This window comes from Gossypium raimondii, chromosome 11 (genome assembly GCF_025698545.1).
Source record: "Gossypium raimondii isolate GPD5lz chromosome 11, ASM2569854v1, whole genome shotgun sequence".
NCBI lineage: Eukaryota > Viridiplantae > Streptophyta > Magnoliopsida > Malvales > Malvaceae > Gossypium > Gossypium raimondii.
In genome coordinates, this window is record NC_068575.1 from 30,456,593 (window position 1) to 30,528,681 (window position 72,089).

At 32.2% G+C, this 72,089-nt stretch overlaps 3 protein-coding genes, 1 long non-coding RNA gene and 1 other non-coding gene across 7 annotated transcripts; 1 reads left to right on the forward strand and 4 right to left on the reverse strand.

Moving 5' to 3' along the window:
• Window positions 1-20,811: 20,811 nt before the first annotated feature.
• Window positions 20,812-21,853, reverse strand: LOC105801567 (uncharacterized). The gene is made up of 2 exons (XR_001135998.2): window positions 21,414-21,853; window positions 20,812-21,115 (listed from the first exon to the last, which is right to left on the reverse strand). It is a non-coding gene; the product is annotated as an uncharacterized LOC105801567 (long non-coding RNA).
• A 5,415-nt stretch (window positions 21,854-27,268) lies between these two features.
• Window positions 27,269-27,799, reverse strand: LOC105801121 (uncharacterized). The gene has a single exon (XM_012632452.1). The coding sequence runs from the start codon at window positions 27,797-27,799 to the stop codon at window positions 27,269-27,271; it is 531 nt and encodes a 176-aa protein (XP_012487906.1).
• An 855-nt stretch (window positions 27,800-28,654) lies between these two features.
• LOC105804228 (uncharacterized) lies at window positions 28,655-30,695 on the forward strand. The gene has a single exon (XM_012636735.2). The coding sequence runs from the start codon at window positions 29,161-29,163 to the stop codon at window positions 30,472-30,474; it is 1,314 nt and encodes a 437-aa protein (XP_012492189.1). The 5' UTR covers window positions 28,655-29,160; the 3' UTR covers window positions 30,475-30,695.
• An 8,302-nt stretch (window positions 30,696-38,997) lies between these two features.
• On the reverse strand, window positions 38,998-42,031 carry LOC105804227 (uncharacterized). Of its 3 annotated transcripts, XR_001136803.2 has the most exons (6): window positions 41,750-42,031; window positions 41,523-41,548; window positions 40,650-40,772; window positions 40,405-40,531; window positions 40,000-40,171; window positions 38,998-39,288 (listed from the first exon to the last, which is right to left on the reverse strand). XR_001136803.2 is itself a non-coding variant. In XM_052624531.1 (3 exons), exons 1-3 carry the CDS (start codon window positions 40,850-40,852, stop codon window positions 40,063-40,065), a joined length of 423 nt encoding a protein of 140 aa, XP_052480491.1. In that variant the 5' UTR covers window positions 40,853-41,008; the 3' UTR covers window positions 38,998-40,062. The 3 variants fall into 3 exon arrangements, 2 of the variants coding, with proteins under 2 accessions (XP_052480491.1, XP_052480492.1); XM_052624531.1 differs by lacking the exons at window positions 41,523-41,548; window positions 41,750-42,031 and having other exon boundaries at window positions 38,998-40,155; window positions 40,650-41,008; XM_052624532.1 differs by lacking the exons at window positions 41,523-41,548; window positions 41,750-42,031 and having other exon boundaries at window positions 38,998-40,171; window positions 40,650-41,008.
• A 21,052-nt stretch (window positions 42,032-63,083) lies between these two features.
• LOC128035078 (small nucleolar RNA R71) lies at window positions 63,084-63,190 on the reverse strand. The gene has a single exon (XR_008191482.1). It is a non-coding gene; the product is annotated as a small nucleolar RNA R71 (small nucleolar RNA).
• Window positions 63,191-72,089: the final 8,899 nt, after the last annotated feature.

Sequence of the window (72,089 nt, forward strand, 5' to 3'; positions counted from 1 at the left end):
AATTTTAATAATTTTTCTCATATAGTTCTTGGGTAAATGAGCATAATTTAAAACTAGCATAACTTGTAATAAGCTGTAAAGTTACACGCAAATTGAGCTAGCAACATATAAAGCAAAGATGATCATTAAAACCGATACCCACAGCTTTAAAATCAAAAATCTTAATTAAAACTCCGTTTTAAAACTAAAAAAAATAACTAAACGATAAAGCTAAAATATAACCAAATCCAAAATTTAAACATTTGGAGGTGTTTTTTTTAAGAAAACTATCTAGGGAAACATAGAAATAAATACCTCAAATTTCCTCAACTTCGAAGCAAACTTCGCAAAAAACAAAAACACACACACAAGTAAATTAGTACCAACAAAATAGAAAAAATAATGAAGGAAACAAAAGAATATTTAACTAAATTAAGATTCAAATCTAAACTTGAATTTTAATTATCACAACAATCGAACAATACATAAAGACCAATGCAGAACATGACTCTATATTTATTCAGAATAACCGTATGAAATATTTCCATATCAAATTCACTTCATTATTCATACCAATATTAATATCAAATATTTAACAACTTTGATTCAGATGAAATATCTAAAATCAAATTCACATCAAAGAACATTTGACAGTAGCCTAAATTTAGGATCTAACCAACCATTCTTTTACAAATTATGAACAGTTGACAGTAGCTAAGCTGCTGTCTACAGCCTGTCTACAGTCACAATTTCGGCAAAGCAGCATTGAGTCTCATAACCCACAAGATAAAATTTGTTACATTTAACTAAATATAAACAAGATCTATTATTAAATAATATATTTTGCTATCGCAAAACTAGACAAATAAACAGAACAGGTATTTGCAAAACAGAAAACAGAAAATATCGCTAAACAGACTAGAAAACAAACTAGAAAACAAAACCCAAGAATTAATACAAGATATTATTCTTCAAATATATTATTTTTTTAAAAAAGGCATACACATTCCATTATCTCCACAATCGTGGATCACTCAAAATCCAAGTAAAATAAACATAGAAATTTAATCTGCAGCAGCATCCTAACACTTGTTGAGTTGAATACATAGAAATTTGGGTTTCAATAAACATAATAATAACTTCATTATTATTTTGAGATTCAATTTACCTAGATTTTCCCTTTTGTGTCCTGCACTTAAAAAAGCCACTAACAAACCCATCATTTTGCAACATATGCTAAGAAACAGTTTTCAGTAAACATGAAATGATGATATTTTCTGCTGCAGATTAGCTAGAGGAATGGTTAATTTTGAGATTCAATTTAGCTAGATTTTCCCTTTTGTGTCCTGCACTTAAAAAAGCCACTAACAAACCCATCATTTTGCAACATATGCTAAGAAACAGTTCTCAATAAACATGAAATGATGATATTTTCTGCTGCAGATTAGCTAGAGGAATGGTTAATTTTGAGATTCAATTTAGCTAGATTTTCCCTTTTGTGTCCTGCACTTAAAAAAGGCACTAACAAACCCATCATTTTGCAACATATGCTAAGAAACAGTTCTCAATAAACATGAAATGATGATATTTTCTGCTGCAGATTAGCTAGACGAATGGTCAAAGACATTCAAACGAATAAAAATAATGGAAACCAAATTGGAAATTTGAGTATACCAAAATAATTAGATACCAAAATAAGAATTATACCAAAATAATTAGATGCCAAAATAAGAAAACAGGTATACTTTAGAAGTTAAACCCTGAATTAAACTAATAAACCGTGAAATAGAATCCCCACAAATGGAGTACAAACCCTAACATGCACAACTTTTTCTACAAAATTATCGACCCTAACATGCAAAAAGAAAAAAAAAGATTAACTATAGATTAAAAAAATCCCCAAATTGACTGAAAGAAAACCCTAAATGTAGATCGATTATTGAGGGAAAAAGGGTTACCTTTAAAACAATAATTCCGCAGCTTTGATAACAGAGTGTAGATCGATTCAACTATTGCTTTGTTTCTTTTGATTTCTGAGTTCTCCTCTGATTTTTTTTCTTTGTATTTTGGTCTTTCTATATTTTTCTTTTCCTTTCGATTATCTACTCTGCCTTACTCTGTGTTTTTTTCTTTTCCTTCTTTCTCAGATACTAAATCGATAGACTGAAACTGATGTTTAACAACGTGTAAAGAAACGGCACCGTTTTAGACAAAGTATACATATTTGCGGCGTTTTAAGGAAACAATGCCGCTATTGCTTCCATAATTTCCAAAATTAAATTCTGAAATAGCACCGTTTTAAGAACCTTAAATATATATTTGCGGCGTTTTTAGCAAAAACGCCACTAAAAATTACCTTACTGAATAGAAACGGTGCCGTTTTAAGAAACTTTAATCCATAGTCCTGGCGTTTCCCAAAAAATGCCACTAAAATTTCAAGTCCTGAAGAGAAACGGTGACGTTTTGAAAAACATTAATACATAATTGTGGAGTTTTTAGCATAAACGCCACTAATAGATTACACTCCTCTTCTGAAACGGTGCCGTTCTGAGAAACTATAACACATATTTACGGCGTTTTCCCAAAAAACGCCACAAATTAAATTAAATTTCTAAATGGGAACGACGTCGTTTTGAAAAAAATGGGTACATAGTTGCGGCGTTTCTATGCAAACGCCACTAATGTTTTTTTTCCCTTATAATGTGGTCCTGCGTAATTGCCAAAATTAAATTCTAAAACAGCACCGTTTTAAGAACCTTCAATGTATAGTTGCGGCGTTTTTATCAAAAACGCCACTAAAAATTAACTTACTGAAAGAAACAGTGCCGTTTTAAGAAACTTTAATTCATATTTTCGGCGTTTTCCGGAAAAACGCACTAAAATTTCAAGTCCTGAAGAGAAACGGTGACGTTTTGAAAAACATTAATACATAATTGCGGCGTTTTTAGCATAAACGCCACTAATAGATTACACTCCTCTTCTGAAACGGTGCCGTTCTGAGAAACTATACCACATATTTACGGCGTTTTCCTAAAAAACGCCACAAATTAAATTAAATTTCTAAATGGGAACGATGTCGTTTTGAAAAAAATGGGTACATAGTTGCGGCGTTTCTATGCAAACGCCACTAATGTTTTTTATTTCTTATAATGTGGTCCTATATATCCAAAATAAATAATTATACCTAAATATTCGTATATATATCAATCTATTACTTTTATAACTTATTTATTAATTCTATTTAAACTAATATTTAAATATATCAAATGGTTTAGATTAAAATTTTAAATATAAAAGCATTAATGTAATATAAAATTTTATCATTTAATAAATCTTAAGTCCCCAATCAATAATTAACCTTAAATCCTAATTTAACCATTCAATACATGTAATTAAATTACAAAAACTAATTAATCTAAACCTAAAACCCTAAATTGACCCTAAATCTCTAAACCCTAAATCATATAATTCTTAACCCCTAACGTCTAACCCCTAACCCCTAACCCCTAAACCTTAAATCCCAACCCTTAAACCATAATCCCTAGTCCTTAATCCCTAAATCTCTATACTCCATAAACCTTAAAATATTAACTCCTAAACTGGCCTTAAATATTAAATTAATACCCTAAACCCTAAACAAAGTCGTAAATATCTCTTTTATAATTATATAAGAAAATATTTAAAATATAAATTCAAAAACTAATTAATCTAAACCTAAAACCCTAACCCAACCCCTGAATTCGGCCTAAAACCTAAATCATATTCTTAACCCCTGACGTCTATCCCTAAACCCCAAACCTTTAAATCCCAACCCTTAAACCATAATCCCTAAATCCATACCCCCTAAACCTTAAAATAATAACTCCTAACCCGGTCTTAAATCTTTAATTAATCATATACCCTAAACCAAAAACCTTAAACAAATTTATTATTATCCCTTTTACAATTATATAAAAACATATTTAAAATATAAATTAAAAACTAATTAATCTAAACCCAAAACTCTAACTTGACCCCTGAATCCCTAAACCCTAAATCCTTAACTATTAACGCTTAACGTCTAACTCCTAACCCCTAAACATTAACCTTAAAATAATAACTCCTAAACCGGCCTTAAATCTTAAATAATTAATAATCATATATATACCCTAAATTAAACCAAAAACCCTAAACTACAGTGATAATTAATTCAATATTTTAATATTAATACTATCTCTTTTACGATTATATAAGAAATTATTTAATATATAAATTAAAAAACAATCAGTAATCATTACCCAAAAAACTTTAAAATTATTTTAAATAATAGTATTTTAATTTTTCATTTATTTTATTTCAAATTATTTCCACATGTTATTATTTTTTTGAAGATTTTAAATATTCAATTACAAATAAATTGAATTTTATTTAATTAATATAAATAAACTAGTTAAGATAAAATGTCCTTAGCGGCGCTTTTCCATAAAACGCCGCTAAATACCCCAGCATTAGCGGCGCTTTTCCAGAAAACGCCACTAAAGACCCATCATTAGCGGCGTTTTTTCACAAAACGCCGCTAAAGGCCAAAGCATTAGCGGCACTTTTACAAAAACGCCGCTAAAAGCCCATAGAATTAGCGGCGCTTATTAAAAAATGCCGCTAAAGACCCGAAAGTAGGAAAACGTCGTCGTTTTGCTTTGGCTTTTTTGCGGCGTTTTTATTAAAACCGCCGCTAATGGTTCTTTTTAGCGGCGTGTTATTTAAAACGCCGCTAATGCTCCTATTTTAGCGGCGTTTTCTTAAAAACGCGGCTAATTCTCAATTTTTTCTGGCGTTTTTTGTTAAAACGCCACTAAAGGTGCCGCTAAAAGCCTGCTTTGGTGTAGTGAAAGTTTAAGGATTAATATCTAGTTAAGTGGTTTTCATAATTTTATTTGGTTAAAGACTAGCGACAACATCTTTAGTTAAATAAAATTATTAAAGTTAAAAATCACATACGGAAAGCATAAGTATTAAATCTCATTGCATAATTTATTAAGATAAAATTATTAAATGATTTTTCATAGTTACCCACATGAATTATGAATATGAATTTAATAATTTTTATCAATGGGATAGTAAATAATTCTATCATAGAATGAATCTAATTGAATTAAAAATTTAGCCCACATGCAATTTTTACATCACTAGATTCATTATTTTCATAATTTGCATTGGTAAATTGATAGTAAGCTAATTTTATGTGTTTAAGATACTTATTTTTGGTCAAATTTTGAATAGAATGCTACGAAGCTTGTGATTTCTTATTTAAATTTTATCAAGACGGAATTAGATTGCCAAAGTTCAAAAAACAAGCAAATAGGGCTAAATTGGAACAAAAAGCAAGAAAATGGGTCAAATAGAAAAATTGCAGAATTGGTGGCAGATAAAATTTTCAAATTTTCATTTTGTCAAATCCTATAATTAGAAATATATATATTTTTGTTGGTTGTTAAACATAATTTTAGGAGGAAATCACGTTAAAATTAGCTTGAAAGGTGTATAAAAAGCCTTGTAATTGTGGCTTGGGAACACAAACTAAAGACTTGAATTCAAAACAGTTTTTCCTTTCTTATGTCTGTAGCTTGTCAAGCATTTTGCCATTTCCTTTCTTCTTCTTTTTTTCTTATTTTGCTACAATTGCTTTTTAAGTCCCCTCCCTTTTTCAATTATCATCATTACATTAAAATTCATTCTCATAATTCAACAGAGCATGATTAATCTCATGCTCAACTAATCCCCATTTAGCTTTAGATTGGTCATCGTTCCGATTGAGAATCATGAGAAATGAATGTGCACTAAAACCTTACAACATGGTATTTATTGTCTCTCTAGAATATGGGGTAATCACATTCGTCCCTCAAAATTAATCCAATTTCAACTCAAACTGCACATTGGGAGAGAGTTGTTTTGGCGTACAGTTGAAAAAGCAAGTCAGTTGTCTGTCGTATTTGAGTTCTCGTGAACAAATTGGCATGTCCAATTGGAAAAAGCTAGTTGGATACTTTTAAATGAGGTTGTGATTGAATTTAAACGAACCACACGGTTGAGATTGTTAATTCGAGTTGGGCTCTTCTAGAAAGCAAGGTTGTCGAGATTTTAAATTGCGAACGTGTGTTACATGGTTAAATAATTGGTAAGGGTTGGTTTGTAGGTCGTATCAAAACCAACTACACAAGGAAGAGTTAGCGGTTGAAGCGTCCTTGATCGTTATAACCACCTTATCGTTTAGAAGAAAAAAATTCGCTTTCAATGATCGATTTGAGTTTGGAGTGTACCGAGGCTAAGGCTAAGCATTCATATATTTTATTTACCAATTTAATTTAAATTAATTAATTTTATTTTGCAATTATCATTCTGTTATTATTTCATTAGATTTTATACTCTTTTTTTCCTTTATCAACTAGAATCCCCCTTTATTTACTTTTCAGCTATGCACGTACAGGGTACGACAGCTACTTAGACTTAGGAATCTGGTCACGTAAATAGGAAAATTAGGAGTCCTAGTCCCTGTGGGATCAACCCTATTTCTCTATAATACAATTTAATTCAATTAGAGCATAGGAAATTATATTTAGTGGTTTCGACGCTCATCAAATTTTTGTGCCGTTGTTGGGAACTTGAAAAATAATTATAATTTTCATTTCTTTTACTTATGACCAGATCAAAATTGAGGACCTTAGAATTTGAATCAAAAATTGAAAATTTAGCTCGATCACTATAAAGAGAAGCTATTCGACGCGAAAAACAATTGCAAGTGAAAGAATCTGATATGAAACACTGTCTTACATAGAAGATATTTATGATACACTCAATGAACCAAAAAAATGGAAAATCAAACCATTCGACAACTCGCTGCAGCACCAGATGAGCAATAGTCACTATGCATAACTTATCTGACGGGAGAGATACCATTTGAGTTAAAATTGGGGTTAACTCATCTATTGCCCACTATTTGCGGTTTGCAAAACTAGAATCCCAACACTCATCTTATGAAGTTGCATATGGTTTGCTTAAGTATGAACCTCAAGGAGCAACTGAAGATCAAATTAATTTAAAGTTTTTCTTTTCTTGTTAGCTCACTCTGTTAGAGATTGGCTGTCTTATTTACCTCCAGGATCAGTTAATATATGAGTTGATATGTCTCGCTTGTTTCTTAACTGGTTCTTTCCAATAGCTTGAGCAGCTGAATGAAGGAGAAATATTGTCGGAATATGACAAAATGAGGCTAAGTACTTTATGACTAATAAAAGCGATACAAGAAGTTATATGCAAGTTGCCCATGACATGGCCTAACTTAACAATCACTTATTCAATATTTCTTTGAGGGGTTACTCCCCATGGAAAAAAAGATGATTGATGTTGCCAGTGGAGGGGCACTTGTTAACATGACTCTTCAAAGAGCAAGGTAATAGATTTTAACCATGGCTGCGAATTCTCAACAATTCTAACCAACTACGGAACCAATGAAACGAGTTCATGGGCTAAGTACTCCATCCTTAGAAGATAAAATTGACAAGCTCACTAATGTAGTTCAAAATTTATTTACAAGAAAAACGAACCCAGCTCGGTTGTGCAGGATTTGTTCCATGCTTGATTATCTAATAGACTTGTGTCTGATTTTACACGAGGATACAACAACATGAGTAGATGTCGTTGGGAACATCCTAGGGCCACCCCAAAGGCACTATGATCCACATTTATATACTTACAATGCAAGGTGAAGATATCACCAAATATGAGCTATGGATCGAATCTTCAGTACAACCAACTGTATCAACCAAGGCCACCTCGAACTTAACAATTTCAACCCCCAAAGACATTTCTTAAGGCCATAGTGGAGAGACTAGCTGCTAGTACCAAAAATTTCCAATAGAAGACTGAAGCGCACCTACAAGAACTAGATCAGCAAATAAGTAAGCTTGCGTTTGTGGTTAGTCGTTTGGAATCCCAAGGAATGTTGTCGTCTCAATCAAAGCCAAATCCACAACAAAATGTAAGTGCTATGACATTAAAAAGTGGAACAATTTTGGGGCCAACACCTAGCACGAGTCATGATCACGAAACTAGATGGGACTCGTGGTACCACCCTCATTCCCTAGAAGGCTCGCCCAATGTAAAAATGAGTGAGAAGAGAGAGAAATGCCAAAGACATTTCAGAAAGTTAAAACTTACCTTTGCTCGATGCAATAAACAAGTTCCACGCTATGCGAAATTCTTAAAAGAATTATACACTAGCAAAAAGAAGCTCATGGGTAATGAAATAGTAGATGTAGGAGAAAACGTCTTTACAATTTTACAAAAAAAATTCAACCTATGTGTAAGGACCAATGTATGGTTGTTATATCTTGCAAAATAGGTAATGTTGGCATTAAAAAGGCCAAGTGTGATTTAGGTAAAATTTTTGAATTGTCTCATTTGCAAACTAAACTCTTGCCTTTCGCTTTGTATGACCGAGAATTAGAGCTCAAACCATTACCAGAACATTTAAAGATTCTGATAAAGGAAAAGGTGAGCCCGAATGGAGAAGCTCAAAGACGACTCAATTCACTAATGATGGAGGACATGAAAAAGGAAATTTAGAAATTACAAGACACTAGGAGGATATACCCAGTTTTAGACAGTAACTAGGTTAGCCTAGTTCATGTAATACCTAAGAAAATCGACATGGTTGTAATTAAAAATTTAGCGGGAGAATATCGAAAATTACACATTCTAGAGCTTGAAGTAATTCGACATGATGAATATGAAAATGCTCGAATTTATAAAGACAAAACCAAGGTGTTTCATGATCAAAAGATAAAATGATTTTTAATAGGATAAAAAATGTTACTTTATGATCCCACACTAAGGATCTTTGTAGGTAAACTTCGAACCACATCATGAAAATGTTCGAATTTATAAAAACAAAACCAAGGTGTTTCATGATCAAAAGATATCTCGTAAACGATTTTTAGTAGGACAAAAAATGTTGCTTTATGATCCCACACTAAGGATCTTTGCAAGTAAACTTCGAGCCAAGTGGTTAGGTCCTTTCGTTATTACTCAATTGTTTCCTCATGGTGCAGTCAAAATTAAGGGCAAGAAATCCAGAAAATGCTTCAACGTCAATAGGCAAAGGTTGAAACTTTTTTATGAAAACTTCCAAGTGCACGTGGTGGAAGAGTTAATTCTCGAGGAGCCAAACGGATAAAATTTTCAAGTCGTCGAGCTAACGACATTAAAGAAAAGCGTTTTTGGGAGACAACCCATATTTATTTTAATTTATTTAATTTTGAATTCAATTTAATTTATGTTGAAAATAAAAAATAATAAGATTATTATTTAATAATGTGTTGTATTCTAGGAACAATGATGGAGGCAACAAGCTAAAAATGGCAAAAAAATGCTTTCAAGACATACCCATTATTGCGATTTGCTGAAACAAACACCCAGGACTACCAAATCAAACCGGTCAACCACCCTCTACCAAATTAAACATACATGGGAAGTACACTTGACCCTTCTCTTTCTTATTCTTTTAAAATTTCACATTGTGGGTAATGTGGGCTAAGTAGGGGGATTCGTAAGACATGCCATACTATTACTTGCTCTTGTTGCATGTGTTAATACTTATACTGAGATTATTCCTTAATTTGTTTTGAAATTGAACCTTCAATTCCTATACTTAGTTAATTCAAATGGTGGGGTAATTCATGAATAATTTCTTATTGCTTAATTTGATTGACAAGTGTTTTGTAGAATTGAAAATATTGTGGCTAAGTCAACATTCCATGGTAATTGTTAGCTCTTTAAACTTGTTTAATAAAAGTACTTGAGTCTTATTTAACTAATTTTATCTTCTATAAAAAAAAGTTGAAATAATAAAATATGTATACATACTCCGCTGATGACTTAGTTATGAGTGAAGATTTTAGAAATTTGACCAAAATAAGTAACCGAGATGAGGTGATTGGATTGTCATCTCATTTCGCGTCAAAAGATTCGAGTGACAAACCAAAACTTGCAAACACTCCGATAACCAAGTTGTCATGGGTAAGGAAAAGCAATCTGTTTGGAGACGTGTCAAATTTTGTAACCAGGGTGAGACGCTTTGGCTATCATCTCATTTTGCGTAAAAAGATTCGACTACGTCCCAAAACTATTAAAAAATTTGATTGAGAACGATCGCCTTAGAAGTTCAATTAAGCTTTAATTTAGTGAAGTAGTTGATTTTTTCATGACATTAGAATTTTATAAAACGCTTGTTGGTTGAACTTAGCAACTGTTTATTCATGCTTCACTTAAATTATTGTATTACGCTTGGTTGTGGAATTTGACTTGATTTTGAATTTTTTGGGAATAATTTCTAGTATGTTAATTCTCAACATGCTTGAGGACAAGCATTGGCTAAGTAGGAGGGATTTCTTTTTCAAATTTTATCAAGACATTAGAATGCTATTAAGCTTGTGATTTCTTTTTCAAATTTTATCAAGACGCAATTGGAATGTCGAAGTTCAAAAAACAAGAAAATTGGGTTAAATTAGAACAAAAAACAAGAAAATGGACCAAATTGAAAAGTTGTAGAATTGATGACTGATAAAATTATCATTTTGTCATTTCGTCAAATCTTATAATTAGAAAAATATATTATTTTTTGTTGTTTGTTAAACATATTTTTAGGAGGAAATCTTGCTTAAATTAGCTTTTGAGAGGTGTATAAAAAGCCTTATAACTGTGGCTTAGGAACACAAACTGGAGACTTGAATTCAAAGTAATTTTTCCTTTCTTATGTCTGCAGCTTGTCAAGCATTTTACAATTTCCTTTCTTTTGTTTTCCTATTATGGTGCCATTTCTATTTAAGTCCCCTCTTATTTTCACTTATCATCATTACATTAAAATTTATTCTCATAATCCAACAAAGCATGATTAATCTCATGCTCAACTAATCCCCATTTAGCTTTAGACTGGTCATCATTCCGGTCAAGAATTGTGAGAAACGAATCCACACTAAAACCTTACAACACGATATTCATTATCTCTCTAGAATATGGGATAGTCACATTTGTCCCTCAAAGTTAATCTAATTTCAGCTCAAAGTGCATGTTGGGAAAGCGAGTCGGCCATCTGTCGTATTCGAGTTCCCGTGAACAAATTGGCGTGTCCAATTGGAAATAGCTAGTTGGATACTGTTAAACTAAACCTTGTTGGGTAATATGTTTTGATATAACAAATTAAAGTGCTTTTGAATAAAAGTAAAGTTGAGTAATTTCATGAAATCAAGTTGAAATGGTTTTAATTGAATCAAGCATTTTCAAATATGTTTTAATCATTTTCAGACTAGTTAGAATTGCTCTAAGATAAAAAGTATCGATACTTTTTGTCTCAGTATCGATATTCTACATTATATCGATACCCCTCTATTAATCGATACCAAATTGACATTTTAAAATTTGTAACCTCTACTAAGTATCGATCTGGTACCGATAATTTTCATAAAAGTATCAATTAATCCCTCAGGTATCGATATTCTTGCTCCAATGGTCACTGAGATTAGCATTAATTACAAAAAAAATATCGATACCCTTTTAGTAGGTATCGATACTTGTTGCTACAAGTGAAGTTAATGACTTGGTATTTGATCCCCAACGGCTACATTCACTTCTACAACAACCACAACGGTTGGAAATCAATTAGAGGGTATACATATCATCTTCCAAAGGTTTAGCAACAACACGAGACATGTGTAAAGCATAAACATCAATCAAAACAACTTAGAACTTAATTTTTTTCATACATTTTCTTGTAAACACTTGTGAGCTTTCATTGTATTCATTTAGCTCAAGTGTTCTTTTTTGTATTTATGCTTAATTGGCAAACATCCTAATCTTGTAAGGATTATTTCTTTATTTGCTTATTTGTTTCTCTTTGAGAGAGGGTTAATTTTTAAGGTTTGGGTAGAAACCTTAAGATTTTGAGGCTTAAATCTTAAAAGAGGTTGTAAGGTTAAACTTTGTCCTCAAAGGTTGCCAAATTAGTAAATTGGAGAAAATCATTAGTTGTGGTAAGCTAAGTTAGTGGAGTAGGCAATTAGGGCCAAACTACTATAAATTATTGTGTTATTTGTTGCACAATTTTTATTTCTTCCACCACAACATCTCAAAGGCCTATTCAACTTCCTTTTTGGTGTTCTCGAGTTGATCCTTTCGAGCTAACAAATACTATCAAGGGAGATAGTGATTGAATTTAAATGACCCATGCGGTTGAGGTTATTAATTCAAGTTGGGCTCTTCTAGAAAGCAAGGTTGTCGAGATCTTAAATTGTGGATGCGTGTTACATGGTTAGATAATCGATAAGAGTTGGTTTGAAAGTTGTATCGGAACCAATTACAAAGGAAGAGTTGGTAGTTGAGGCATCCTTGATCATTATAATCACCTTATCGTTTAGAAAAAAAATTCACTTTCAAGGATCAATTCGAGTTCGGAGTGTACAAAAGCTAAGGCTAAGCATTCACATATTTGATTTACCAATTTAATTTAAATTACTTAATTTTATTTTACAATTATCATTCTTTTATTATTTCATTCGATTTTATTACTTGTTTTTTCTTTATCAACTAAAATCCCCATTTATTTACTTTTCAACTATGCATGTACAAGTCGTGGGCACGACAACTGCCTAGACTCAAGAATCTAGTCACATAAATAGGAAAATTAAGAGTCTCAATCCCTGTGGGATCGACCTTACTTCTCTATACTACAGTTTATAGAGTGTAGGTATTTATATTTGGTGATTTTAAAGCTCATCATAAATTATGATCTATGTTTGCCTCAATATTTTTTTAAGCATGTATGTTCATTTATTTTGCAGTTTTACAACCTGTGACTATGTCTGATAATAAAGTAGATTTTCTTGAATTAATTAGTGAGAACTTTAAGTTTTGGAATGAGAGCATTCTTCTCTAATTGGAGTGCTTGGATATTCATTATGCCATAGTGAAATCTGAGCCATATATTACTAAAATCAGTGCTCAAGTTAGTCTTGCTCTGTATGAAAATGGGAGCGATCTTATCGCTTGAGTATTATGTTCATAAAGAGTAAGGTTCCTGCTAATGTTCGTGGCTCAATTGAGCATTATGAGAATGTGCAAGAATTATTAATGACTATTGTAAAATAGTTCAAAACTTCTCAACAGTCATTAGTCAGCACCCCAATAATGAAGTTTACATCAATTAAACTCACTATCGTGAAAGGTGTACGTGTTCACATCAACAAGATAAGAGATTTAGTAGCTCGATTAAGAGCACTTAAGGTTGAAATGTTTGAATATTTCTTGTGCACTTTATACTGAACACTCTTCCACCTCAGTATGGGCCATTTAAGATCTCTTTAACACACGTAAAGATAAGTGGTCTGATAGCTTGTTCATTTTGCATATTTTTCGTGCTTTACTCGACTTGTTCTTGAATTAGTTCCTGATAATTGGTAAATTTTGTGTTTAAATATTGATAGGGACAAAATTCGGTTGATTTAAATCAAAGACAAGTAAAGAGGGGATTAACTTGAAGCATGAGAAATAGAAGAGGGGTCGAATCGTAAATTTGAGACATTTGAGGGGCTGTCCAGATGTTTGACCTTGTAAAAGCCAAATTTAGAAAATAAAATATGATATTATTTCATGTAATTAGTAGGTAGGTGGAACTAGCCTAATTTTAGTATATTGTTTATGTATAAATAGGTGGTATGATACACTTAAAAAAACACACATGAATTCACTTGGAATTGAATAGAATTATTTTTTTTCTCTTCCAATTTCATGCGTCATTAGCATACTGCTATTCCATTTCCATTTCCTTGTTTCTTTGCAAAACTGTTTAATTACTTTCTAAGTACATTCCCTTCCCAACTTTCACCATTTTCATTCAAATCCACTCTAAAACCAACCAAAGCATGATTAAATTCATGCTTTACTAAATTCAAATTAGCTTAAGGCCGGTATTCTTCCCGATAAAGAATCGTGAGAAATTGTATTCGCACTAAAAATCCTTCAAATCGATATTCACCATCTCTCTGGAATATCAGGATTGACAAATTTATCCCTTAAAGTTAACTCGATTTCAATTCAAAATGCGCATTGGGTTAGCGTCGTTTTGGTGTACAGTTGGGAAGATGAGTCGACTATGATGTATTTAGATTTTCATGAACAAGTGAAGGGAGATAGTGCTCAGATTTAAATGTCTCGCACGATTGAGGTCATTAATCTAAGTTGGGTTCTTCAAAACGCAAGGCTGTCGGTGTCTTGAATTGCGAACGTGTGTATCGCGATTAAACAATCGATAAGAGCTGGTTCGCAGGGCATACCGGGATCAACTTTGAGAGGAAGGATTGGTGGTTAGGATGCTCTTAGCCATTATAACCAACTTATTGTTTGGAGGAGAAAACTTATTTTCGAGGATTGATTCAAAAATTGGAATCCACCGAGTCTAGGACTAAGGCTTTATATCTCTGTTTACAAATTCAAATTTAATTCCCAATTTAATTTTATTTTCGATTTATTCAATTTTTTATTTTTTTCCATTTCATTTATTTAATTTCTAGTCATTTTGAAACTTCCCTAATTTATTTATTTTTCAGCACGTTGTTTGGAGTCGTGGGCATATCTATTGCCATAATTATCAGCACGATAAAAATTCAGTTCACAAGAAAAACATGAAAGTTGATCATAATCACCAATCTCTGTGGAATCGACCCTATTACTCTTTACTACTGCTTAGAGTTATTTTATTGTAGGAATTATTTTTATTTGGTGGTTCCGACGCCCATCATGGTCTATCGATCAACTTTTGACCATGTCTGATTAGTAAGAGGGTAGACTCATATTGCAGATGGGAAATAGTACAGTGTCGGTTACTCAAGGAAAGAAGACTGTCCAAGCCAAGCAAAAGGGGAAGGCTAAAATGTAACCCCAAGGTGACATAAAGAAACAGTCCAAGTGTTTCTTTTGTAAAAAGAAGGGACACTTAAAGAAGGATTGTGTCAAGTTTAAAAGTTGGCTTGAAAAAAAAGGTAAATCAATCTCACTTGTTTGCTTTGAGTCCAATATGGTTGGTGTTAGTTATAACACATGGTGGATTGATTATGGTTCTACAATCCATATATCAAATTTCTTACAGTGATTAAGTAACCAGTAGGAGCTGAGCGACACCTCTATTCAGGAAAGAAGATGGAGTTGCATGTGGAAGTAATTAGAACATGTGAATTAGTGCTTAAGAGTGGCTTTGTTTTAATTTTAGAAAATACTTTTTATATTCCCAATTTTTCTAGAAATTTAGTTTTTATTTGAAGACTTGCACCATTTGGGTATTGTTTTAGTTTTTCAAACACTAGTTTCAGTTTATTTTATAAATTTGAACTTGCTAGAAATGGTGTTTTATCTTATGGTCTTTATTCTCTTAATTTGTAAAATAATGTCACTCATAATGTTATGCACGTTCAAACCGGTACAAAACATTTGTTATAAAAGAATATTTCTCTATTTTATGGCATCGAGTACATAGTACTTTAGATTTTACTGATTTCAATACTTGTATAGATTGCATTAAAGGCAAGGAAACTAACAAGTCAAAGAAAAGTGCCAAGAGGAGTTCAACCATATTGGAAACCATCCATTCTGATATATGTTGCCTAGATATAGATGTGAAGGTCAGAAATACTTCATCACTCTTATAGACGATTAGTCATGATGCATGTATCTCTACATGCTTCATCACAAGAGCGAAGCATTAGAAGCCTTTAAAGTTTTCAAGGTTGAAGTTGAGAAACAATGCGATAAGCTAATCAATATTGTGAGAACCGATAGAGGTGGTGAGTATCATGGTAGATACACTGAGGATGGATGAGCACCTGGTTCATTTACGAGGTTTCTTCAAGATAATGATATAATTGGCCAATACACCATGCTAGGCTCACCTGATCAGAATGGTGTTGCGGAAAGAAGAAACCAAACTTTAATAGACATGGTGCAAAGTATGCTTAGTATCTCTAAGCTGGCTAAGTCCTTATGGGTTGAAGCTCTCAATATGGCTGTATATATATTAAACTAAGTTCCAACCAAGGCTATCCTAAAGACACTTTTTTTAGTTGTTTAAAAGTTGAAAACCAAGTTTGCGACATATACGCGTATGGGGATGCCCGTCTGAAGTAAGAGTTTATAATCCATAAGAAAAGAAATTGGACCCAATGACCATTAATGGGTATTTCATTGGATATGCCGAAAGGTCCAAAGGATACATATTCTATTTTCCATCTGATAGCACTAGAATTGTGGAATCGAGAAATGCAAAATTTCTTAAGAATGACTCAATCAATGAGAGCGATCTGTCTTGGGACACGATTCCCGTAGGTCAACCTTCTACTTCAGGTGAGAGATTGATTATCATACATAACAACCCTCAAGCTCAACTAGGTGTTGAACAACCAATTAATGTGCAGAAAACACTCCAATAGATCAAGTTGTTTAAGAAAATCTAAAAATTATTGAATAACCAATTGAACAACATGATCCGCAAGGAATTGTTAGTTCAACATTGAGGAGATCTACTAAAGAAAAGAAATCAACAATTTCTAGTGACTATATTGTGACTATATTGTGTATCTGTAAGAGTTTGACTATAATATTGGAGCTGAGAATGATTCTGAGTCATTTTCACAAGCCATGAGTTACAGAGAGTCATTGTGGTACAATGCTATGAAAGAAGAGATTAATTCCATGAAAAGTAACAATGTTTGATATCTTGTGTCGTTACCTGAAGGCGTAAAAGCCATTAGATGTAAATGGGTCTTCAAACAAAAAAACGCAATGGGAAACATAGAAAGATATAAAGCTAGACTCGCTGCGAAAGAATTCATTCAACGAGAAGGAATCGATTATACTAAGACTTTCAGTCTTGTATCTAAGAAAGATTTCTTACGCATTGTGTTAACATTGCTAGCTTATTTTGATATTGAGTTACAACAAATGGATGTGAAAACCACATTTCTCAATGGTGACCTAAATGAAAAGGTATACATGAAACAACATAAAGGATTCTCCTCTAGCGATGGTGAACACTTGGTATGCAAGCTAAAGAAGTCCATATATGGATTGAAACAAGCCTCCCTACAATGGTATTTAAAATTCCATGAAGTTATCTCTTCGTTTTGTTTTGTTGAGAATATTATGGATAAATGCATATGCCAAAATGTCAGGGGAGTAAAATTTGTTTCCTTACTCTACATGTGGACGACATTTTACTTGCAACAAATGACAAGGGTATGCTGCATGAGATGAAACAATTTCTTTCTAAAAATTTTGATTTGAAAGATATGGGTAATGCGTCTTATGCCATTGGCAGTAAGATTCACCGTGATAGGCATTGTAGTATCTTAGGTCTATATCAGGAAACCTATATCAACAAAGTTTTAGAAAGATTCCGAATGAAGGATTGTTCATTGAGTGTTGCTCATATTGTGAAAGGTGTTAAGTTCAATTTGAACCAGTGCCCAAAGAACAAATTTGAAAGGGAGCAAATGAAAAACATCTCTATGCTTTTGTTGTTGGAAGCCTGATGTATGCTCAAGTTTGCACAAGACATGACATTGCATTTGTAGTTAGAATATTGGGAAGATATCAGAGTAATCTAGGTATTGACCATTGGAGAGCTGCAAAGAAATTTTTGAGATATCTTAAAGGTACAAAGGACTACATGCTTACGTACAAACAATCAGACAATTTGGATGTGATTGGCTCCTTCAATTTAGACTTTGCTAGTTGTGTTGATTCACATAAATCAACATCAGATTACATATTTATGTTTGCTGGCGAAGCGTTAAGCAATCTTTAACTGCTACTTCCACTATGGAGGTTGAGTTCATTTCATGTTTTAAGTCTACCTTACATGGAGTATGGTTGAAGAGTTTCATTTTTGGGCTTAAACTTGTGGATTCAATTTCTAAGTCATTAATGATATATTGTGACAATTCAGTTGGTGCCTTTATGGCTAAGAACAACAAAAGTGAAAGTCGAAGTAAACATATCAACATTAAGTATTTAGTCATAAGGGAACATGTTAAAGAAAAGAAAGTGGTCATTGAACACATTAACGCTGAGCAGATGTTAGTTGATCCTTTGGCTAAAGGCATGCCACCATACAAATTTAAGGATCATGTTGTCACTATGTGACTTGTTCCCATATTGTAAAATTTTGTTATAAGAACAATTATAAAGAAGCTTTGTCAAGTTTGATATTTCTCATATTTTGTGTGCACATTAATTTTATTATTTCGAGAAATATCACTAAAGTTTGGACCTGGAATAAACATTGGGTTTATTAGTTAAGAAATTTGGGCTAAAGCGTTGAGACATGACATATTATGATACATGGAATATACTACTGAAATTCTAAGAGAAAATATTGTCATGATTCATGCATTATATTTTGACTCCAAGTATTCATGGGCAATACGAATCACCACTATATACATCCCCAAGCATAATGTCCTTAAACACCAAAAATAAAAATAAAAAAACAATTCCATCTAGTGAGGTTTTTGAGTGCTTAGAAGACTTTGGCGATTTTAGTGTTTTCGTATAGCTAAATTCGATGTCCTCATCGGTTGTTTGACGCACTCAACAGTTGTGTTACAACGTCTGGATTTTGACATTTGATTCAGGCAATGACCAAAGATATTTATGTTTGATATTTTTCACTGCACTTTAACATGTAAACCGTAATTTATGCTTACATAAACAACATACATTTTTCCTATCACTAAATCCTACTTATCTAACCAATTTAAACATGAGAAATTTCTAATTTAATTTATATTAGTAATACAAGTCTTACTTCCTCTTCTTTATTTATACAATTTAATTAATGTTTCTATTTAATTTTACTCAAAAAATTGTTTCTATTTAATTATTTTTCTTTAAGAAACTAGTCTATACTAATATAATTTCCTTAAAATAATAATTTTATATTATTAATATAAGAAAATACAACAGGTCATGGTTGAACAAGAAAACCAACCAACAATTTTTCAACTACTACTCAAGTTACCTTTTCTTTCTCTTTTACCCCCAAAAATGTTATCCAAAAATCATTAATATTGGTCTTCCTTACTACTCACCTTACTATTTCATTTACAAAATTACTTATTCATCTTTCATAATTAAAAAAAAACCTCAAACTATAATTTTATATTTATATCTATATGTTATTATTTAAGAATTTAATTCAGTTGGTGTTACTTATCAACTAATTTTTAACTTAAATTATTAAAATCATTATTTTTATACAAGAATAAACATTATTTTGAGGGTATTTTATATTGACTTAATATAACATTTGGTACATGAACTTGACGTTTTTTTCTAGTTCGGTACCTAAATTTTTTTGGTCCAAATTGATACTCAAACTTAACTCTTTTTCTTAAGTTGGTACTTAATCTTTTTGGAGGTTCAATTTGGTACCTGAACTTAACTCTTTTTCCTAATTTGGTACCTAATCTTTTTATTGTTCAATTTGGTACTTGTCAAATGCTTTACAAATTACTCCAATATACTAAAAAGTTTTTTCTGAGGTAGCAAAAATAATCAATTTATGACCGACATGTTTATGACCGACATGTGACAAATAGAGCTGTACATGGGTCGAGCCCTAACAAAATTTTAGGCCTGATCTGAAAATGGGTTAAACTTTTGCCCAAGCCTGACCCGGATAAAAATGTTAAAACACGTGTGAGCATAAAATGGGCGAGCCTAAAATGGGTTTGGGTTAATCTTTTGCAAATAATGTTAAGATGACTATATAAAATTTTCAATAAATAAAAAATGTTAAAATAAAATATTATAAGTATTTTTAAAAATAAAAAAATAATATGGGTGAGCCTAGAATGGGTCTGGGTTAATTTTTTGCAAATAATGCTAAGATGACTATATAAAATTTTCAATAAATAAAAAAATAAAAAAATGCTAAAATAAAATATTATAAATATTTTTAAAAATAAAAAAATAATATGGGCGAGCCTAAAATGGGTTTGGGTTAATCTTTTGTAAAAATGGACAGGCTTAGGCAAAATTTTAGGTTTATATTTTGGGTTGGACCGAGCTTGAACAAACATAAAATATATTAATCTTGTAAGAAAATATAATATCGTATGTAGTATTAATATGTCAGTTACAATGATAATGCAATACAATGCAGTAGCAGTAACACAACAAAATACCTGTAATTGGGCAGAGTTGAAAATTAGAAGATGAGTTTTGTTAAGGCCTTAATGAATAGTTTCCTTAAGACAAATTTGACCTCTCCTCGATGCTTTGAGTAACGTGGACGTCTGTCTCCCAAGATACAACAACAAACGATCATAGTAGTAGCACGACAACAGTGATCAATCGAACGCAATCTTGTTTTTCTCTATCACCAAGAGAAATGAATTTAGAAGGAATTTTTTATATTGATGGTTTTTGATGATATGTTTTTTAAATCTCCTAACTTGGCTTTATATAGAGGGGAGGAAATGAATCAAGAGATTTAGACCGATTCATGAAGAATTTTGTTGAAAAATTAATAGATATAAGTGAATAGAGGCAATGAATGAAAAAAAATGTAATATTAAACCAAGAGATACAACTGTTCAAAAGATACAACTGTATGAAAAAATGCAACATTAAACCAAGAGATACAATTGTTTAATTTGAGCATCAATTTATCATTCATCACGCAACAATTATTTTCCAACAATCTCCCACATGAATGAAATTGATGGATCAATGAGACTCAAAGAGGTGATAGATTCTATAATTAGCCCAATTTGCCTGAGCCCGATTGAAATAATAAATTAAAAACCAAATAAAAAACAACATAAAATAAGTCCAAATTATTAAAAGTCCAATAACAGTCCAATTTTTTATTACAAATCCAATAAAATAGCAGGCCTAAAATACTACCTAAAATACTAAGCCTAAAACCCAAATTAGCCCAAAACTTTAAAAAAAAAAAAAACCCTAGAACCTTCAGCTGCTGCTCCCCCCACACGCGCGCCTCTAGCCCCTTCCACGTCACCCCACGAACGGCTCCCACGTACGGTGGTTTCACCTAAAAACAGAAACAATAGCATAGCAACAACAACAAATAGCAGAATAACAGAAATAATTTTTATTTATTTTTATTTATTGTTTCGGCTATATAAGGCCGATTGCAAATTTGTAAAAGGGGATACAAAAAAAAAACTTCCAGAAAGAAATCTAAGAAGAAAAAAAATAGAATTTTCTAAAGGTGATTTGATATTTTTTTCTCTTTTCGTTGCTTTTCTTTTCTGTTCTTGAATCATCCATTTTGTTTGCTCAATGTGTGTAAAAAAGAAAATGAAACAGTTAAAAGGCGAGTAAACTACCTGGTGTTGTTGAATCCTTGCCCACTCCGTCACAATCGGAGTTCTGGCGAGGATCGAAGGGCCTTGGAATGGCTAGGATTCCGAACAGTTAATGGCTAGGGTTTTGCCATTCTGTTTTTAAAGTGGCTAACACATTTTAATCTTGTTTTTTTAGTTTTATAGTGACTGAGCAACAACACCGTTTGAGGCCTGTTTCAATGGCTTCAAAAAAGTATCTTGTTGGCTATACCCGAGGACCTGACCCTGATGCGGCTAGATCTGCGCGTTTTGGTCTTGGTAGGGATATTTGTGCCACTAGTCCCTCTGTTTTAGTTCACATTTCTAATTCCATTTTTCTCTTTTTTAAAAATTTACCCAGTTTGTTTTGAATTTTTTTCATTCTGATCCGTTTAAACGTAGAGTTTAGGAAGCTTGGGATAATTGTTGTATTGATCCCTCGCATTTCAGCGCATTCATTATAATCTTTTATTTATGCTTTATTTTTTTTTTTCATTTTTTAAAAATTCTGCTTCATAGTTTATGTTATCTTGCAAATTAATACTTATTTTTTTTAAGCTTCATCATTTACGTTATTTATTTTGAATTTATCACACTTTATTTATTTATTTATTTTATTAAAAATCATCATCAATTGTGTATATTTATCGTAAAACTATTTTATTTATTTCAAATTAAAGATCTCATTCGTATTAAATTGTTTATTTATAAATATTTATATATTATTGGCTTTAATTGTGGCTTTGCATTAAATTTCATTTATATATTATTTATTTTAAATTGTAAATATATTGCTCGTTTTCAAAGACTATTAGCATACATTTTTTATCTTTTTATGTTATATTTTATATTAACACATATATAAGTTAGTCATGTATATGTAATTTTAAATGATTTTATAAATGATTTATTTAAATTTGTTCCATATAGCATTTATTTTAAACTTTCTCCTATATCCTTTGTTTGGGATTGTATTTATTATTTTAGATTTTCCCATTACTCATTTCATTTTAGTATTAATGTGAGTATTAAAGATAACATATTGTATGATTATTGCTATTATGTATGTTGTATTTCCTAATTTGTATTTATTGGTTATTTGTTGATCGTTAGTGTACATTTCGTTTTTGATTACCACTTTACATTGTATATTATTATTCCATCACGCTTTATTCGCTCAAAAAAGTTACATTTAATATCATTTAAATTTTCAAAACATTTTATTCCAAAAGCTTTCGAGATAACGCAATATTCGGTATTTGGGATCTTCGAGAAGATTGAGCCCTAACTTATTGGATTCCAATTTTCCTCGTTGAATCTAAGTAATCGAGTATCTTTTTTTTGATCAAAACATAAATAAAAAGCTCATTCTCAGGAATTCGATACGTTGTGTCGTAACTCATTGGATATGACATGTTGTTTTCTTGAGACTAGAATTTTTTTTAAAAAGATAATATTCTATGTTTGGAATTTTGAGAAATTGTACCCTAACTTACTAGGCTTCGATTTTTCATCTGACTTAAACAATTGAATATCTTTTTTAAACTTCATTGCATGAGTTTAAAAAAATCAAAAGACAAGCTCATTTTTGAGGATGAGAAACATCATATCCTAATTTATTGGGTGTGACATTTTATCTCTCCGAAATAAGAGGATCTTAGCATATAATTTGATTTGTACAAGTGTCATTTTAAATAAAACAATCGTATTTTAAAATCTTTGTAAATTTTCGATATTAGGACACTAATTAATCAACAAGGTACCAATTTTGGGCGTATCGAGGGTGCTAATCCTTCCTCGTGCGTAATCGACTCCCGAACCCGTTTTCTGGATTTTATAGACCAAAAATTATCGTTTTAGTAAATTTAAAATTTTATTAAAATGATTAAATTATGAGGTGATCCGATCACACCTAAATAAAAAGGATTGGTGGCGACTCCGTTTTCGTTTTTCAAAATCTAAGTCGACCCATTTTACAAAAAAGTGGTTTCGACATATTCTACGTTCGAGATATTTGCATAGGATTAGTAGCATCAACCCTTGAACATTTCCTTGTGAAAGTATATTTACTTTACTAGCTGACCAGTAGACGTGATGTCCTTGAATTGCTTTGTCATTTGTGTAAATGATGATATTCCTCATGCAAATACCTCCCTGGCAAGATTTTTTGGTTCTCATGGGTATGTTCATATGGCCGTGAACATCCTTCTGGTTCTACAAGAGCTTAGAGAACTATGCCCTAATAGTCTCCTTCAAGCGGCCCCACTTCACTCTCACATAGGTGACTTATGTTGTTCGTTTCACCAAAACATACAATGGTCATTAAAAGCATTGCTTAAGCTTTTCCACATTCTAATCACTATTTTCATCATAGGAATGGACTCGGGATAAGAACCCCCACAGTGACCTCACAAGGTCTATGCAAGTAGCTTGTCCCATTGAACCTAGATCTTGGGATCTCCAGTCAACTAGGTTGGGTTTTCCTTCACATAGCTCCTTAAATATTCATGGACTTTAGTTACATTCCTTTAAGTGTTTTTTCAACTTGATCTCGATTTAACCCTTTGGTTAGTGAATCCGTAGTGTTATCTTTTGATCTTACAAAATCAATAGAGATAACTTCAATTGAGATCAATTGTCTAACGATATTGTGTCGACGACGCATGTGTCTTGACTTACCATTATACATTACATTCTATGTTCTACCAATTGTTGCTTGGTTATCACAATATATGCATATTATGGGCACAGGCTTTGGCCATTCAGGAATATCTTCTAAAATGTTTCATAGCCATTCTACCTTTTCTCCAAACTTTTCTAGAGCTTAAAACTCAGATTCCATTGTGGATCTAGTTATAATCATTTGCCTTGAGGATTTTCATGACACAGTTCATCCTCTTAATGTGAAAATATAATCTATTGTGCCTTTGGGATCTTGAATATCATATATCCAACTGGTACCAAAGAATCCTTCTAACACAGTAGGATTTTAGAATAATGTAATCCATAGTTCTAAGTATATCTGAGATATCTCAGTACCCTCACAATCGCTTTTCAGTGGTTCTCCCCTAGATTGCTTGTGAATCTGCTTATAGTGAAAGCAATATCAAGTCTAGTGCAACTTGTAAGGTACATTAAACTGCCTATGACTCTTGCACATTCCACTTGGTCAACACATTCACCTTTGTTTTTGGACAGATGTTGACTTATATCTATCGAAGTTCTTGCTACACCAAAATCATCCTTGCCAACTTTCTCAAGAATCTTGTCTACGTAGTGTGATTGAGTCAATATGAGACCTTCAGATGACCTTTTGATTTGGATGCTCAAAATCACATCAGCAAGTCTTATATCTTTCATGTCAAATCTTGAATTTAACAAGTTTTTGGTACATTTTACCATTTCATTGTTACTTCCAACAATAAGTATGTCATCAACATATAAACATAGAATTACATATTCCATCCACAGTGGTTTTGGCATACACACATTTGTCACACTTATTAATTTGAAATCCATTTGATATCATGACACTGTCAAACTTTTCATGCCACTACTTTGGTGCTTGCTTAAGTCTATACAAAGACGTTACCAATCTAAAGACTTTTATTTCTTGCCCTGGAGCTCATGACCCTAAGGTTGTTCCATGTAAATCTCCTCATCAAGATCTCAATTTAGAAAAGCTGTATTAACATCCATTTGATGAACTTCTAGATTCCGCAAAGCAACAATAGCAAGTATCATTCTTATAGAAGTTATTCTTGATACAGGAGAAAATGTATCAAATTAATCAATGTCTTCCTTTTGTCTATAACCTTTTATAACCAATCTGGCCTTGTACTTATCAACTGTTCCATCTACTTTCATTTTTGTTTGAAAATCAATTTAGAATTTAGTGGTTTAATTCCTTGAGGTAGATCCACTAATTTTCATGTATGATTTTTCATGATGGAATCAATTTCACTCTTGATAACATCTTTTCAAAAAATGTTTTCAAATGAGCATATAGCTTCACTATAAGCTTGATGTTCAGTCTCTAGCACATATGTTAGAAAATCTGATCCAAAGGACTTTTCCACCCTTGCCCTTTTACTTCTTCTTGGCTCTGCCTCGACTTCAACTTCTTGTTGAAAGTCTTGACTATCAATAGTCTCTGAAGTTCATTTTGTTGAACCTGACCCAACTTTCCTTGTTTTCCAAGGGAATATATTTTCAAAGAATGAGGTATTTTTAGATTCCAATATCGTATTCTTGTGAATTTCAGGATTCTTTTATTCATGTATAAGAAATTGATATGTACTGCTGTGGCGTGCATAACCAATGAAAATACAATCTACCATTTTAAGAGTTATTTTCATTTGCTTCGGTAAAGGAACCATTACCGTTACAAGACATCCTCACACTTTCAAATAGTTGTAGGAAGGTTTTCTACCCTTCCATAACTCATATAGTGTCTTGCTATTTTTCTTGTGGGGCACCTTATTTAAAAGGTAATTTGCTGATAAAATAGTTTGCCCCCACTTGTTTTGTGACAACTCATAACTTCCTAACAATGCGTTCATCATTTCCTTTAGGGTTCGATTTTTACGCTCTGCTACCCCATTGGATTGAGGAGAGTATGGTGGTGTCACTTCATGAATAATACCATGTTGTGCACAAAATTTACCAAATGGTTCAACATATTCACCACCACAGTCACTTATCACCCTCTTAATTCTTTAATTAAATTGGGTTTCAACTTCTTGCTTATAGAAAACAAATTTCTCTATAGTTTCATATTTGCTTTTAAGCAAATTACATATCAATATTTATGCTATCATTAATGAAGGTAACAAAATATTTATTCTCTTATCTAGTTTGAATAAACTTTAAGTCACAAATATCACTATGTATTAGATCAAGTGATTCAATATTTCTTTCAACAGATTAAAATAAAGACCTTGTTAGTTTTGCCTCAACACATGTTTCACATTTATGATTATAATTAATGTGAAATGAAAGAATGTGATATAAGTTAATTAATTTATGTAAAATATTAGGATTAACATGTCCAAATCAACCAAGCCATAAATCAAATGACTTAAGCATATAAACAAAAGAAGAAGCATCATTCTTATTCATAGTATTAGTTTTTACAAATATAGCATTGAGTTTCCACATATCATTTAATACATATCCCGTTCCCACAAATGTTCCCCCTTTTGACAAAACTAACTTCTGGGATTCAAATATCATCCTAAAGTCATGCATACTTAGGAGGGTTCTAGAGACAAGTTTCTTGCGTATGTCAAATACACACAACACATTTTGAAGTTTCAACTTTTTTCCAGAAGTCAACTTCAAAATCATAGTACCTTTCCCATTGATCTTGGAAGTTGCAGCGTTGCTCATATAGAGTTTCTCCCCTTTCTCACAAGGAACCAACTCAACAAATGAGTCATTGTCACAAAAAATATGACGTGTGGCATCAGTATCAAGCCACCATTCTCTTGGATTTGAATCAACCAAGTTGACTTCAGAAACCACAACGTAAAAGTTAATATTAGATACTTCCTTAGAAATATTTTCTACAGCATTGGCCTCGTTTATTTTGACTCTTTTTGGAAGCCTATAATTGGATGACTTGTGTCCCATCTTATTGCAATTAAAGCATTTTCCTTGGAATATTGGCTTCTTGAAGACACTGCCTTTTGGTCCTAGTTTAGACCTAGTCTGAGAATATTTTCTTTTCCTGGAGTCCTTTTTGACTTCCACTACGTTTGCCTTGGCAAAGTTAGGATTGGTTGCTTTGTTTAGCCTTTTAGTCGCACCACAATTGTCTTCTTCAATTCGAAGTCTGACAATCAGATCTTCCACTGTCATTTTTTTCTCTTATGCTTAAGATAGTTCTTGAAGTCATTCCAAGCAGGGGGAAGTTTTTCAATAATGGTTACCACCTGAAAGGATTCACTTATATCCATCCCTTCTATGAGAATACCATGAATGATCAGTTGGAATTTTTGCACCTGATTTACAATAACTTTAGAATCAACCATTACAAAGTTTAAGAACTTGGCAACTAAGAATTTCTTAGCATCAGCATCTTCAATTTTGTATTTATGGTTCAACGATTCCCATAATTCCTTAGTCGTTTTCTTGATATTGTATACTTCATAAAGTTCATTAGATAAACTATTCAAAATGTAGTTACGGCATAAGAAATTAAAGTTGTTCCATGCTTCGACAATGTTGAAGGCAATAATAGCATCTTCCTCATCATTTTTAAAAATAGGAGGATCATCCTTCAGAAGTTTTACCATATTCAACATGGTCAAATAGAACAACATTTTCTGTTGCCATGTTTTAAAATTCTCTCCAGTGAATTTAGCAGGCTTTTCATTGTGACTCATAGTCACAAGTAACGTTTGGCTCGCAAATCGCCTTAGCCTTTGAATTGGATGAGTTGTTTGACGTATGAGACATTTTTCTATAATCAGAATGAAGAACCAGAATCTGTAAATAAATTAAAATCCGAAACAAAAGTATAAACCAATCTTAAATTAGTTACGATATGCCTTAGATTAAAACTACAACAAATAATTTGTCTTAAGATTGTAAGAAAATATAATATCGTATGTAGTATTAAAATGTCAATAACAATGATAATGCAATACAATGCACTAGGAATAACACAACATTAATGTTTTCCATCAATTTTACATAAATTTGATTGGTATAATAACATGTTTAGCTCTCATAATTTACATATTTTATCAATTTAGTAATGATTTAACAAATTTAGTGATGATATTTTTGTAAATGTATAACTGTTGAAGCTAAATTTATTAAATTTTTAAAATCAATACTAAATTTATTATTTGAGAGAAAGTGGAGAGTTTTTACCCCTTATGAATTATATATTTCATTATTTACAGCATGCATTTATCACACATTTTTATTTCCTTTTTATGGGTTTTGAGAAGGAATGGCGGTGATTGTTGTCATATTTTTCTTTTATACAATTCACTCAACAACCATCTTCCCAAAATTGTTTGCTTGCCCACCTCATTATTCCCCAACAAAATGAAAATTAATTTTTAAACATATTAAAATGCATATATTAAAATTTCAAAGAGATATTCTTTAATAGTAACCATATATTATATTCATTTGTAGTAGTATATATCTTTTTTTTCTCCTTTTCACACTGTAAGGATCAAAAACCGCAAGTATGTTGTCCTCGGAACCCAATTACCTTTCATCACTCACACATGGGTGCCCCACCCACCCCCTCATCTTTTTTAGAAAGAAAAAGGCTTAGAGAACCAAACGTCTTTCAAGTTTCACCCCCCAAAATAGTTGTCTTTAACCCTTACAAGGGAAAATGATTTTAAGCCCTTTGTTCAAAACAAAGTTTACTTTCATTTAACCTCTGTTGGGCAACCACTTAGTTTGATTTGTGATCCCTGACCTTGTTAATTCCTTGCTTGACGGCATACCCTTTTGTTCATACACAAAGTAAAAGCAAACTATACTGTGTTCCTTGCAGATCAGAGCTTAAAGACAACATGGGTACTTTCTGATTGCTCCTCCTTCCAGAAGATCTTCCTCTTTTTCTTCCTTTTTCCATTTCTTTCTCTCTCCCTTTTGTATTACCTCATGCTTTGTTTTGTAGCTTCCATTCTTAAATGAGTCTTCGAGTAATAGTAACGTAAGAAAACAATCTCCGTCTCCTTTTAAGTCCTTTTCTTTTTTCTTTCTTTTTTGCTGTATGGATTCTGGTAATAGTGGTAGTATGCAATCTTCGAGTGGTGATAGTGAAGAGTATGATTCACACAGTGAGTCAATCTCAGCTCTTTTGGACAATAACGCATCGAGTCATATTGGTCATGGTGACTTGGTTAACCAACCACCGCAGCTGCCGTCTCCACCTCCGCAACGCCAGCAATACCAGAACCACTCTTCATCGGCTATGTTTGACCCTTTATCAAACTACTTTGATCAAAGATCACAGCATCTTACAACAAACCCAAATCCTCTTGGAAATCTTGATGCTGTTTGGTCCAAAAATCTAAGATCTGAGTCCGGTAGCCCTGGTGTTGGTGGGTTCGTAGCTTCATCATCTCCAACACAACAACAGTTGACCAACACCAACCAACAAGCGCAAAGCAGAGCCACTTTTCCTTCTGTGCAAATCCCTCAAGGACCCGACAGTGATACAAGAAGTTCAGTCTCAGGCGTGAGGGCGCGGAACACTAAGAAGAGATCAAGAGCTTCAAGGCGTGCACCAACAACTGTTTTGACCACAGACACCACTAATTTCCGAGCCATGGTTCAGGAATTCACTGGGATCCCTGCAGCACCCTTTACGTCCTCAGCTTTCCCGAGAACTAGGCTTGATATATTTGGTGGTACACCCTCCTCCACTCTAAGATCTCTTCATTTACACCCTTCAACTTCGCATTATCTGTTAAGACCATTTGCCCCCCAAATCCAGTCTCCCTCGTTTGTTTCCTCTTCTGTAGCTTCTACTCCTATTACCAATATCACTTCTGCTTCCGCTACTAACGACAGCACTACTACTAGTTCAACCCCCATTAACTACCAACTACCATCAGAGTTAGGCCTTTTAAAACAGCCTCAAAATCTCCTCAACATCAACATGCAAAACCCAATTCTTAACTTCCAACCTCTCCTTCGAGACCCTAAAAAATACCCACTTCCCAATTCAACCATTCAAGGGTGCTTAGATATTCCATCAAATGGCACTCCTCTCAAAATGGGTGTTTTAGAAGATGAGTTTGGGTTGAGCCAGGGTCACGTTAATACCGACCTCTGTGGGGTCCAAAACATGGTATCATCAGAAGGGGCATTGCCAAGAAATGAAAGAAGAGGATTCCAAGAACATGATCAAAGTCTTCCACGGTCCATCAATGGAAGCTACAACAGTAACTCCCACAGAGTCTCGAATGGGAAAGAGGAGAGCTTGTCTTCTTCGGATTTTAATGGCGATAAAGGGGCAGAAGAAAATGTGGCTACAAGAAGTGAAGGTATGGTGGAATCATGGATATGCTCTTCAGATTAGGAGTATCTATATATTACTAAAAAATATTGAAGGAGATGATGCATGAGAGAGATGGAATCTTTCTTGTTCTCTCCCATATTAACCATGACTTGAACATAATTGATAACAGTAGTCCCCCCGTTTAAACCCAGTCCTTTTTATTTACAAGTATTTATCAAAAAAATATTATATATATGTAAATGGTTCTGCTTTTGTTTTAATTTCGAATTTTAAATTTCTTATCTGGTTTTGACTATTGTAAGAATCATAATGTGAAATGAAAATGGGACATTGAAAAAGAAACCATGAAAATCTGTGCTCTTTTATCGTACTGTACATTTCTTTCTGCTGTGTGAATTTTTAGTTTTATGTTATGTGCAACAAAGAAGAAAAACGAAACGACAGGAATAATTTATTGTAAGAAATAGCAAACTGCCCGGAGTTTTGTCCTTTTTTTTTTTTTAAGTATGTCCAGTTTCTTTTTGCATCATTATATTATCTTACCCTGAATATTTATATAAAGAAAATGTAGAAGAAGATGAAAAGAAATATAAATGTTATAAAAATGATGCGGAGGAGTGATGGGTGGCGAGATTTGGGGTATCGTAAGCCGCCGCAATCTCACTTTTAAATACATTTCAAATATTCTTTTCGCTAGTGTGAGTTTGTGCTTCAATATATAAATATTTCTTTTTTGAAACAATTTCATCATTCATTACTTTTTGGTTTTTAATTTATAATAACGTGGATGGATTCCCTGTATGTTTTTTTAAATATTTTATTCTATTTTTATAAAGCATTTACCAATACCATATTGTTTATAAGTTTTCTCTAAATTTATATATAAAAGTAAAGCAAAGTCTATATCTGAGGCATTGCCTTATTTCGCACGTAAAATCATGGTTGTAAGTTCACAAAACAAACTTTTTATTGGTATTGGTGAGACACAACCATGATTTTTTCTCCTCTTTTGTCTTTTGCTATTGACATGATCCAATCACAGCCAATCGGATATCTATAAATTTCATATTTTAATTCACCTTTAAACACATAATTCTAAAGGATTCCAACATATAATCTTTGAAAATTAAAATTATGCTTTCTAAAGTTAATCCTCAACTTATACAAACTAATAAACAACGTATAAATATCAATAAAATAATTTTTAAATTATTAATTGAGTCATAACTCGATTCATATGTGCATTATTACCAATATAAGAGGACGAGGGTTCGAATGCATTAGTTCACATTATCCTTCTATTTATGGGTTGGGGAGAGGTTATGGGTAGTTTTAGGCATTGTATCAAAAAGAACAAATATAATTAGAACCTATAATGAGATTATTAAAAAATTAAAATTAAATATAATAATTATCAGAAAAATATATCTTTTAAATATCATAAAAATTATTTTAAAAATTATCAGAAAATATATATCTCAGTTAACATATTATGCTCTTAAATATCATGTAGCTTCTCTTAAATATTTTCTTTTCTATTCATAAACCTAATTGAATAATAAAATGAAATTATCAAAATTTCTAAATTTGTGATTTTCCCATTTATTATTTGATCAATTCAATCGATTAATTTTTAAACAAAAAATTTAATATTTGTATAATTAAAATAAATATTATTATATGAATTTATTTTGTAATGCCACATAATTATATTTAACACATATTATATAAAATAGTATACATACATGTTTAAGGACATAATATATTAATTTTATATAATTAAATTATGAATGTAAAATAATTATTATAACATTACGATATGTAATCTAAATCTAAAAAATGTAACTAATTGTATATAGGCTAGGCTCATCTGTTACATCAACTAGACTCGCTCCTAAAACAAAAATTTAGTGTCAATCCTAATTTCAAATAAATCACTCTTCCTCGTTTGTTACTCTTTTCTTACTTTCTTTATTAGTGAAGGGGCTATTCGAGAAAACTCCTTTGCCAATCCGGTAGAATGACATATGGCAATGTTATTTTCAATCAACATGCCAAACGAAATTTGATATGTAATCTTATAGACAACTATGTTATTATAATATACATAACTAATATACCTTAATTATATAATTTTAATTGTATATATTATAGTATACCATAAAATTAGTTACATGTTTAAGGTTTAGGTTCCACATAATTAATAGAGGAATGCACATTGTAATATCATAATGTTATAATAATTATTACACATTCACAATTTAATTATATAACAATTGATATATTATATGTCCTTAAAATTTATGTATTTTTATAATATAATACCTACTAAAGATAATTATATCATATTACGAATAAATTTATATTGTAATATTTATTTTAATTATATAAATATTAGTTTTTTTGTTTAAAATAATTTAACTAATTTAATTCATCAAATAATAAAGGGTAATCACAAATTTAAAAATTTTGATGATTTTATTTCATTGTTTAAATAAGTTACAAATATACCAAATATTTTTTAGGTTTTGTTTTGGGACCCACTTTTCATATATAAGATTTGTTATAATCCTAGGATCTAAGCTAGCCATTCACCTAAATGGATATCAAAATCAATTCAAAATTTGAAAAAGAAAAAGAAAATGAAACTATAGTACATAAATATATCCACTATTAGTTAATTAATGCCAAATGGCGAGAGAGTTAGTTTAGCTTTGGCCAATGACCACGTATAAGAAAGTGGAGGAATCAATTCTTGTCTACAAAACTATTAAGTGGCTAAGCTAGGATAATGATAATTAATTTGTTGGTACACAACCAGGAACACGTTGGATACTCCCCGTTAATCATGCACAACTTACTGCCTCTTCTTTTTTCCAAATATGGACACATTATTTCATTTCAAAGGCTCGAGGCCACAAATCTACATATTGAAGGTAAAAGAAAAGCACCAATGAACCTCAATAGGTAGTCGGTAGACATGTAAAAATAAGAAATTCATGAGTAACCAAACACCATCTAAACTTGAGGTCTTATCTTGACTTAGATCAATTACATTTTTAATTTGAGATGTTTATTTATAGTGAGATTAAAAATAATGGTGACGATAAAATTAATTATTATAGCAATAAAATTAAAATCAGCAGTGAGTTATGTGTTTGACTTCATATGCAATGTAGTAATGAATTGAAAGTATAAAATGATCATTAGAAATATTAAATTTAAATATATATATGCAAAAAAATAATTATATTTTATATTAAATTTGCATTTATCTTAAAGAACAATTTTATTAATAATTAATTAATTTATCATTAATTATATTTGTATTTATTTTTATTATTTATATATATTTTTATATAATTGAGGGAAGAGATGAGGTTGCTAAGGATTGAATTCAAGTTCTCATGTCACAATATAAATGCTCTTGCTCTTAGGCCAAGAGGTTGTTGACATTTATATATATGTACTTGTTCAAATTAATTCATATAACAATAAAATTTTCATGTTTATTAAATTATATACTTATATAATAAATTAATATAACTTTTTTATATATTAATTTTAATTACTAAAATCATTTTTATTAAATAATAATGAAAAATATATATGATAATGAATTTATATAATTATTATATTCTTATATAAAAATAAAATTTGTTTAATTATTATATAATAAAATTTATAATATGTTTTTTTTTTAGGTAAAGTAGGAAAAATATTTCTCACTGTAGCAGCTACTACTTAACTGGTGCCTAATGCTCCAGTAAAAAAATTCATGTTCAGAAAATAGAAGTTTTCTTAACTGGCCAAAAGCAAGTTTTCCAAACAGATGCCTCATTGGAGGGTGACCAAATCACATAAACAACTAACTCTTTCCAAAACAAGAAAGATAATAGAATGGACTTCACAGCATAGGTTACCTTGGAAAATTAAACAAAACATCATCAAATCTTTATCAAAAACTACCTTTATTGCATTCACTATCAATGCCTAAAAGCTACAGTTTTACTTATCCTATAAATTAGGTTTACATAAATAATGCTATAGTAGGAATTTGTTTATCTAATTTCACTCCAAACAAATATAAAAAGAAAACCCCAAATCACGGATTACATAAATCACACAATTTGAACTACAAAAAATTAGAAATAAAATTATAATATTGTAACATTATATTACCTAGTCATTAATTAAAATGATTTTTCATCTCTTTTAAAAGCTACTTTCGCTTGAACAAGATTTGATATTTTCTTTTAAAGAATCACTTTTTGTTCGAATAAGATACAATATTTTCTCTTTGAAAAATTATTACTTTATATTTCATTCTTTTTGAGAAGCTTCAACTTTTAATGCTGATAGTCTCTTAATTTTACCGATGATTTTTCTTTCCGTTTCAATGCAGAATGAGTTTTTGAAGAAGGTTTCGAGGAACAGGTGAATAGAATATGGGGATCAAGTAATGAAGATTTCCCAGGGAAACTTACGAGTTTGGGTAATGGTTTAAAAGAATGGGTTAAGGTCAATAAATGTATTCGGAACAAAACAAGGAAAGAGTTAAGCCAAAAACTGGAGGAGCTTAATATTGAAGATCCCGGAGAGGGATGATTAGCAGAAATTACGGAGGTTAAACTAGCATTAAATATGGAGGCAGAAAAAGAAGAAATATTTTAGGAGCAATGAGCAAGGGCAAACTAGCTTCGAATGGGTGATAGTAACACAACTTTCTTCCACAACTATACGTCCTACTGAAAGAAAAGAAATATGGTAAAAGGGCTTGAAGATGGGAGTAGCATCTAGATCGAGGGAGATGAAGAATTGCTAGCATTAGCATCAAATTATTTTAACGATCTTTTTCCCCCAAAACCTATGCAGGATTGTGAAAATTTATGGACAGAGATTCAACCTTGCATTCCTAAACACATTAACGAGGATCTTTTAGTAAGTTTTAAAGAATAAGAATTATGGGAAGCTTTAAAATCTATGGTTCCACTAAAAGCCTCAGGTACTGATGGATTTCTTGCAATGTTTTTTCAAAAATTTTGGCATATTATAGGAAAAGATGTGTCTAGATATTGTTTAGAAATTTTGAACAACCAGAAAGAATTAGACACAATTAACAATACCAACATTGTTTTAATTTTGAAACTTCAAAACCCAAAAAATATGAGGCAAGTTAGGCCAATTAGCCTTTGCAATGTAGTTTATAAAATATCTCAAAGGCTATAGTTAACAAATTTAGAAAGGCTCTTAGCTACTGCATTGATGATGCACAAGGTGCTTTTGTTCCAAGTAGACAGATTACCGATAACATATTAGTGGCATATGAATTATTGCATTCCTTTAAGAAGAAAATAAATGGAATAGATAATTTCACCCTAAAACTTGACATGAGCAAAGCATACGACAGGGTTGAATGAATTTTTATTGAAAATATGATGAAAAAGTTGGGGTTTTGTGACAAGTGAGTGTAACAGCCCATTTTCAGTAAAATTAGAATAGTGGTTTTTGGACAACATATCTAAAGTCAAAAATTTATTTTATTATTATTTTATTTCCTACAGCATAATAAAATACTGTATAAAAATTTTGTTAAGAAATTTTACCATTTACATACTTAAATTGATAAAAGGACTAAATCGCGTAAAGTGCAAAAGTTGAGTTCTAATAGTTAAAGGTATTAAATAGCTATAGAACTATAAAGTGGAGGTCCTTATATGGTAATTATACCATTAGAATTGATAGTGGATTTTAATGGTTTGGCATTATTGAAATTTGAATGAATTATTAAGGTTAATTTTGGAAATTTATAATTAAAGTTATATTTAATTAAATAAAACAAACTATTATCATCCATTATCATCATCTTCCACTGAATTTGAAGAGAAAACCTATCCATGGAAGCTTAAAGTTTCAGCAAACTTATTTTTCTCAATTAGGTATGAATTTTTGTCCCGTTTTTGATGATTTCTATGTTTCCGGGATCATTGTAGCTTAATCTAGCTAGCCTGGGGACTAATTTGTAAAATTGTTAAACTATTAGGGTTTTACCATTGTTGAATATACTTGAGTTTTGAAGTTTGATGATAGAAAATGAATGGTTGTTGCTAGATAAACAACTTTTGTAAAGAGATTTTTTTTATGAAATTGTTAATTAGGGACTAAATTAAAAAATAAAAAATATTACATGGTGAAATTGTGAAATAATTAAAGTATATCATTTTTCCAAAAATATATTTTGGATTAAATTGAATAAATTATATGTTAAATTGAGTTAAATTTATCCATATGGATCCAGTTAGACCTTGTACGGAGTTAGATCGGGGCAAAGAGAAAGTCTCAGATTAATCACCTTCGTATCTACGAATACTTGTCGAGGTAAGTTCATGTAATTAAATTGTGTTTATCTGTTTTTAATTGAAATATATAAATATTATGATTTGTCATATATAATTACCGAATGCATATTTAACAACGTACGACGATTACCGAGCCCTAGTTGAACCATAGGAATCTGTAGGATACAAATGACATGTCATTCGGGTTATGGATTTGGCTGAGGTCTTGCATATGTTGCGGATATTCCACTGCATGTGAGAGCATACCGATTTATAGCTCGTGAGAGCATACCGATTCACAACTCGTATGAGCATACTTGTACATGAATTGACAGATTACAGTTATATGAGCTAGCACGCTATGTGTAAACTATCCTAGGTATCCAACGGTATTCTAAACAGTTCAACGGGTAATGTTCTGGTATGAAATGATATAAGTCTGATACGAACTATTACAGGTATACACATGAAATGCATGGAAATGATGTTACATGATTTATAGATATATGAAATGGATGATCATGTATATGGAACTTGATTAATTGTTAAGTTCATCCACAATAATTGGTTCATATATGTATTTACATGGCTAATATGGTTGGTATATTTGTGCTTAGGCATTTGGCCAAAATGTGTTGGAATATGCTTTGTTACTTACCTATTACTTGATTAAATGGTAAGTTAAATTCTAAGTTATACGAACTTACTAAGCTTAAATGCTTCCTCTGTGTTATTTTCGTGTTTTATAGTGAATCGAAAGCTCGTTCGGGTTGGAAGATTGTCGGAGCTATATCACACTATCGATTGGCTCTTTTGGTACATTTTGGATGTTTAATTCTGATTATAATGGCATGTATAGGTATTTTAGCTAATGTTGGCCTATGTGTTTAATTGTTGAAATGACCATTTGTTTTGGCTTGAGTTGTGGTATTTTGGTGTTCTAATGAACTTAGTTTTGGCATGTAAATATTAACCTTGAAATGGTTGGTGATTTGCTTAATGTGTTTGAAAGGTGAAATGGTAGTTGAGTGTGCATATTGTATATGTTTTATAACTTGATGTGAATTGGTATTTAGCTATGGAAAACGTATATGTATATTGAGGTTAGTAATTGAGTAGAATATTTGGTATCATTTGGTAAGTTAATTAAATGTTTTGTATTGATGCAAATCTAGTTGGAAATTAGTTGATCATTTGTGTAACACCCCGAACCCGTGTCTGTCGTCGGATTAGGGTTACGAGGCATTACCGATCAAAACCCAACTCATAACAATATTTCATTTTAAAATTTATTCATAAATAGACTAACTCAATCACATAATTTCATTCCATATATATATTTTCGATCAAATTCAACTAGCAATCATTAATCAAATTACATATACCAACCATGTTTCAAAATTCAACCATATCATTATCATTTACCTAATCAAAATTTAATATCATTCAAATTCTTAAAACATTTTCAAACATATATGATTATATATCATATACCAAGCATATATCAAAACATCTATTTGTACACATTTATTTCATTTCAATTTACTAACTATACTACATATTACAGACATAGGTAATCTACCCTGTTTGGACAGCTATTATACATCAAATAGGACAGCATTTATACACCCAATTGGGCAGTATACACTACACCAAAACAGGCTTTTAGCGGCACTTTTTTAGGCCTTTAGCGGCTCTTTTTATCGCCGCTAAAAGAATTTGCGGCGCTTTGATAAGCGCCGGATAAAACGCCGCTAAAGACCGCGTCGCTAACTTTAGCGGCGTTTTTAGAAAAAAACGCCGCTAAAGACCAAGACCTTTAGCGGCGCTTTTCCCACAAACGCCGCAAAAGACCAGGACCTTTAGCCACAAACGCCGCTAAAGACCAGGACCTTTGGCGGCGCTTATCCCACAAACGCCGCTAAAGATCATGACCTTTAAAGGCGCTTCTATTAAAAACGCCGCTATAACATTGACTTTTAGCGACGCTTTTTCACAAACGCCACTAAAACCATAACTTTTAAAAAAATAATTAAATAATTGACTATTTCTATAATAAATATTTTATTATATTTTATTTTTGAAATTTAAACTTTAAACTATATAATTTTAAGGATAAAAAATTAATTAAATTAAATTTTCTATTAAAATTTTAACTTTAAAGGTAAATATAAAATTTAATGAATTTAAATTTAGAATTAAAATATTATGTTTAAATAAATGAGCAATCTACCTCACACTCATCTGATCTATATTAACTCGGCCAAATATAAAAGAAGCTACAAAATACGTAATAATTAACAATCATGATTAAAGAAGCTAGTACACAAGGTAGCTACAAAACCCTGTTTCAATAACACCTAATTCAAGTTTTGACTAAGATAAGCGACCATGGAATGCAACATTAAATAACACTCTACTTGAAAAAGTGCTAAGCCTTGGCTTTTGCAGCTTGAAGAGATTCAAATTTTCCAAGTTTTTCCATAAATTTGAAGGCTTCCTGGGACAACACAGCTTCTTGTTCAACACAAGTAACCTACAAAAGACAGAACATGACCATTATGCACTATTATTCTAAGTACCATTTCCTGAAATATTATTAAGAAAATATATAGCATTAGCAGCACAAATTTTGAGATTTATTCCTTCAGTACCATCATGTAATTGAATAAATTTGTATTAATAAATAAACCAACCCTTCTAAACTCCTTGCTTTTCATGTAATAAACACCAATACATACATGGATGCCCAATTTGTATTTCACGACATACAGGGACTCCACCCCTTTCAATGGATTACCTTCAAATTTTTTATAATTTTATAATTTAACTTTAATGTATTTTTTATATTTATATATTCAAAATGTCATTGCCCAGCTCAAACTCAAACATTGTAATTAACAAATCATGAGTTACAACTGTTAGCTACACCACCTATTGAACTCTAGAAAGCATAAAGAAACCAAAATGAGCTTCTTAGGCGAATTGGTTCTACTGTTCAAGCTAGTTCTCCTCATATAGTAATTAAATCAAATGGAAAAAAAAAGGGGGTTCTTTGTGTCAGTTATAGAAATAGCCTAACACACTAGTATAAACCATATCAACATGTTACAAAAGGTCTTCATTATCTTTATTGGTTCAACACATACCTTCACTTAAAGCATGCCAACTTCAAGTTCCAAAATAAAGCTAAAGAAAATTGAAAGATAAGCATATAATATATAAAGAGATAAGCAAGAAAACTTACAGTTTGTGGTCATCGTCGATTTCTAGCTTCTTTTAATATACATCTAAGATTTCCAATATACATCTAAGATTTCCACTGCTTTCTTTCCATCTTTATTGGTGTTCTGATTTTATCTAAGGGCTTTCGATTTAAGATTCCCCAATGCCAGGTTTGCAACTACTGACACGAATGCCTTGTGTGGTTATTAGTGTAATAGCATGAGAAAAAAGTTTATTCAATACACATCTATTACAATAGTTAGACATAAAATAAAGCATATTTAGTACAAATCTAAACTTGAAATTATAAAAATGAGTAAAAACACTTGTAAAAAATAACACTATCATTTGATTGTTAACTGATATATGAAAACATGGTTAAAAAATAATACTCTTACCAAATGTAAATGTTCTTTCACTAACTTACCAGATTCCCTTGTTGATAAACAATAGTTTCAGCAGCAAGCATCTCTGTGTAAAGCCACGCATGTTTGGAGATAAGGCGCGCAAGAGTCCTATAATGATTATCAGTCCATTCCATCATGGAAGCTACGCTGCAAACCGTACAATAAAAATACATTCTCATTCGTAGGGTGTTTGAAGCAAAAAAAAAAAAAAGAAAACAAAAGAAAAGGAAACAAGGAGGGGGAAGCCATAGATGTTATTACGTACCTAAATAGAGGAGGAAGATAGCGACTAGCACCCATCATGTCTTCTGTATGTAATTGAACGTTTTGGGCATAAGAAGTGACCCTTGATTTAGTTGAATGGTTGAAAGGTATATTTCTAGAAAATCTGCGAGGGTTTTTCAGGATAATAGAATGAAAAGGTGTAAATGACAATATCATCAAAGAAAAAGCTGAAAACTTCACCATCCTTTTAACCAGACAAAGGCTACTCCTCCACGTACCTATCCATTAAAGGAAGCTAGATCATACATTCAATTTATACCAGCAATAGCTATAAACTTTTGCTACTGTGCACTTAATGACAAAAAAACTATGTTAATTAAATTTCCATTTCCTTTTTTGTTAAAATAACTCCAAACTAAGAAAAATAGACGAACTAGCATATATATGCATGTATTGCTTTTAAATGAAACAATAGATGTGTAAGGAAACATATGTAACTTTAGAAGACAGGGGTTCTAAGAGACATTTAATCGAACTGTTGAAGAACGTAAAAAATTATTGAATAACATATATATTTATAACATATATAAATATATCATAAATCCAGGTCCTTTAAAAATTATTGAATAACATATATATTTATAACATCAAGAAAGAAAATCCTAAAGAATTTGACATTCAATTATTTGAAACACACTCCAACTTATCTGTTGCTTTTTGACTAGAAGCTTTCCATTTTCCTGGAGAAGGGAAGCTATCACATTTCTTTTGACACATGAAAATATATTGATTTTTTAAAGAAAAAGAAAAGAAGAGAAAAGATTCTAACATATTGTAAAAAATCTACTGTTGCAAATACTAGTAATTAAAACAAAATCATATTCATAAAATTTTAAAGAAATCATAAACATACCAACTCCACGTTTTAAAAATGCCAATCTGCAGACAAATATGTTTTTATATTAGTTCAACAGCATGGAAAAGAAAATAAAGAAAGAGCAAAGCATAAGAAACAGCGATAAACTATGGAGCATAACTTGATTTAAGTAAAACAAATGCATATTATATATTCACAATTTATTATTCACCTCATAATCTGCCTCAGAACTTTGTTCATCAATACAGAACAAGAAGAATTACCTTAGACAAATGAGGATAAAGACCATTAATTGTTGGCCATCATTGTCGCTTTCTACATCCCAAAGCCCGTGGATTTTGCTAAAAGTCCAGTGGGACTGTGATTGTTATATGTGTATGAATCGCGATCGGTTTTTTTAAAAGTTCTGCAGAGAAAGAAAAAATAGCTTTTCAAATTTGGGCGTTTAAGAATTGGGGTTGAGGAAAAAAAATAGCAATGGCCATGGAGTTAAAAATTTTAAAGGACGGTATGTTTGTAAAGTTGGGGGGTTTCAAGGGAGGAAATTAGGGATTTTAGGAGGGAAAGTTGGGGATTTTGGGGGGAGAGGATTTTATAAAATGGCGCTATTTTTTTATAAAATTATTTTTTTGTGGCGTTTTTTATAAAAAACGCCGCTAAATGTTTTGCTATATAAAATGACTATTTTTTAAATTAAAATTATTTTTGTATGCTTTTATAAAACGCTATTATTTATTTTTATGTGTTTTTTATAAAACACCGCTAAATATTTTGCTATATAAAATGGCTATTTTTAAAGTAAAATTATTTTTGTATGCTTTTTATAAAACGCTTATTGTTATTTTTTTATGCGTTTTAAAACGCCGCTAAATGTTTTGCTATATAAAATGGCTATTTTTTATAGTAAAATTATTTTTGTGACGTTTTTTATAAACGCGCTATTGCTTACCTTTTGTGGCATAAAAAAACGCTAAATGTTTTGCTATATAAAATGGCTATTTTTTAAAGTAAAATTATTTTTTGTGGTGTTTTTTATAAAACACCGCTATTGCTTACCTTTTGCAGCGTTTTTATAAAAACGCCGCTAAATGTTTTACTATATAAAATGGCTATTTTTTTTAAAGTAAAATTATTTTTTGTGGCGTTTTTTATAAAAACGCCGCTAAATTTTTTGCTATATAAAATGGCGCTATTTTTTTAAAGTAAAATTATTTTTGTATGCTTTTTCTTTAAAACGCATAAAAAATTATTTCATTTGGAATAAAACGACAATTGTTTTGCTATGCTAAAATCTTTTATTTTGTCTCATAAAAATTATTAGTTAAGTGATTTTATAAAATATTTTTATTATTTTTATAAATTGAATTTTTATAAAAAAAATCAAGTACTCTCAAAATAAATATCGATATTTTAATAAGAAAAAATGATTAAATGATTGTAATTAATTATTAAGTTACAATTATCCAATGTAAGCAATTAATCTCTCACATATCAAATTTCTATTAAAGATTTAGATGTTAATTATGATTTTATATTGTTCATTTCGATCTAATCTCCATTTTATTAGAGATATTTCTTCCTAACTAAAATATAATTATTTTGCTAGATGTTCGATGTGGAATGATTTTAGTTTTTGTATTTTATTTTATTTGTTATAATTTGGTCCTATATATCCAAAATAGATAGTTACCTATCCGAATCAATTTGTTACATTTTTTTATTTATTAATTTTTTTATATCTAATATTTAAATATATCAAATGGTTTAAATTAAATATTTTTTAGTCATAAACACCGCTAATGTTACCTTTTCCGGAGTTTACAGAAGAAACGCCACTAATAAATTAAATTCTTGTAATGAAACGACACTGTTTTGAAAAATTCTAAATCATATTAGCGGCGTTTTGGCGATAAACGCCGCAAAAGCTCGCATATTTTACAATTTTTTATATTCAATTATTGTATATTGCATATCAAATTTAAACTAATAATCTATACAATTTATTATTTCTCTTTTACAATTATATAAGAACTTATTTAATATATAAATTAAAAAAATACTAATTAATCTAAACCTTAAACCCTAACTCGACCCTAAATCTTTAAACCCTAGATAACTAACTCTTAACCCCAAACCCTAAACCACTAACCTCTAAACCTTATTTAATATAGAAATTAAAAAAACACTAATTAATCTAAATCATAAACCCTAACCCTAACCCGACCCCAAATCCCTAATCCCTAACCCTTAAACATTATTTAATATATAAATTAAAATACACTAATTAATCTAAACCCTAAACCCAACCTAACTTATTTAAGATATAAATTAAAAATACTAATTAATCTAAACCTTAAAACTTAACTCGACCCCGAATCTCTAAACCCTAAATCACTAACTCTTAACCCCAAACCCCAAACTACTAACCTCTAAACCTTATTTAATATAGAAATTAAAAAACATTAATCAATCTAAATCATAAACCCTAACTCGACCCCAAATCCCTAACCCCTAACCCCTAAACATTATTTAATATATAAATTAAAACACACTAATTAATCTAAACCCTAAACCCTAACTTGACACTAAATCTATAAACCCTAAATCCCTAACTCTTAACCTCTAACCCTTAACCCCTAACCCCTAACCCATAAACCTTAAATCACAACCCTTAAATTAGAATCCCTAATCCATAATCCCTAATTCCATAATCTATAAACCTTAAAATTGCAACTCTTAAACCAGCCTTAAATCCTAAATTAACCATATATATTCACTACACCAAAACAGGCTTTTAGCGGCGCTTTTAGTGGCATTTGTAAAAAAAACGCCGCTAAAAATGATCATTAGCGGCGTTTTTCTAAAAGACGCCGCAAAAAACCTAAGCCCAACGACGTCGTTTTCAAACCTTGTGGGTCTTTAGCGGCGTTTTTCAAGAAGCGTCTCTAATGCGTGGACCTTTAGCGGCGTTTTTTAAGAAGCGCCGCTAATGCGCAGACCTTTAGCGGCGTTTTTCAGGAAGCGCCGCTAATGCATCGACTTTTAGCGGCGTTTTTCATGAAGCCGCTAATGCATGAGACCTTTAGCGGCGTTTTTTGTAAAGCGCCGCAAAAACATATTATGTATTTTTTGACTTTTTAATTTGTTTGTTTATATTAATTAAAATTGAATATATTTTTAATTGAATATTTGTTAAAAATGGATAAATTTGAAATAATGAGACATTGAAATAATTTGAATTAAAAACATAGCAAAATATTTGTTAAAAATGAAAAAAATTAAAATACTATTAATTAAAAATATTCTAAATTTTTTGGGTACATGATTGATTGCTTTTAATTTATATATTAAATAATTTCATATATAATTGTAAAGGATACAATAGTAATAATTTTAAAATATTTATTTTGTATAATTATCATTATATATAGTTTAATATATACATGGTTTAGGGTATATGATTAATTTAGTAATTAAGGCCGGTTTAAGAGTCACAATTTTAAGGTTTATAGATTACGGAATATTTAGGGATTATATATGGATTAGAGATTCTAGTTTAAGGGTTGTGATTTAAGGGTAATAGGGTATAGGGGTTATGGGTTAGAGGTTAAGAGTTAGTTAGGGATTTAAACGGTTTATGGTTCGGTGTTAGGTTAGGGTTTAGGGTCTAGATTAATTAGTGTGTTTTAATTTATATATTAAATAAGGTTTAGGGGTTAGGGGTTAGAGGTTAGGGGCTGAGGGTTATGAGTTTAGGGTTTTAAGGTTTAGGGTTAACAGTTTAGGATTTAGGGTTTAGGGGTTAAGGGTCGGGTTAGAGTATGGTATTTGATTTAATTTCTGTTTTTTAAATTATATATATTAAATAATAAGGATTAGTAGTTAGTGGTTAGTGGTTAATTGGGGTAATTAGGGTTATGAGTTTAGGATTAGAGGTTTAGAGTTAGAGATTTAGGGTTTAGAGATTTAGGGTCGAGTTAGGGTTTAAGGTTTAGGATAATTAGTATTTTTTAATTTATATATTAAATAAGTTTTTATATAAGTGTGAAAGATATAAAAAAATTGTAAACATTATTAATTTTTATATAAGTTTTTATGCTAATTGAATATAAAAGATTGAGATTTGGCGGCGTTTATAGCAAAAAACGCCACTAATATACATTCGAATTTTTCTAAACGGTGCTGTTTCATTAGAATAATTGAATTTTATAGTGGCGTTTAAGCCAAAAAACGCCGCAATTTATATTCTAAATTTTCTATACAGCGTCGTTTAATTTGAGGAATAAAAATTTTATACCGGCGTTTTTCGGAAAAATGCCGGAAATATGATTTTAAATATGTCAAAACGATGCCGCTTACGTAAAGAATGAAATATTTTGTATGCTTTCGAAAGCGCCTCAAGTATTTTTGACATTTTATCAATGCGGCGTCGTTTATGTCCCGGATTGAAATATTTTAGTATGCGTTTTGTAAGAAAACGCCATAAATACTTATTAAAATTTGCCAATGCCCGCTTTTAAATACTTTTCCAACTTCAAGCTCATTTTATCCAAATCACCCATTTCATTGTTTAAAACAATAAAAATATAAATCTAAGCCTAACCATATTTTGGGCTAGGTGAGTTGTATGGGTAGTGAACATTTCTAATTATCATTTAAAGAGTAAATAACATATATTTTTCTAAAATTTGAAAGGTTTTATATTTTACGTGATTTAAAATTTTAAAATGAATTTTAAAAGATTTTAAAATTTTTAAAAATTTAAAAAGATTTTAAACTTTTATTTTATAATATTTATATACTTTTAAAGAAAAGACCCAACTTTCCCCGAAACCCCTAACCTTTAACCCTAATTTAAATCATAATGATAATTAATCAATATTGAATTAATTCAATATAAATCATAATATTAATTATATAAAGCTTTTAAAATTTATAAAGATATTGATATGGATAGTTTTTAAAGCTTTTTTTCCTTCATATTTTAAATTTTTTATTTTCTTACCTCAAAATTATATAAAAATTTTAAAATTATCTAATTCTTTAAAATATTACTTAATTTTTCAAAAATTATTTATTTAAAATTAATATGAATTATACAATAATTAAATATAAAATTACAAAAAAATTCAATCATTAGCGGCGTTTATGAGAAAAACGCCGCTAAAGGTAAGCAATAGCGGCGTTTGAACCAAAAATGCCGCAATTATGAGAATTTTTATTTTCAAAACGACGTCGTTTGATACAGGAATTTAATTTTTAGTGGCGTTTTTAATAAAAATGCCGCAAAAGTTATATAATTAGTGGCGTTTTTTTGTAAGCGCCGCAAATTTTACAATACCAAAACGAGGTCATTTTCTTCCCCAAATCAGATTTGACTTAAAAAAACTTAAAATTGAGCGGTGGGTTTTATTACCAAATGCCGCCAACCCCCCCTCCCAAGTTCTGAAATCAAAATCTTTCACTTCAAAATTTCGCTTTCCCTCACTTCAAATGCCGCCGGCGATGCCTCTCCTCAAGCTCCCTTGCCTATGCTCAAGTCCACCATCACTGGCGCCGCTTCCACCTCTCTTTCTGCTCATAAGAAGACCAAGGGTCGTGGCTTCCGTGAGGCGATGCTTGACCGCCACTCTGCCTCGCCTCCCGCGACTTGAGTCCCTAAGATCGACGGCGGCCCCTGGTCCCCAGAGATGTTAGTCCCTTCACTAAACCCTAATTTTTTCTCTCCCTGTTCACTTATATTGTTTCATTTTGTTTGATTTTCTAGGGTTTTATTCTTATTTTTTTGCCCTACAAAACAAGATGATTACGAAATTGCTTTCATTTTTGCTGTATGGAAGTTGATCTTAATTTCATAACAAAATTGGGTTTGAAATAAGTTGGGAATTTGATAGTTTTCGCTTAATGCTGAACCTTGAGCGGGTTTCTATTTTTTTTTGGGTTATATGAATTATCTTCACTGTGTTTTTTTTCCCTTATTTATAGTCTATGAAATTTAATTGAATTTAATTGTTATTTCTTTGTTGCTTTTAATACCCTTTCACTGTTCTTCGATCTTTCTTTCATTATTTGTTTTTTGGAATCGATTGTGCGTTTTGTGATAAAACATAGAACTCGCACATCATTCCAAATGCGCTTTATCAATACCGATAAAATGTTACAATTGCTAAGAAATGTTCTGTCTTTCTGTTGAATTTGTTGGTGAGTATCTTTGATATTCTTATCATTCATTTTTGTCACATAAAGGGCGGTTGATATTCTTATCTTATCTTTGATATTTTTATCTTCATGCAATGGATGATTTCTTTTGAATGTCTCATAGCTTTTTCTCCTCATTAGTTCGCTTTTTTATAACTACTATAATTGGCACTTTTAGATTATCAAGAGTAAGGATTTTTCTACCTTAAAGGCCTTTTACTTTATGTCAGGTGTTCAAGTGGATTTTGATGATAAAACTAGATGGGAGTATCTGTTTAAGGTGTACTGGGTTCTTTTAAAAGAGAAGCTAGCTTTAACTTTAGATGAGCTTACTAACGCTACAAATCCATGGAAGGAACTTAGAGAAGCTTCACTAATATTGAACCAAAGCATCAAAACGACGCTATGATTTAATAAATAGTTACAAAAGTTTATACCCAAAATGGGTTTTTGATCTCGTAATTTAAAACTCTTATTTACTTAATGGTGCAATTTTGAATTTCATTAGAAACTTTAATTTGTTAGAATTTGATCATATTAATTTGTTAGATTTTCTTGTTTGTATGTTTATACAAAGTCGTTTCCTTCCAGCTTTTCCTATGTAAACTTGGACGCTTTTAATTATATTAAAATTAAAACATCCAAAACTTATATAAAACTCACGCTTTCTTAAAGGTGACATCAAGAGGCTCTCATTTTGGGGGCTGAACCGATATCAGTGAAATGATTCCATTTTAACTGTGGGCTCATTGTGGATTAATTCCTTTTGATGCTTGCATACATGTATGCACTCCTTTGTGTTTTATTCTATTTTTGTTCTAAGATCTATTAAATCTAACTTAATTTTCACGCATTCTGTTGTGCAAGTTGGAGGTCCATGGGATTTCTGCAAAGTCCAAGACCAATGAACCAAAACAGCAAAAATTACGTATCTGGAAAAGGCATTAGTTTTGTCTCAGATTAACGTTTGAAAAACAGAAATATGGATGTGCTGCTGTTTGATTTCATAGAAAATAAGGAAACTAGAAAAAGGTATGTTTTGAAAATAAGGAAATATGGATGTGCTGCTCTTGTTACTACCATTTTAGTCTAGATATAATTCCTTTATTTATATCAAATTCATATTTGTCTCTTTATTTTACTTCCATAACACTTACGTTTTTTAGCTTTGGTATTTGTGTTGTTAATGATGTTAATATCTATCTAATTCCTTTACTTGATCCTTTTTTAGTGTGTTTTTATTTATCTGCATCCTTAGCATGTGTAACTAATCCTTTCTTGTGTAGAACAGATATCTTTGTCCTCTGTGACTTCAATTATAGACGGCTTAAAGAGATTGTACCTTTAGAAGTTGAAGCCTTTAGAAGTTACATATCATTTTAATGATTTTGTATCCCCATTGTTGGTGAGTGAGTTATAGATCCAACTCGCTTTTAACTATCCTTGACTATGTGCTAAAAGTTCTATTTAATACTCTGTAAAGCTAATCACCGGTTCGATTTTTGTTTATTGCGCATAAATAGTGATTTTATATGCCCTTCGCCTTTACCAAAACCAACAGCCTCCACTTGTTCTTCACCATGGAACCAATGATCTTCGCCTTTATCAAAGTTTAATATAAGCAAGTTAGAGAGGAATCAAGAAAGGGAGCACTTCATCTAGGATACAAACAAGCTTTGGCTTTTGTAAGTCTTATACATAATTTCTTATACATAATTTTTTCTTGATTTATTTATGTGTTCTTGTTATCAGAAATTACATATACAAAGATGAATTACTGTAAAAAGAAATAAATGGTTGAAGTTGAGCAGGTGTAGACAATATTTCATTCTTTATACATCTCCCTTTCTTACTCTCTAGTGCCCTTCTGTTTTTCAGCTGGTGTTCCATGCACCACAGTTCCTTTTGAAGAATGAAAATTGAAGCTTTTTCTTTCCATGTTCTCAGATCATGGAAAATTCTTTATACATTCCATGCATAAATTGCGTATTTTCTTAGCATTAGTTGTTAATGTTCACAGATGTGTAGATTATTTTCGATGGCAAGCTAGAGTTTTTATTTAAAATATTTGAGGATGGATTTTGCACCGCTAACTTGATGCTTGATTGTAGGAGTCGTGAATTTCTATGGCAGGAAGGGCATACTGCCTTCGCAACAAAGGAAGAGGCAGACATTGAGTTTGTGGCTGAAGGCTTCAGTGCAAAACCTTGCTTCTCGTGCAGCTAGTCGAGCCATGGCTGAAGCTGCAAAAAGCATCAGCCTCCAAATACATCATATCAATTTGAGGTTTCCTGTAGAGCCCTATCTAGTGACCGTCACATGTGCTCATCTTTCAAGGTCTCTGTTAGTTCATATTTTCTATTTCTGTTTTACATAATAAGGCACCTATATGGGGTCCTTTAAGATGAATGTCCATGTGAATGTTATTATTTCTCGTCCAAGTCTCTTCATTTGTCCTTGTACACTAGCTTCTTTAACCACGATTGTTAATTATTACGTGTTTTGTAGCTTCTTTTATATTTGGCCGAGTTAATATAGATCTTATGAGTTTGAACATAATATTTTAATTCTAAATTTAAATTCATTAATTTTTATATTTACCTTTAAAGTTAAAATTTTAATAGAAAGTTTAATTTAATTTAATTAATTTTTTTATCCTTAAAAGTATATAGTTTAAAGTTTAAATATAAAAAATAAAACATAATATAATATTTATCATAGAAATAAATATTATTTAATTAATTTTTTTTAAAAGTTAAATTTTTAGCGGCGTTTGTGAAAAAGAATCGCTAAAAGTCATTTTTATAGGGCCTTTAAAAGTTATGACCTATAGTGGCTTTTGTGGTAGAAGCGCCGCTAAAGGTCCTGGTCTTTAGCGGCGTTTGTGGTAAAAGCGCCGCTAAAGGTCATGGTCTTTAGCGGCGTTTGTCATAAAAGCGCTGCTAAAGGTTATGGTTTTTAGCGGCGTTTGTGAGAAAAGCGCCGTTAAAGGTCATGGTCTTTAGCGGCGTTTGTGAGTAAAGCGCCGCTAAAGGTCATGGTCTTTAACGGCGATTATTTTTGAAAACGCCGCTAAAGTTAGCGACGCTGTCATTGGCGGCGTTTTTTGCGGCGCTTCTTATAGCGCCGCAAATACTTTTTTTAGCGCCGCTAAAAGCCTATTTTGGTGTAGTGATTAAACCCTAAACTATAATGATAATTAAATTAAATATTTTAAAATTAATACTATTGTATCTTTTACAATTATATTTGAAATTATTTAATATATAAATTAAAAATCAATCAATCATGTACACAAAAAATTTTAAAATTATTTTAAATAATAGTATTTTAATTTCTTCATTTTTAACAAATATTTTTCTATGTTTTTTATTTCAAATTATTTTTACCATCATTATTTCAAATTTATCCATTTTTAACAAATATTCAATTAAAATAAATTAAATAGTAAATATCGATAAAATGTTTTTTGGGCGCTTTTCAAAACGCCGCTAAAATTCGAGCATTAGCGCTTCTTGAAAACGCCGCTAAAGATCTCGAGCATTAGCGCTTTTTTAAATGCCGCTAAAGATCTGAGTATTAGCGGCACTTTTTTAAAAACGCCACTAAAGATCTGAGCATTAGCGGCGCTTTTTTTAAAAACGCCGCTAAAGATCTGAAAGGTAGAAAACGATGTCGTTATGCTTAGGTTTTTTGCGGGGTTTTTCCAAAAAACACCGCTAATGCTCATTTTTAGTGGCGCTTTCCTAGGAGCACCGCTAATGCTCGATCTTTAGCTGCGTTTTACGTAATGCGCTGCTAATGCTCGATTTTTAGTGGCGTTTTTTGTTCAAACGCCACTAAAAATGCCGTTAAAAGCCTGTTTTGGTGTAGTGATATATATATAAACCAAATTGGATACAATTTATACACCAAATTGGACAGCATTTTATACACCAAATTGAACAGCATATATATACCAAATTGGACAGCATTTTATACACCAAATTGGATAGCATTTATATACCAAATTGGGCAGCATATATATTCCAAATTGGACAACATTTATACACCAAAATTGGACAGCATTTATACACCAAATTGGACAGCATATATACACTAAATTCACTTGAATCGACTCATAACAATCAACATTTGCAAATCCTACCACAAATATATATCATGAAGCATAATTTTTCCAACATGAACATATACCATGACTGAACATACAAAAACATAATCATTTCTAGCCATTTTCGCATGGCTTTATATTTACAATTTCAAAATCAACCAAGACATGTACTAGCCTATACATGCCATAGGTTCATAATTCAAGCTTTTAAAATATATCGAAATAGTAATCAATAGTGTGACGGATTTCTCTGATGATCCCCGAGCTCGTAACTTGTAATGGCCCAAATTTAATGTTATCGGAATAGTGGTTTCGGGACCACAAATCCAATGAGGAAAAATTTATTTTTATTATATTTCTATGGCCTCCAATTTCACGAAAGTATTTCGTGAAAATTTTGTTCAAAAATTTTGACGTTTGGGCACTCAATTTAGTCAAAAGGACTAAATTGTAAAAAGTGTAAAAGTTGAGTTTTATATGTTAGAGGTGTCCAATTGTTATGAAATTTTAAATTGGAGGTATTTATATGGTAAATAGACGATTGGTTAAGTTGGTGGACAAAAATGGACATGGTTAGGCATGTTTCCAAAGTTTTCCATTAAGGGCATTTTAGTCATTTAGTTATTAAAATGAATTGAAAGCAAAATTAAAAGCCAATTTTTGATCATCTTCTTCATTAGGCCAAATTTAGCAAGGGGAGAAGCCATAGTTAGGGTTTTCAAGCTTCCAAGCTCCATAATAAGTGATCCCAAGCCCCATTTTTAATGCTCTTTATGTTTTTGAGATCCCAGTAGCTTAATTTAGCTTATTCTAGCAATAATTTAACCTAGGGTTTATATTTTGAAAAATAACCATAGGTTAAAAGTGTTTATTTTGATATTTTATGATAGAATATGAAGATAGAAATTATGTTAAACAACTTTTGCTAGCCGATTTAAGCGAAAACGAGTAAGTTGACATAATCAGTAAAAATCCCTAATGTACATAAGTAAGTGTTAGAGTGAGAATTTGATGTTGTCATAGAAGATAAAAATGTTCAGCATGTTATATAACATAAGAATATGTGATGAAGTTTAATTTCTGAACTTTGGGGCAAAAGCATAATTATGTAATTGTTTAGGGGCAAAATCATAATTTTGCCAAAGTTAAAGTCGAGGGCTATTTTGATAAATGTGAGTATTAAATGAGTTAAATTTGCTATTTTAGATTAAGAAGAACGAAACTCGAGGTTAGACAAATGAAAGAATAAAGTTGGAGGCTAAGTTGGTGATTTGGCTATATTTTGTACCGAGGTAAGTTTACGGTAAATAAATACAATATTTCAATAATTATTATTAATATTTTTATTTTCCAGCAATTATGCATTTATTTTATGAATTTATTTAATGTTGACTCAAGTATGAGATGACAGAGAATCGGTGTTAAAAAGCCCCGTTGAAACATGAAGAATGTATCGGATACAAATGTCATGACATTTGGGTAAAGAGGTCCCATGTAAGACCATGTATGGGACATGGCGTTGGCACCGAGATGAGAGGTCCCATGTAAGACCATGTCTGGGACATGACGTTGGCACCGAGATGAGAGGTCCCATGTAAGACCATGTCTGGGACATGGCGTTGGCACCAAGATGAGAGGTCCCATGTAAGACCATGTCTGGGACATGGCATTGGTACCGAGATGAGAGGTCCCCCATAAGACCATGTCTGGGACATGGCATGGGAACCAATATGAGAACATCCCATGTAAGACCATGTCTGGGACATGGCTTTGGCATGTTATTATCAAAAAAGACCCAAGTATCCTTATTATTCCAAAGTGGCTCAACGGGCTAGTAAACGAATCATGTTAATGAAAGTTCATTTAAAAGCATAAATGGCAAGCTCAGATGAGTTATAAGAGTTAAGAACTTACTATATTATCAATTGATACTCAATGTTTCAGTAAGAGAAGAATAAGTTACAATCATGAGTTAACTAAGTAAACCAACAAGAGAACGAGAATGAGATTAAATAAAGAGTAAACTAGAGATCTTGACATTTGAGTTTAACTATTTGTGTTAAATGTTGTTATTTATTTGCTAGTAAACTTACTAAGCTTATGCTTACTTCTTTTATTTTTCTTTCTCTTATAGTATTGTAAAACTACTTTTGGGAACTTAAAGACGTCGGAGATCGTCCACACTATCAACGACAACAACTCGGTATTTTATGACGAACCATGTTTGGGTTATGGCATGTATAGAGACTTAGTTATTTTGAATGTTTGTTTTTATGATTTTGCTAAAGAATGATACGTATTTGATGATGAATGGTTATTATAATGGCTAAGTATGAAGGTGTTTGTCGTTACAAATGTTTAGGTGATAAATCATGCATAGAAATCATGAAAGAGTAAAATTTCCAAAGAAACAGATTTCAAGCAACAAAAGTGACGTGACTTTGAAAAATCACCTAGGATAGTATAAAATGAATTAGAAGGTGAACGATATATATAATTGAATATTATTGAGTCTACTTTCATATAAAAATAATGGTGTAGCAAAATGAGTTTTATATTTTAAGATATGTGAATTTTAGTGAGACAGAGTCAGAACTATTTTGGAGTCCTCTATTCTGAGTTTAGAAAATCATTAAAAATTGTAAAAAAATTATTATGAGTTTTAGTTTATATGTATAGATTCCTTATTGAGTCTATTTTCTATAGAAACAAGTGAGAACACCATATGAAAATCCTACAATGATAAATTTTATTTTTAGTGACAAGAGGTCTGGATAGTCGAGTGGTGAAACAGGGGAGATTTTAACTAATAAACTGTACTAATTGGCTAAACCAAAAATTCTGAAAAATTTATGGTAAGAAGAAATATGAGTCTAGTTTCAGGGAAAATTTACAGATTTAAATTTTGAATTTTTTAGCTTGAGCTATAACTAAATTAGTAACTACTGCGTAGGTGGACAGCTTTGTTGTGAATAGTGAAATTAGTTTCAAAAGTAAAATTTTATGCCCCGAATTTTTAAGTTAAGTAAAGTAATGCCTCAAGCTCGACTCCGGAAATGGCCTCGGGTAAGGGGTGTTACATAACTAGCTTCCAAAATCTATAAAACAACGAACAAACACATATACAGTAAGCTTAAATAGCTTAGTAAGTCATAAGCAAATAAACATTTAATCATTTACATAATTTAAGGTAGTTAAAGTAGTAATAAGCCATTATAATTTCATATACAATCCAACGTATCATCTTATATATATCAAAGCATATATAACTTGTAATAACTTTCCTTTGGCCGAATACTCAGTTGAACCTTAGTATATTTAACCTTTACTTTCAATAATACAACTACATCATTAGGCCGAATATACCTACTCTCACATATATGTATATATATACACGTAATTCACATTAACATATAGCATCATATTATCAATTTAAACATTCAACTTACCTTATTTTCATAATTTAGTATGAATACATACCTGAGCCTTTCTAACTCGATTTTACACTCAATCTTAACTATATCATTGCCGTTGAACCATTCAGAATTAAAAAGGATACTCGGATAGTCGAACATATCGTACAATGCCAACGTCCTAGACGTGGTCTTACATGTAATCACATAACGATGCCACTGTCCCATACAGGGTCTTACATGTAAACACAAGTTAATGCCAACGTCCTAGACGTGGTCTTACACGATAACACATAACGGAATCCTATGTCATGACATATGTATCCTAGCTATTTCTAAGGTTCGTACGAGACTTTCGAACATCGTAACTCGATCGAATCAATCTCGTAAAGAAAGCTCCCAAGCTTATAAACATTCGGCCAACACTTATATATATTCATAAAATTCAAATCAACATATAAAATTCATATATATTCAAAATTAACAGCATTTATTTGCTTATAAACTTACCTCGGATATCGACGGACGAAATAAATGACTATTCGATTATTTTTGTTTTCCCTCGATCCAAATCCGTTTTCTTTGGTTCTTGATCTAAACATATTCAAATTAAATTTATTTAAACACTATTTTATTCAATTTAGTAAAAAAAAACATAAATGGGAAAATTACCATTTTGCCTCTAACATTTTACACTTTTCATAATTTAGTCCCTATTTCAAAATAACACAAAATATTCAAAATTTCAACATCCTATAGTTAGGCCGAATTTTACTAAGGTTCATAGCAGCCCATTTCTTTCATTTATTTCACATTTAGACCCTTCAATTTACAAAATTCACAATTTAATCCCAAATAGGCATTTTTACAAAAAATCACTTAATTAAACATGATAATCAAACAACATATATTTATTTTCTATCATCAAACAACAAAAACAACACAATATCAACAATGGAAATTCTCAAATTCATCATCAACTCCAAAAATTAACACATAGGCTAGATAATATATAAAGCAACGATCTCAAAAACGTAAAAATTATCTAAAACCGAGCAAAACACTTACCCAATTTAAGCTTTCAAAGTGCCAAACCTAGCCTTCTTTTCCTTTTTTTTTTCTTTTGAAGTTTTGGCCAAGCATGAACAAATGCATGGCCATTTTGTGTTTTCTTTAATTTAATTATATGTTAATTTCCTTTTTACTATTTTAACCTTAATAATTTAACATAAAATTCACCTAACCTTGTCCATTATTGTCCACCACTATTATTAATGGTATAATTGACATGCAAGTGCCTCACATTTCAATTTTATATCAATTTGATGCCTTTAACAAATAGACATCAAAATTTTCACTTTACGCGATTAAATCCTTTTATCAAATTAAACACACAAACGGATAAATTAAATCACGAAAATTTCACACATGTCAATTCACATACTATAAGCACGAAAAATAATATTAAAATATTTTTCTGACTCAAATTTGTGGTCCCAAAACCACTGTCCGACTAGGGTCTAAACTGGGCTGTTACAATTTGACCAAAATGAGTTTATGATTATACATGTTTTATAAATTGTCATTTGAGGTGCCTAAGGGCATATTGGTTGTATGTGATTATTCCATATCAATAAAGATGGATTGTGCATGATTTTGGTACTTTGTAATGGTTTGTGTATATGTGAATCGGTGTTTGTAGGTACATGTGAATTTGGGTGAGAAAAATGGCTTGAAAAGCAACCTATTTTCGTCCACATAGATACAGACACGGGCGTGTGTGACACATGGCCAGATGACATGGCCTTGTGTCCCCTGTAGCTTTCAAAGGGTTGCAAGTTAGGCTATTAGACGGCCTAGCACACGGACGCGTGAGGTTACTTCGCAGGGTACACGGCCTTGCACACGATCGTATGGCTTGGCCGTGTGGCCAAAGTCAGTGAGTTACACAGGTATGGATACGGGCTAGGACACGACCGTGTGTCCCTATTTCAAATGCCCACACGGTCGTGTGACCTCTGCAATGTTGAAAATTTTTACTATTTTTTAAAAAATTCTTTAAGTTTCTGATTTAGTCCTGACTTATTTCTAACACGTATTTAGGGCCTCGAAGGCTCGTTTAAGGGGTAATATGTATGAGTTGACTTGGTTTTAATACGCTTATTGATATGTTTTGAAATGTTGAATTTTTTCTGTCCATTTGAATTGTAAACTCCAATAATGCTCCGTAATCCTGTTTCGACGATGGATACGAGTTAGGGGTGTAACATTTATTGGTATTAGAGCTACGGTTTAGTCGATTCTTAGACTGAACGTAGCGTGTATGAGTCTAGCTATACATGTCATTATATAACCTGTGATAGTGTGATATCTTCTGACCGTTTTAAAATATGTTTTCATATAGCAACGACATCCAAGCAAGCTGACTCTGATGAAGTAGAGAGTAACGCTTAAGCCTCCGTTCACAGAGTAGCATCGTGAGGTACACGACCTGTATCTGAGGGCCGGGGAGGAGAGGCTAAAGAAGCCTTCTTCCAAATGATGAATGAATGGTTTACCGAGTTCGTACGGACGAATCTGACTGCTCAACAACCTTCACCCCCTCCTGCTCCCTAACCAGTTCCCGTTATTCCTCAATGTATAGAATCAATCCGAGTTAGTAAGCCACCTATCGATAAGATTCGTAAGTACGTGTCTAAAAAATTTTAAGCTATTGCTGAAGATGATCCCTAAAGAGATGAATTCTGGTTAGAGAATACAATCAGGGTTTTTGATTAGTTATCTTGTTCACTGGCTGAATGTGTTAAATGTGCGGTGTTGTCATTCAACTCACCAGTTGTGGAACACGTTAATTTCTGTTGTGCTGAGAGAGCAAGTCACTTGGGAATTCTTCCAAATTGAGTTCCGAAAGAAATATATTAGTTAGAGGTTTCTAGATAAAAAATGCAAAGAATTTCTTCAGCTTAAATAGGGACGTAAGACTGTGTCAGAATACAAGCGGGAATTTGTTAGACTGAGTAAATATGGTCGTCAGTGTATTTCGATCGAGATTGCTATGTGTAAGAGGTTTGAAGAAGGGCTGAACAAAGACAAAAAGTTACTAGTTGGAATTCATGAGCTGAAGGAATTCATGGTATTGGTTGATCGAGCACATAAAGCCGAGGAGCTCAGTAAAGAGAAAAGATGTGCTGATTTTGAAGCTAGAAACTCAAGAAATAGATCGACGGGGAAGTCATATCAGACGGTATCAAAGAAATCAAAAGAACTTCACAACCGTTCTACAGCTTCTATGGGTTATTCTAGTAGAGACAGAGGTACCCGACGTTCGAGTCCAAAACCTCAAGCTACATCTGTAGCAAGTGTGGGTAGTGCCAGAAATGTATTGCTCGAGTGCAAGCACTATAGGAAGCCACATTATGGCGAGTGTCGATTAAAGAATGGAGCACGTTTCAGGTGTGGTTCTTTAGACCACTATCTTAGAGATTGCCCAGAGAAATTCGAGAAAGAAAAAGCTCAGATCACGAGGTCGAGCAACACTGCTGCGAGAGGTATACCACCTCGTAATCCCAAAAATGTGAGTGGAAGCCATGGTGATACAAAAGATTTTGCTTTGAGATTCGAGGCACGAGCACTAGCTAGGGCCTATGCTATTCGTGTACGAAAGGATGCTTCTGTGGCAGATGTTATTACCAGTACTTTTTCTATTTTTGATACTATTATTATTACTTTGATTGATCCGGGATACACTCGTTCATATGTGTGCATGAATTTAGTGTTTAGTAAGAATTTAAATATTGAGTCCACTAAATTCGTGGTTAAAGTATCGAACCCCTAGGTTGGTATGTGCTAGTTGATAAAGTCTACAAGAATTGTCTTTTAATGACTCAGGGTTACAACTTTTTAGCTGATTTGATGTTGTTACCGTTTGATGAATTTGATGTGATTCTGGGCATGGATTGGCTAACTCTACATGACACTGTTGTAAATTATAGATGAAAGCTTATTATATTGAAATGTCAGAACAGTGAGACGGTTCATATTGAATCTGATAATCTGAGTGAGTTGCCAATGGTTATATTAGCTATGTCGGCACAGAAATATGTGAGGAAAGGTTGCAATGCTTACCTTGCATATGTGCTAGACTCTAAAGTATCTGAATCAAAACTTAAATTAGTACCAGTGGTTTGTGAGTATCCTGATGTATTTTCGGAGGAGTTACCTGGGTTACCACAGATCAGAGAAGTAGAGTTTGCTATTGAGCTGGTACCGAGGACATCACCGATATCGATAGCACCTTATAGAATGACTCCTACTGAGTTAAAAGAGTTGAAAGCATAGCTACAAGAATTGATAGATAGGGGTTTTGCTTGACCTAGTTTTTCACCTTGGGGTGAACCGGTTCTGTTCGTTAAGAAAAAGGACGGATCGATGAGATTGTGTATAGATTACCGTTAGTTTAACAAAGTTACAATCAAGAACAAATATCCACTACCTCGTATTGACGATCTGTTTAATCAGTTGAAAGGTGCCACAGTATTCTCGAAGATTAATCTTCGTTCTGGTTACTATCAGCTACGGGTGAAAGATTCAAATGTACTGAAAACTACATTTAGAACTAGGTACGGACACTACAAATTTTTTGTGATGTCGTTTGGTTTAACTAACGCATCTGCAGTATTTATGAATTTGATGAATAGAATCTTCAGATCGTATTTAGACAGATTTGTTGTGGTTTTTATTGACGACTTCTGATCTATTCTCGAGACAAGTCCGAACATGCTGAACACTTAAGGATTGTGTTACAAACTCTACGAAATAAACAACTATTTGTTAAATTTAGCAAATGTGAGTTTTGGCTTTAAGAAGTTAGTTTTCTGGGACATATAGTATCGGCAAAAGGCATTAGAGTTGATCCGAGTAAAATTTCAATAGTTGTTGACTAGAAACCACCCAAAAATGTCTCTGAGGTCAAGAGTTTTCTGGGATTAGCTAGTTATTACCGAATGTTTGTTAAAGGGTTCTCGATGATAGCTACACTGATGACACAACTTTTACAGAAAGATGTGAAATTTGAATGGTCCGAGAAATGTCAGGAAAGTTTTAATTGGTTGAAAGCACTGTTGACTAAAGCACCAGTTCTGGTTCAGCCTAAATTAGGTAAAAAATTTGTAATTTTCAGTGACGTATCTTTAAATGGTTTAGGTTGTGTTTTGACGTAGGAAGGCATCTATTGTGTAATAGCTTATGCTTCAAGACAGTTAAAGTCACATGAAAAGAACTATCTGACACATGACCTAGAGTTGGTAGCTATTGTGTTTGCGTTGAAAATTTGGCAACACCATTTGTTCAGCAAAATATGTCATATGTTTACCGATCATAAAATTTTGAAGTATTTGTTGTCGTAGAAAGATTTGAACCTGAGACAGCGTAGATGGCTCGCTTTATTAATTATCATCCAAGAAAAGCGAATGTAGTTGCTAAAAAGTCTTTATTTGCTCTGCGAGCGATGAATACACAACTAACATTGTCTGATGATGGTTCAATCTTAGCCAAGTTAAAAGCTAAATAGATATTTTTACAACAAATCTGTGAAGCTCAGGAATGTGATGACGATTTGTTAGGTAAACGGGTTCAGTGTGAGTCAATTTCTGATTTAGAATTTTAGATAAGACCTAATGATTGTTTATTATTCAGAGGTAGAGTTTCTGTACCGAAGAATCCAGAGCTTATTCAGAGAATCTTACACGAAGCACTAAATCACGTAAAGTGCAAAAGTTGAGTTCTAATAGCTACATGTATTAAATAGCTATAGAACTATAAAGTGGAGGTCCCTATATGGTAATTAGACCATTAGAGTTGATAGTGGATTTTAATGGTTTGGCATTATTGAAATTTGAATAAATTATTGATAAGCCATAAAAGTAACATGTTTTTAATCCCATTCTTGATGCATTTTTGGATGGTTTATCATGTAAATTAGTGAAGTTGATGCTCCTAATCATTTAAATTCATATTTCTATACTTAGGTAAGCATAGGGGAATGAAAGGAGTGAAAAACAAGCCAAAATCAGACAAAAAGAGCTATGTTTAGTATCCAAACGGCTTGAGCATTTCCACACGGGTTGGGCATAAGCCTATGTGCCAGCCCGTGTTGATTTCGCACATTGTTTCCAAAACACACATAAAAACCCAATTTTTAGGGTTTCTGAGCATTCTAAAGTTTATAAATATCAATTAGAAGAAGACCTGAGGTGATACACAGAGAAGATTGAAGAAAAGACTTGAAGAACGCCATCAAAATCATCTCAGAAGCGGATCTCCTTCAAGATTGAAGATCTCCATTTAATTTATTTAGAAGCTTATTTGGGTTTCTTTATGTCTTGTTGTTATCTTAACTTTGAGATATTTCTATTTAGGATTATGAACTATATTTCTTAGATACCTAGGGAAGATGAAACCTATGATGAATCTTATTATTTGATTTCTGATTTACATGATAAATACTTGATTCTTGTTCTCAATTATGTATTCTTATTTCATGTTTTAATAATCTAAATATATTAATTCATGTTTAATGTGCTTATTATAGTGGAGTAAAAGTCTCTGTTTAGCCTAATTGAGTGGAGTTGCATGTAATCCTAAAAATAGGATGACATAAATCTACCGGATTAAAGTCAAATCTAATAGGGGAATCCATAGATCGAGTTAATACGACGATAGGGCTTTTGATTAGAAAGAGATTTCAGTTAATCAACCTAGATTCAGTTGTTCTTACTTTCAAAAGATATATTAACATAATTTAGGGATTTCTACGGATCAAGGCACAAGTGAATAAATCATTTAATTCAGATTCATAATAATAAGTGAAGTCTAGGTGGATTCTTTCTTGGGTATTGTCTCTCTAATTGGTATCTTCAATTATTTTCCTATTCTATTCTCGGTTACGTTCTTAGTTAAATTAGTTTAGTAATTTTAGATTAAAAATAATCACTCCAAATTTTCGGCTAAATAATAGAAAAATGGTAATTACTAGAACTTTTAGTCATCGTGGATACGATATTCCCTACTCACCATAACTATACTATTGTTCGATAGGTGCACTTGCCTTAGTTGTATTTATAGTTAGTTTAGTGACAATCAAGTTTTTGATGCTGTTACCGGGGATTAAAATATTAGAAACACTTGATTTTGATTAATTTAGCCATTTATTTTTACTGCATTTTATTTTTGTTTTTTTAGCTTAATATTTTGTTTTCTAATTTTTCTTTTATTTGCTTCTGGCAGGTTCCTTTAGTTTATGACTAGAAGAAACCCGTCGGGACCATTACTATTCGATGGTGAAATTGAAAGTACAACTCATTGAAATCGTAGAGAAGCAAGGCAGAGTCAACAGAATATAGTGGAAGAGCAAGAGGACGTTATTATTGTTACTGAGGAGATGACTGATAATCAGAATAATCAACTGCCTCCTGTGGTTGCTGCGAATCCTACAAATTCGAATCCTGCTCTTCGAACTATGTACAATTATGCTAATCCCACTCTAACTGGGGCTGAATTGAGTATTGTGAGACCACTATTCCTGCAAATAATTTCGAACTGAAGCCAAACACTATTCAGATGATATAACAATTTGTTCAGTTTGATGGTTTGCAAGACGAAGATCCCAATACTCATTTGGCTAACTTTCTGAAAGTCTGTGATACTTTCAAGATTAATGGCGTTTCTGATGATGCCATTCGCCTATGGTTGTTTCCCTTCCCATTGAGGAACAAAGCTAAAAAATGATTAAATTATTTACCATAAGGTTTTATCACTACATGGGAGCAAATGACCGAGAAATTTTTACTGAAGTACTTCCTACCGACTAAGACGACCAAGTTGAGGAATTATATATCTTCCTTCGTTTAGATCGACTTAGAGACCCTATATGATGTATGGGAGAGGTATAAGGATTTATTGAGACAGTGCTCTCACCATGGGTTGCCTTTATGGCTACAGGTTCAAACCTTCTATAACGGTTTTAATCCCTCAACTAGGCAATTGATTGATGCAGGAGTCGGTGGTACTTTGAACAACAAAACACCTGAAGCGACTTATTAGTTTATAGAAGAGATGGCACTGAACAATTATCAGTGGCAAATTATGAGGACAAAGCTGATGAAAGCAACTGTTATTTTTAATGTAGATGTAGTCACCATGTTATAGAATTAGGTAGAATTGTTAAATAAGAAAATTGATGGTTTATGTGTTTCTACACAGATACAACCGGTGATGTAATGCAGCACGGATGGAGGAGGAATGAACAATCCAAATTATTTACCCTACGATCCTAGCACAGAGAACGAACAAATCAATTATATGGATAATAATCCTAGTCCTCAAAATAATCCTTACAGTAACACTTATAATGCAGGTTGGAGGAATCATCCCAATTTCTCTTGGGGTGGTCAAGGAAATCAGAGAGCACAACCTCCTCTAGGTTTTCAATAACCACCTTACCAGTAAGAGAAGCAGCTGAATCTTAAGGAGATGTTAACAAATTTTGTTTCAGTGTCAGAAACCCGTTTTCAGAACACTAAAGCAGTGCTTAAAAATCAGTAAGCGTCAATTTAAGGGCTTAAGAACCAAATAGGTCAGCTTGTTAAGCTAATCTCAGAAAGACCACAAGGTAGCTTGCCTAGCAATACTGAAACTAACCCGAGGGAGCAACTTCATGCAATTACTATTTGAGATGAAGAAGGGTTAGTTGAATCTAAATCAAGACCGAGGCAAGAAAGTGTGGTAAGTAAAGGTAAGGTTAAGGTAAGCCAGAATGAACAAAAACTGGGTGGTAAGGAATATAAACCTCGAGTGCCATATCCTAACGTGACGAAAAGAGACCACTTGAACGAACAATTTGGTAAATTTCTTAAACTTCTAAAAAAATTACATATTAACTTACCGTTTATTGAAGATCTTTCACATATTCTGAATTTCGTTAAATTTTTAAAGGAGCTTTTGGCGAACAAGAGGAAGTTAGATGATTCGTCGCATGTGAAGCTAAATGCAGTTTGCTCAGCCATTTTGCAAAATAAACTACCCAACAAATTGAAAGATCTAGGGAGTTTTACTATTCCTTGTTTAATTGGTAGTTTGAATATTAATAATGCTTTAGCTGATTTAGGGGTGAGTATTAATGTCATGCCCTATAAAATGTTTAAACAATTAGGTCTTGGAAAACCCAAACAAACTAAGATGAGTATTTAATTAGCAGATAGAACCATTAGATTTCCTAGGGTATTATTGAAGATGTTCTTGTAAAAATTGATAAATTCATATTCCCAGTTGATTTTGTTGTTTTAGAAATGGATGAGGGTAATGAAGTAACTTGAATTTTAGGAAGACCCTTTTCAGCAACTGCTAGAACTATTATTGATGTTCCTACAGGTGAATTAGTACTTCATGTAGGTGACAAAATGATTACTCTCTAAGCTCGTGATTTTGTTAAGACATTTAATGATCGAGATGGTTTTATAGGTTTTGTTAATATGAGTAACCATGTGGCTCAAAATTCTTTGCAGGAAATCTCTCGAAAAAATGTGATGGAGCCACGTTCCAGTCCATACGATAAAAACAGAGTCATGATGAACGAATGTTGCAAATCGATGAACTAGATGAATGGCAAACACATGTTAAGGAGAAACCAAAAAAGCACGAATGAAAAGTTAAGGAGACACCATGATAAACATGTGGATGGAATGAAACAATTTAAGGTTGGAGACAAGGTACTTCTAGATAAAACAAATCCTCGAATTGCAACTTTGGAGCTTGATGCAAATGGATCAAATCTCTTTATGGTACTGAATGTCTTCCCATACGGTACAGTCGAGGTAACTCATTTTGAATTTGGTACATTTAAGGTAAATAGTACTCGAATTAAACCTTATGTTGTAATAGAATTGATAACGAGAAAAAGGAATTCCGACTCCGCGAACCATCGTGACTGTGCAAATACGAGGTAAGTCGAGCTTAAACTTTAAATAAGCACTTCTCGGGAGGCAACCCAGGTGTTAACACTACTAATTCTTTTAATTTTATTTCATGTTATTTTTAAAACTAATTAATTTTTAATTTTTAAAAAAAAAGTGTTTTTGACCCACATGGCTTAGACACACGGGCGTGTCCTAAGCCGTGTGCATTATAAAAGGTTCGACAGTGGGTTACAAAGCCTGACGACATGGCTGTGTGATCCACACGGCCTGGACACATGGGTGTATCCTTGGTCGTGTGGATACTGAGACTTAATTATTCCAAAAAAACGACAGAGACACGGCCTAAAATAGTCCACACGAGCGTGTCCTAGGACGTGTGAAACCTGGAGCTAATTTTTTCAATTTTAAACAAGTCAGAGAGTTACATGGGCAAGACACACGGTCGTGTGCAAGACACAGCCGAATTACACGACCGTGTCCCTCTTTTCTTTTTACTTTTATCTTCCCCAAATTGCCAACCCTTAACCTTAGCCGCCGTCAGCCTTCCATTTACAAATCTGGCCACCGCCGATCACCCTTCTTCCTTGCAAATTCGGCCACCGTAGTTTCTCCATTGCCTACGCCCTCTCCCTTCTTCCTCACCCCTTCGAGCCACCCATTCTACCACTCCCTCTCCTCCCTCTTTTCCAGCCCTCGCACCACCACACAACCACTCCGACCAGCCACCCAATCCACGCCCTCTCCCTCTTTCCTCCTTCCTTCAAGCCACTCATTCTCCAACGACCACACCACCCTCCCTTCTTCCTTTTCCTACCCTTTTTCCCCTCCGTTCACTACCACCTTTCACACCACCACGAATGACTCGACCCCCGTGTGTCAACTGTTGCTTCTTCCCCCATAGCACCCACGCGCATGCCTGCCCTGAACCACCAGTGTTCCACCGTCGTTTTATTTTATTTTTATTTTTATGTTTATTTTTATTTTCTTAGTCTTATGATATTCTGTTTATACTATGATTATCTATGTTTTTACATTGAGGACAATGTACATCTTAAGTGTAGGGAGGTTATTTATATAATTATTAGAAAATCTCTGAATTATGTCTTGTGTTTAAGTAATTTTCTCATACTACTATTAGAATGAATTTTTATCGACTTTTGATTTTTATTGATATGTTTTAGATTAAATTCATAGATATTTGTGCATTGGTTGTTTTAAACTTTAAGACATGAGAGAATCAAGCATGATAAGTCTATTTTCAAAATTAAAAACTTTTAGGTTTTTTCCCTGAATTGAGGTATTACCTTGAAGTTTGAGATTTGCAAGATTGACATAAAAAACCATAATTTTTTTTGTGAGATTTTGAACCTTTAGAGCATACATTTTTCTTGCTCATTTTTATTATTGGTTATGAGTGTGCCAATATTGATTTGTTATTGTAGAACTTGCTTCGATTATGCATGTCAAGACCACACATTTGATTTGATATACTGAGATTATAAAGACACTTAGGTTTAAACCCACTTATCCCAAAAAGCCTACCTATATAATTAACCCTTAGTAAACCTCTTTGAGCCTAACACACCGTTTCTTGATTTACCCATTAATGGTAACCCATAACTCATTTTTTTGTTCATTGAAAATTTTCCCGTTTTATTGACTCCCTTTTTGTTGAGATTTGATTTGGTTAATTGCCTAACTATGCTCTTTGTTTCATTTGCTGAGTTATTTCTTATTCTTGTTCAAAAAAAATGAAAAAAATGATGAGAAATAAATAAATAAATAAATAAATACATATATATTGATTATTATTTAGTTCTATGTTAATTGAGCTTGAACAGTTCAATCCATGTTTTGAGAAGAAGCTCGTGTTATTCTTGAATAGTTTTTGAGTGATGTAATTGTTTTTAATTCAACATTTGTTTATTTTTCTAGTTTGGTAATTTATCCATTCAATCTCAATTTTAATCTTTTTTCAGCCTTTCTCCACACCTTTAACCTAGGCCCTATTACAACCTCTTAAAGACCTTTTGATTTGTGTATCATCTCATTTTATAGTGGTGTTGATTTGATTTTCATGCAAGTCTATGGTAATGACTTTTCATGTTTGACTATTGAACGCTTATTTTTGAACCTTAAACACTTTGAGTGATTTGAGTGAATCTTTAGTGAGGATGTCAATTCTTGTCGATTTTGAATTAAAGGTAATTACTTAGATAAAGGGAAATACCTATGTTTTCATGCTTTAAAAATGTTCGACTTGGATTGTTTGAATCTTTAAGTGCTCTTTTAGTTGAATTATCAATGTATGATTATCTGTGAATTATGACAAAATAGTATTGATGAGAATTATAAGTTGAGAAAGATTAATTTTTAATTATGAGTTGAGGATTTTGCTTGAGGACAAGCAAATGCTTAAGTGTGGGGATATTTGATAAGCCATAAATGAGCATAGGGGAACGAAAGGAGTGAAAAACAAGGCAAAATAAAACAAAAAGAGCTATTTTTAGTATCCACACGGCCTAGGTATTTCCACATGGGCTGGCCACATGCCTGTGTGACCCACACGGGTTGAGCACACGTTCATGTACTAGCCCGTGTCGATTTTGCACCTTGTTTCCCAAACACGCAGAAAAACCCAATTTTTAGGGTTCTTGAGCATTCTAAAGTCTATAAATATCAATTAGAAGAAGACCTAAGGTGACACACAGAGAAGATTGAAGAAAAGACTCGAAGAACACCATCAGAATCATCTCGGAAGCGGATGTCCTTCAAGATTGAAGATCTCTATTTAATTTTTTTAGAAGCTTATTTGGGTTTCTTTATTTCTTGTTGTTATCTTAACTTTGAGATGTTTCTATTTAAGATTATGAACTAAATTCCCTAGATACCTAGGGAAGATGAAACCTATGATGAATCTTATTATTTGATTTCTGATTTACATGATAAATACTTGATTCTTGTTCTCAATTATGTATGCTTATTTCATGTTTTAATAACCAAAGGATATTAATTCATGTTTAATGTGCTTATTTCAGTGGAGCAAAAGTCCCTGTTTGAGAGTAGATCTAGCATAATTGAGTGGAGTTGCATGCAATCCTAGAAATAAGACGACATAAATCTACCGGATTAGAGTAAAATCTAATAGGGGTATCCATAGATCGAGTTAATGTGACAATAGGAGTTTTAATTATAAATGGATTTCAATTAATAAACCTAAAGTCAGTTATTCTTACTCTCGAAAGAGATATTAACATAATTTAGGGATTTCTATGGATCAAGACACAAGTGAATAAATCATTTAATTCAGATTCATAATAATAAGAGTAGTCTAAGTGGATTCTTTCCTGGGTATTGTCTCTCTTATTGGTATCTTCGGTTATTTTCCTATTTTGTTCTCTGTTGCGTTCTTAGTTAAATTAGTTTAGTAATTTTAGATTGAAAACAATCACTCCAATTTGTCTGCTAAATAGTAAAAAAACGATAATTACTAATACTTTTAGTCCTCGTGGATATGATATTCCCTACTCACCGTAACTATAGTATTGTTCGATAAGTGCATTTGTCTTAGTCGTATTTATAGTTAGTTTAGTGACAATCAATTATTAAGGTTAATTTTGGAAATTAGTAATTAAAGTTATAATTAATTAAATAAAACAAACTATTATCATCCATTATTATCATCTTCCACCGAATTTGAAGAGTAAACCTAGACATGGAAGCTTGAAGTTTCGGCAAACTTATTTTGCTCAATTAGGTATGCATTTTTGTCCCGTTTTTGATGAATTCTATGTTTTCGGGATCGTTGTAGCTTAATCTAGCTAGCCTAAGGACTAATTTGCAAAATTGTTATAATATTAGGGTTTTACCATTGTTGAATATACTTGAGTTTTGAATTTTGATGATAGAAAATGAATGGTTGTTGCAAGATAAACAACTTTCGCAAAAAAAAAATTGATGAAATTTTCAATTAGAGACTAAATTGAAAAATAGAAAATATTAAATGGTAAAATTGTGAAATAATTTAAATATAGGAGCAAAATAGTAATTTTTCCAAAAATATATTTTGGATTAAATTGAATGAATTATATGTTAAATTGAGTTAAATTTATCCGTATAGATCCAATTAGACCTCGTACGGAGTTAGATCGGGGCAAAGAGAAAGTCTCGGATTAATCACCTCCGTATCTACGAATACTCGTTGAGATAAGTTTGTGTAATTAAATTGTGTTTATATGTTTTTAATTGAAATATATAAATGTTATAATTTGTCATATATAATTACCTAATGCATATCCAATGACGTACGACGATTACTGAGCCTTGTTTAAACCATAGGAATCCGTAGGATACAACTGACATGTCATTAGGGTTACCGATTTGGCTAAGGTCCGACATGTGTTGCGGATACTCCACCACTCATGAAAACATACCGATTTATAGCTCGTGAAAGCATATCGATCTACAGCTCAAATGAGCATACCGATTCACAGCTCTATGAGCATACTTGTACATGAATTGATGGTTTACAGTTATATGAGCTAGCACGCAATGTGTGAGCTATCCCGAGTATCCAACGATATTCTAAACAGTTCAACAGGAAATGTCTTGATACGAAATTATATGAGTTTGATACAAACTATTATAGGTATAGACATGAAAATCATGGAAATGATGTTACATGATTTATAGATATATGAAATGGATGATATTTAACACCCTGAATTTTGGGGCTAGAAGAAATAGGTTTTGAACAAGGGAACAGTTAGGAGACTACACATAAATATTTAGTTGTGCAAGGAAGTGACATAAATGAATGTCTACTTCAGTGATTAAGTGATTTAGGAGTGTTTGGAAGTGTTTGAGAAGTCAGGGGTTCAAGCCTTGGCTTATGCAAAAAATTTTTTTTAAGTGAATAAAATCTTTGATCTAGATAGTAGGTTCTTAAATTATTGTGGTTAAAATATGATACAAAGGAGTTGTTGGTCTAGTGGTAAGGGGCGTGTGGAGTGTACATGGGGTCTAATGTTCGAGTGGTGGTGTATAAAAAATGGAGTATTTATTTTGCTACCTAATTCGTGTGTGTGGTAGAGTTGGATTGAAATACTGCTAAATGGAGTTTGAATTGGTCATAGAGAGATTTGAGGAGGGATATTTAGAGAGATTTGATGAGAGAATATTAGGATTTGGGCAGGTTGTTGTTGTGGAGAGATATATATCGCATCTCATTTGTTCCTTGTTTTCGATGGGAGATCGGCGAGGTTTTCAAGGTTTCGTAGCTTTCTCCAACCTGCATTGCTTCCATTCCTAACTGGTGGTGGTCGAGGTTGATTGGGAAATTACCTGGGAACCAAGGCTGCGATGATCATTGATTTTCGAAATAAGAGTGTTCGAAACGAAGGGAATCTGCAAATCACATCAGGTGTGTAACCACCTCATTGTAACTGTAGAACGACAAAAGTTGAAAAGTAAAAAATACGGTGTCTAAGACCACAGGGCGTTCGACCGCTCGTGTTGTAAGCGAAACCCGTGAATCATGGGCGATAGACTGTAGAGGCCTCCATGGACATTTCGATAGGCTTTGGTCATAATGGGCCACGTTGGGCCAAAATGGGCCGTGTGGGCCTAATTGGGCCAAGTAATAGCCTTAGGCCCATATACACTGTTATGACCAAAATACCCTCGAAGGGTAAAATGATCGAAATACCCTCGAAGGGTAAAATGACCGAAAGATCGTTGAAGGGTAAAATGACCAAAATACCCTAATAGGGTAAAATGACCGAAATACCCCCATAGGGTAGAATGACTGAAATACCCCTTCGAAGGTAAAATGACCGAAATACCCCTATAGGGTAAAATGACCGAAATACCCTCATAGGGTAGAATGATCGAAATACCCCCATAGGGTAACATGATCGAAATACCCCTATAGGGTAAAATAACCGAAATACCCTCATAGGGTAAAATGACCGAAATACCCCCATAGGGTAAAATGACCAAAATACCCCCATAGGATAAAATGACTTTTATACCCTTAGGAGATGAAATGATTATTATGGCTTTATGATATGTATGACTGATTGGCTTTATGATATGTATGACTATGATTGAGCATGACATTTTGCATACACGTATGATATTATGTCACGATATATTGCATGGGGATGAGTTGTTATATTTGGAGGAAGTGTACCGTACTGATAAGGTTGCACGGGTCGCCCAAGACGACTGTGGACCTACTGATGGCTATATGTCGTTTATTTCTTGGCGACTTCTTTGTAATACTATTTAGTGCCGCAACCGGTGCTAATCTTGGTGTGTCTGGCTGGGTGGGTCGATTTTATCCCCACATGGTGTGTTTGGCGGGACGGAGTGGTGTATAGAGGCTGGATTGGGTAGGATTTCTAACTGTATATCTGCACTGATTAATGATTTTGTACTGTTATTGCATCGATTAATGATATTACATACTGTTCACTGCATGACTGATATCTATTATTGTTATGGGCTAAGGCCCCACTGATAATATTATTGAAATTGGGCAAAGGCCCTACTGATTACTAGCATTGTGATGGGCTCAAGCCTAATCGTTTACTGTTATGGGAAAGAGCTTAGGCCCATCTTGAAATGGATTTATCGAATCTGCTCAGCCCAAACTGTATTTATCTACTGTTTAATTGACTGTTTGCCTGTTAGGGGATTCCACACTGATTTTTCATAAACTCACCCCTCTATTTAACTCTATAGGTAATCCCAAATTGTAGGCGGGTCGGTGCTGCGAGGGACTCGAAAGGTGGCCACACAACTGCAGTTGTGCTACACTTACTTTTATTTAAAATTCAAGTTTGTGTTGGGTTTTGTTTATGTAATAAGGTCATTTATGTTTGTTTAAATTTTTAGTTGGGCTTTT

What these genes read in the sequence shown, in the direction of transcription:
- LOC105801121 (XM_012632452.1), bottom strand. Translation starts at nt 27,799, where the DNA reads ATGAGTCACAATGAAAAGCCTGCTAAATTCACTGGAGAGAATTTTAAA.
- LOC105804228 (XM_012636735.2), top strand. Translation starts at nt 29,161, where the DNA reads ATGGATTCTGGTAATAGTGGTAGTATGCAATCTTCGAGTGGTGATAGT.
- LOC105804227 (XM_052624531.1), bottom strand. Translation starts at nt 40,852, where the DNA reads ATGGTGAAGTTTTCAGCTTTTTCTTTGATGATATTGTCATTTACACCT. An exon ending in TATCTTCCTCCTCTATTTAG is followed by an intron (nt 40,532 to 40,649) that starts GTACGTAATAAC and finishes TACGGTTTGCAG; the next exon opens with CGTAGCTTCCATGATGGAAT. An exon ending in TTTATCAACAAGGGAATCTG is followed by an intron (nt 40,156 to 40,404) that starts GTAAGTTAGTGA and finishes TCGTGTCAGTAG; the next exon opens with TTGCAAACCTGGCATTGGGG.